Source organism: Spermophilus citellus (genome assembly GCF_964194105.1).
Source record: "Spermophilus citellus genome assembly, chromosome: 12".
Taxonomy (NCBI): domain Eukaryota; kingdom Metazoa; phylum Chordata; class Mammalia; order Rodentia; family Sciuridae; genus Spermophilus; species Spermophilus citellus.
The window spans coordinates 62,019,395-62,091,483 of record NC_138198.1 but is presented as its reverse complement, the minus strand read 5'-3'; positions in this window follow the sequence as shown (position 1 = coordinate 62,091,483).

The window sequence follows — 72,089 nt, the reverse complement described above, 5'->3', positions numbered from 1 at the left end:
GAATAGAAATACAGGCAGTTCAGAGCAGGCCTGGTGTATAGTTGGACTGGCCTTTGGCATTATCAAGTGTAGGTGTTATAAATCTAGTCCAATTTAATAGAAATAGTTCTCCATGTGTTTTGAATGTTAACAAATATGTGAATTCCTGTCTCCCTTTCTCTGTAGCCTATTCAGCAACATGCATTTTTACATGCACATATAGAATCCTACCTCCTATCCCTCGTCCATTCTAGTGAGGTGGCTGACTTGGCAGATACAAACTGTGAGAAGAGATCACTCCTCCTAAACGCTGTTGGAACTGAGAATTCAACCTCCAGGTGAGCTTCCCACTTGAACAACATGATACATAAATACATGTTCAGTAAAATAAATATTTTTGGATCTGTGGATGATAAATATTTCATGATGAATTTCGATTGGCATATATATTTCTACTCTTTAATGTCTGTGTTTGTGTGTGTGTTTTTCTTTTGTGTGTGTATATATATATATATACACATATATATATATATATATATATACACACACACACACATACACACACTCTCCAGATTTTTCAAAATATGAAATGTATGTGTCATATTATATACTCCCTAAATTCATTCATGTTCATATATGTGGATTTATAATCAACTTTTCACAAGATTATTCTCAGAAATAGTCATCCACCTGAAATACATATTTGTTTCCTGGTGCTGAAATCCTAATATTTCTACAGTAACTGACCCAGTTTAACATGAATGCAAGTAGATTCCTATGGGTCATGATGTGTATTTTGACGTTCATTTTTATTCAACACTGGTACATTACTATTTCTTCAGTTGATGCACATCATAGGATATGTATTTCATCCTCAAGTTCACAGATTTCTAGGCATTTATTTCCCTTTCATTCACTTCCTGCATCAGAACACATGTATTCCTCCACGTTTCTTGACTGGTCTTTTCATGAGACTTCTTTCCAAACACATTCTTTTCCATTTCCATAATCCCTTGTGAAGCAAAACTCACACCCCCTTCATGGTAAACCATAACCCCAATATCACCATTAGACGTATAACTGGTTAGAATGAATGGTTGTGTATCAATATTAGATTTCCTATATATTTTCAGATATCAATGCAATCCATTATTTAAATTGGAACCTGTTATACTATTTATTCACAGTATGGTCTATTCATTCATTATCTCTATATTCATAGACCCAGGGTACACCTATTTGTACCCCCAAAGGCTAATTTATATGTCTTCAACATATTACTCCCAGAAATGGTTGAAGAAACACTCATGTCACCTGATCTACATATACATTTTATCACAGTGATATTCTGGACACAAATGCAAAGGTCACACTTATGATTGCACCAAAGCCTCATTGGAAAGTGAGCATGGATTACTAAAAACATCCTTGTCCAGGTTGCCTAATGCTCTCAAATGTCAATGCTATTGGTGACTACACATTTGTTTCTTCCTAAGATGATATATTCAACCTCAACCCTGTTGAAAACGTCTAATCCACTCACTCACTTTATACTTTGCCTGATTTCCTAATGTCTCTACTGATATCTGCTTTCCTACATATGTTCCCCAGTTCATCATTGTGACTGACTCTTCACATGTGCTGACGTTTACATTCACTCTCTAACCGACACCCTATTGCTAAAGAACTTTTGGTCCAAATTGCATACTCACTCTTCTTCCAAAACTTACCAACTCTCTTCCTAATCCTACCTACTATCCCTTTTTGACTGGATGTTCTCTTCTACATTCAATCATCCAAGGTACAAGGTCCTATGCCATTGTGTATCGATTTATCTGAGACATCTGTGCAGAAAGTCATTCAAAGCTAAGTATCCCAATCAAGGGCCCAATGCCCTTTTGGCCTTCAAATCTTACTTGGATTTCTGTTTTCATACATATATTTCACCTCTATATTATTATAAATATCGCAGGTTCCCAATACCATTCTTCATCCAGCAGAGTGATTCCTAAGCCACATCAAACAGGTTCTTAACCCTAACCATTCACTCTTCCCTCAATCTAACTTTACAGAAGAGCAGGGACAGAGTGGGTCTTACAATACAGGAATGTGGGGGATCTTCCACCTGCTGAGAACCTCAAAGGTCCATGCAGAAATGATCCCTGGAGAAGATGTAGGCAGCTATGAAGGACCTGAGAGAGCAGAAGTCATCTTCCATGGCAAACAACCTGGTCAGGATGAAGGGATGTGTCTGAATGAGCCTCTCTCTTCTTCATGTAGACAAGATGGACCAAAGCAGGCCTGTGTGGAGAGCTGTTCCTTGGTGCCTATGGTTGATATTCCATTCTAACTTGTGAAAGTGTCACAGGAAGGAGGGGCAGCCTCCATCTCATGGGAGCCTTGGAAGCAACTGTTAGGACACAGTGGTTGCCAAGGCAGTGACCTCATTCAGTTCCTGAAGGAAGTGACCTCACCTCACTTCCTTGGTGATGGAACTCTCTGAACTTGGGATCCAGGAAGCCAGGCACCCAGAGCCAGTCCCAGTCCCAGTCCCAGTGGGCTCACTTGTTTGGATTTACCAAGGACAGAGTCAGTCTTTCTTGGTACCCACTGAGGTGAGGATTGCCAAATGCCAGGAAAGCTCTGCAGAGGGGCCTTTCCTGAGAAAGCAGGTAGTGGCTCACTGCTGGCTCCTGACAACTTCACAGAGTTGGCCAAGGAGGCCAGATGTGAGACAGGACAGGCCCTTTCGGGGGAACATAGTATGGCCCACCAGTCAGACGACACTCCGGGTAGTCACAGACCAACTTGGAAGGAGGTGCCTTTGTGGGTGTGGGTGTAAGTTTGTGGTTTTGTCTCATGTTCTGAGAATAGGTAGGAAAGGCGGTTTGTTTGGTTTGGAGTGGACTGTTTCTAGTAAGGCTTTTGACAAGGTGAGTGTTTCTATGTTTGTGTATCCCACTGTGTCCCTGGTTGTAGACATTAGAAAAGAGAATGCATCAATGGATGTGTCCTGTCTAGTAGAAAGCTTCCCAGCATTCATCCTGCCCAATTCATGAATGGACTGCGGCTTGCCTTATGGATGGGCAACACCTACTATCTTCCTAAGTTCCTGTTTTCTTCCTGAATTCTGGCCACTCTCCAGAATAGGCTCATGGTTTTGTGTCCAAGATATGTATTACCTCCAAGCTCGGTGACATGGCCATGTACTGGATAGTTGAAAGGAATGGTGAGCATCTCAGAAAACTCAGATATCAGTGTGACCAGTAAAGTCTCCCTGGAGAAACCCTGCTTTGGGCCTTTGGCTTACCTATCATTCTGTGGCCCTGAATGTCAGGAAGGCCTTTGCCTCAGGGCACCCCTTTGTGAAGCCTGAAGAAAACAGTTTTCAAATGGAAATAAATGGGCATCACCTGTGGCTCTTTGCTTAATTGCTTTGCAAAGGGATGTGTCTGAATCAGCCTCTTGGCCCTGTGTGAGGCTGTGGCTTAGATTGTCAGCACCTGGTGGATCCAAAGAAAGATCCCATGTGTGCATCCAAAGCCAAACTGGCACAAAAGCAGTCATTGTGGATGAGGTCTCTCGCCTTCCTCTGTAAGGTTCCTGACCTCCATCAAGTGAGAATAGGGATCCTTTGTGTCAAATGAGTCCTTCAAAGCCATGCAGAGGCTAGCCCATAGGTGCTTGGGTTTTCTCATGACTCCAGTTCACACAAAGAATCTATACCCGGCAGTCAGTAGGCCTCCAATTGGAGAAGTAGAGCAGTATTAAAGGCAGGCCTATTTGATCACTCCAGGTCCACAGGAAGGGTGTCCAGTCCACCCTGACATTAGGCAAATGAGAGGCAAGGGAGCTTATTGTGGACACTGTCTTGGGCTGTGCCCCTCATGGAAACCTCCAGCCAGAGGTTATGATGAGTGTCTATATGGAAGAAGATGAGGGCCATGTGGCAGTGTTTTGGTTTGAATTGTGGTGTGGCAGTGGGAAGAGATGACTGGGTCCACCTGGGCTTGAACTCTGGTGTGATTCCCCTTGGAGACTGAGTTCTGGAACTGACCTCAGAGAAGTATTGCCGTGAATTGTGTCGGGATGTTAGGAGGCCACGCATGAGAGTCGCCCTTGGAAACTGAGATCTAGGCCAGGCTGGCTTTCCACAGAGCACTGGGAATCTCAGCCCGGATATCACATGATTTTATTCTTAAAGACCTGGCAGCCATCGTGGAGAGTCCAAACACACGTGGACCTCACATTGTAGACCTCAATGGGCCTGGCTTCCTGTGACCTTTTGGCCACTCTTTGGGAAGCCTTGTTTGTGAGAGTTCTCCAGAGCTTTCGTTGAAATGAGCTTCCTCACCATTTAATGGTTCCTGAAGGAATGGAAACCCACAGTGCCTCCAACTTCATCCTTTAAAAATGGCTAGCTACATAAATACCATGACATTTTTGAAATTCCCATGACCAGGTGGCACTGGAGAACCTTTGGATGTCCTGTTGCTGATCATGAGTGTACCAGACAGTGCCTTGATTGACTGGGTTTCATGAAAATGGTGTAAAACAGAGATGCCAGTAAGTTGGGGCCTGCTGAGTAGTGGGCCTAGAGCAGTGGTGTGCAGGTGTGTGATAAAACATCTGTGGTGGGGCCATGTGGATCTGCCATTGGCTTCCAAATGGCTTGTGACTGACATGGTGCAGTGAGCAGACCCTTCTATGTAAAGGCATCTTGTTATATGGAGAGGTTTCAGGGCAGTGTTCAGAATCAGGTTGCTATGGTCAAGGGGGCAAGCTCTGTGGGATAGAAGCCTGGCTGGTGCATTCTCCTAGGACCTTGACCCACCACACGTGACAGAACTCCCTCCAGCACTGTGTCCCAGTTGAACTCCTTGTATTTCCTGAAGCAAATTCCAAACTCCCAGTGCAGCAGCAAGAATCACCAAGAAAATTGGAGGATGACGAAATGGCTTCACAGTCCACACAGGGAGACACTTAGACCCCAGTGGCCACAGTTTACCTGCAAAGAGAGAATTCAGCACTTCTGCCTCATGTTCATTGGAAAATCAGAAACCGTGTCCTCCAGGTCACATAGATGCAGACCTGGTTTGATGGTCTCACTACAAAGGAAGCTAAAGCTCCTGACAACAACATACATTTCAAGTGCCCAACCTCAGAAGCAGTTTCTCACGAAGTCTTTAGGCCAGCAGAGCTCCACGTTTGTGGAGTGTTTACCCTGTCCCTTACTCATGGAAACTAGTCTACCACCTCCAAGGTTGTGAACTCCTGAGCATTTTCCATTCCACATATGTATTCACAGCATTTCTAACTCTTCTCCTCAAATTGTGTCTTACTTATTGCGAAGGTAATGTCAAGGCAATGTTCTGGATGAGAGTGGGAAGATTTTTTTGTAGCACATATTGGCCTACACATTGGATTCATTTTCCTATTTTCCGTTCGAAATACTGAATCCCTGACACTAACCCATACCCTACTAGATTGTGACTACGAATACTAATATGATGGAGAAAAATAACTCAAACAGAATAGAAATACAGGCAGTTCAGAGCAGGCCTGGTGTATAGTTGGACTGGCCTTTGGCATTATCAAGTGTAGGTGTTATAAATCTAGTCCAATTTAATAGAAATAGTTCTCCATGTGTTTTGAATGTTAACAAATATGTGAATTCCTGTCTCCCTTTCTCTGTAGCCTATTCAGCAACATGCATTTTTACATGCACATATAGAATCCTACCTCCTATCCCTCGTCCATTCTAGTGAGGTGGCTGACTTGGCAGATACAAACTGTGAGAAGAGATCACTCCTCCTAAACGCTGTTGGAACTGAGAATTCAACCTCCAGGTGAGCTTCCCACTTGAACAACATGATACATAAATACATGTTCAGTAAAATAAATATTTTTGGATCTGTGGATGATAAATATTTCATGATGAATTTCGATTGGCATATATATTTCTACTCTTTAATGTCTGTGTTTGTGTGTGTGTTTTTCTTTTGTGTGTGTATATATATATATATACACATATATATATATATATATATATATATATACACACACACACACATACACACACTCTCCAGATTTTTCAAAATATGAAATGTATGTGTCATATTATATACTCCCTAAATTCATTCATGTTCATATATGTGGATTTATAATCAACTTTTCACAAGATTATTCTCAGAAATAGTCATCCACCTGAAATACATATTTGTTTCCTGGTGCTGAAATCCTAATATTTCTACAGTAACTGACCCAGTTTAACATGAATGCAAGTAGATTCCTATGGGTCATGATGTGTATTTTGACGTTCATTTTTATTCAACACTGGTACATTACTATTTCTTCAGTTGATGCACATCATAGGATATGTATTTCATCCTCAAGTTCACAGATTTCTAGGCATTTATTTCCCTTTCATTCACTTCCTGCATCAGAACACATGTATTCCTCCACGTTTCTTGACTGGTCTTTTCATGAGACTTCTTTCCAAACACATTCTTTTCCATTTCCATAATCCCTTGTGAAGCAAAACTCACACCCCCTTCATGGTAAACCATAACCCCAATATCACCATTAGACGTATAACTGGTTAGAATGAATGGTTGTGTATCAATATTAGATTTCCTATATATTTTCAGATATCAATGCAATCCATTATTTAAATTGGAACCTGTTATACTATTTATTCACAGTATGGTCTATTCATGCATTATCTCTATATTCATAGACCCAGGGTACACCTATTTGTACCCCCAAAGGCTAATTTATATGTCTTCAACATATTACTCCCAGAAATGGTTGAAGAAACACTCATGTCACCTGATCTACATATACATTTTATCACAGTGATATTCTGGACACAAAATGCAAAGGTCACACTTATGATTGCACCAAAGCCTCATTGGAAAGTGAGCATGGATTACTAAAAACATCCTTGTCCAGGTTGCCTAATGCTCTCAAATGTCAATGCTATTGGTGACTACACATTTGTTTCTTCCTAAGATGATATATTCAACCTCAACCCTGTTGAAAACGTCTAATCCACTCACTCACTTTATACTTTGCCTGATTTCCTAATGTCTCTACTGATATCTGCTTTCCTACATATGTTCCCCAGTTCATCATTGTGACTGACTCTTCACATGTGCTGACGTTTACATTCACTCTCTAACCGACACCCTATTGCTAAAGAACTTTTGGTCCAAATTGCATACTCACTCTTCTTCCAAAACTTACCAACTCTCTTCCTAATCCTACCTACTATCCCTTTTTGACTGGATGTTCTCTTCTACATTCAATCATCCAAGGTACAAGGTCCTATGCCATTGTGTATCGATTTATCTGAGACATCTGTGCAGAAAGTCATTCAAAGCTAAGTATCCCAATCAAGGGCCCAATGCCCTTTTGGCCTTCAAATCTTACTTGGATTTCTGTTTTCATACATATATTTCACCTCTATATTATTATAAATATCGCAGGTTCCCAATACCATTCTTCATCCAGCAGAGTGATTCCTAAGCCACATCAAACAGGTTCTTAACCCTAACCATTCACTCTTCCCTCAATCTAACTTTACAGAAGAGCAGGGACAGAGTGGGTCTTACAATACAGGAATGTGGGGGATCTTCCACCTGCTGAGAACCTCAAAGGTCCATGCAGAAATGATCCCTGGAGAAGATGTAGGCAGCTATGAAGGACCTGAGAGAGCAGAAGTCATCTTCCATGGCAAACAACCTGGTCAGGATGAAGGGATGTGTCTGAATGAGCCTCTCTCTTCTTCATGTAGACAAGATGGACCAAAGCAGGCCTGTGTGGAGAGCTGTTCCTTGGTGCCTATGGTTGATATTCCATTCTAACTTGTGAAAGTGTCACAGGAAGGAGGGGCAGCCTCCATCTCATGGGAGCCTTGGAAGCAACTGTTAGGACACAGTGGTTGCCAAGGCAGTGACCTCATTCAGTTCCTGAAGGAAGTGACCTCACCTCACTTCCTTGGTGATGGAACTCTCTGAACTTGGGATCCAGGAAGCCAGGCACCCAGAGCCAGTCCCAGTCCCAGTCCCAGTGGGCTCACTTGTTTGGATTTACCAAGGACAGAGTCAGTCTTTCTTGGTACCCACTGAGGTGAGGATTGCCAAATGCCAGGAAAGCTCTGCAGAGGGGCCTTTCCTGAGAAAGCAGGTAGTGGCTCACTGCTGGCTCCTGACAACTTCACAGAGTTGGCCAAGGAGGCCAGATGTGAGACAGGACAGGCCCTTTCGGGGGAACATAGTATGGCCCACCAGTCAGACGACACTCCGGGTAGTCACAGACCAACTTGGAAGGAGGTGCCTTTGTGGGTGTGGGTGTAAGTTTGTGGTTTTGTCTCATGTTCTGAGAATAGGTAGGAAAGGCGGTTTGTTTGGTTTGGAGTGGACTGTTTCTAGTAAGGCTTTTGACAAGGTGAGTGTTTCTATGTTTGTGTATCCCACTGTGTCCCTGGTTGTAGACATTAGAAAAGAGAATGCATCAATGGATGTGTCCTGTCTAGTAGAAAGCTTCCCAGCATTCATCCTGCCCAATTCATTAATGGACTGCGGCTTGCCTTATGGATGGGCAACACCTACTATCTTCCTAAGTTCCTGTTTTCTTCCTGAATTCTGGCCACTCTCCAGAATAGGCTCATGGTTTTGTGTCCAAGATATGTATTACCTCCAAGCTCGGTGACATGGCCATGTACTGGATAGTTGAAAGGAATGGTGAGCATCTCAGAAAACTCAGATATCAGTGTGACCAGTAAAGTCTCCCTGGAGAAACCCTGCTTTGGGCCTTTGGCTTACCTATCATTCTGTGGCCCTGAATGTCAGGAAGGCCTTTGCCTCAGGGCACCCCTTTGTGAAGCCTGAAGAAAACAGTTTTCAAATGGAAATGAATGGGCATCACCTGTGGCTCTTTGCTTAATTGCTTTGCAAAGGGATGTGTCTGAATCAGCCTCTTGGCCCTGTGTGAGGCTGTGGATTAGATTGTCAGCACCTGGTGGATCCAAAGAAAGATCCCATGCTTGCATCCAAAGCCAAACTGGCACAAAAGCAGTCATCCTGGATGAGGTCTCTCGCCTTCCTCTGTAAGGTTCCTGACCTCCATCAAGTGAGAATAGGGATCCTTTGTGTCAAATGAGTCCTTCAAAGCCATGCAGAGGCTAGCCCATAGGTGCTTGGGTTTTCTCATGACTCCAGTTCACACAAAGAATCTATACCCGGCAGTCAGTAGGCCTCCAATTGGAGAAGTAGAAAAGTATTAAAGGCAGGCCTATTTGATCACTCCAGGTCCACAGGAAGGGTGTCCAGTCCACCCTGACATTAGGCAAATGAGAGGCAAGGGAGCTTATTGTGGACACTGTCTTGGGCTGTGCCCCTCATGGAAACCTCCAGCCAGAGGTTATGATGAGTGTCTATATGGAAGAAGATGAGGGCCATGTGGCAGTGTTTTGGTTTGAATTGTGGTGTGGCAGTGGGAAGAGATGACTGGGTCCACCTGGGCTTGAACTCTGGTGTGATTCCCCTTGGAGACTGAGTTCTGGAACTGACCTCAGAGAAGTATTGCCGTGAATTGTGTCGGGATGTTAGGAGGCCACGCATGAGAGTCGCCCTTGGAAACTGAGATCTAGGCCCAAGCTGGCTTTCCACAGAGCACTGGGAATCTCAGCCCGGATATCACATGATTTTATTCTTAAAGAACTGGCAGCCATCATGGAGAGTCCAAACACACGTGGACCTCACATTATAGACCTCAATGGGCCTGGCTTCCTGTGACCTTTTGGCCACTCTTTGGGAAGCCTTGTTTGTGAGAGTTCTCCAGAGCTTTCGTTGAAATGAGCTTCCTCACCATTTAATGGTTCCTGAAGGAATGGAAACCCACAGTGCCTCCAACTTCATCCTTTAAAAATGGCTAGCTAGATAAATACCATGACATTTTTGAAATTCCCATGACCAGGTGGCACTGGAGAACCTTTGGATGTCCTGTTGCTGATCATGAGTGTACCAGACAGTGCCGTGATTGACTGGGTTTCATGAAAATGGTGTAAAACAGAGATGCCAGTAAGTTGGGGCCTGCTGAGTAGTGGGCCTAAAGCAGTGGTGTGGAGGTGTGTGATAAAACATCTGTGGTGGGGCCATGTGGATCTGCCATTGGCTTCCAAATGGCTTGTGACTGACATGGTGCAGTGAGCAGACCCTTCTATGTAAAGGCATCTTGTTATATGGAGAGGTTTCTGGGCAATGTTCAGAATCAGGTTGCTATGGTCAAGGGGGCAAGCTCTGTGGGATAGAAGCCTGGCTGGTGCATTCTCCTAGGACCTTGACCCACCACACATGACAGAACTCCCTCCAGCACTGTGTCCCAGTTGAACTCCTTGTATTTCCTGAAGCAAATTCCAAACTCCCAGTGCAGCAGCAAGAAACACCACGAAAAGTGGAGGATGACCAAATGGCTTCACAGTCCACACAGGGAGACACTTAGACCCCAGTGGCCACAGTTTACCTGCAAAGAGAGAATTCAGCACTTCTGCCTCATGTTCATTGGAAAATCAGAAACCGTGTCCTCCAGGTCACATAGATGCAGACCAGGTTGGATGGTCTCACTACAAAGGAAGCTAAAGCTCCTGACAAAAACATACATTTCAAGTGCCCAACCTCAGAGGCAGTTTCTCACGAAGTCTTTAGGCCAGCAGAGCTCCACGTTTGTGGAGTGTTTACCCTGTCCCTTACTCATGGAAACTAGTCTACCACCTCCAAGGTTGTGAACTCCTGAGCATTTTCCATTCCACATATGTATTCACAGCATTTCTAACTCTTCTCCTCAAATTGTGTCTTACTTATTGCGAAGGTAATGTCAAGGCAATGTTCTGGATGAGAGTGGGAAGATTTTTTTGTAGCACATATTGGCCTACACACTGGATTCATTTTCCTATTTTCCGTTCCAAATACTGAATCCCTGACACTAACCCATACCCTACTAGATTGTGACTACGAATACTAATATGATGGAGAAAAATAACTCAAACAGAATAGAAATACAGGCAGTTCAGAGGAGGCCTGGTGTATTGTTGGACTGGCCTTTGGCATTATAAAGGGTACGTGTTATAAATCTAGTCCAATTTAATAGAAATAGTTCTCCATGTGTTTTGAATGTTAACAAATATGTGAATTCCTGTCTCCCTTTCTCTGTAGCCTATTCAGCATCATGCATTTTTACATGCCCATATAGAATCCTACCTCCTATCCCACGTCCATTCTTGTGTTGTGGCTGACTTGGCAGATACAAACTGTGAGAAGAGATCACTCCTCCTAAACGCTGTTGGAACTGAAAATTCAACCTCCAGGTGAGCTTCCCACTTGAACAACATGATACATAAATACATGTTCAGTAAAATAAATATTTTTGGATCTGTGGATGATAAATATTTCATGATGAATTTCGATTGGCATATATATTTCTACTCTTTAATGTCTGTGTTTGTGTGTGTGTTTTTCTTTTGTGTGTGTATATATATATATATACACATATATATATATATATACACACACACACACACATACACACACTCTCCAGATTTTTCAAAATATGAAATGTATGTGTCATATTATATACTCCCTAAATTCATTCATGTTCATATATGTGGATTTATAATCAACTTTTCACAAGATTATTCTCAGAAATAGTCATCCACCTGAAATACATATTTGTTTCCTGGTGCTGAAATCCTAATATTTCTACAGTAACTGACCCAGTTTAACATGAATGCAAGTAGATTCCTATGGGTCATGATGTGTATTTTGACGTTCATTTTTATTCAACACTGGTACATTACTATTTCTTCAGTTGATGCACATCATAGGATATGTATTTCATCCTCAAGTTCACAGATTTCTAGGCATTTATTTCCCTTTCATTCACTTCCTGCATCAGAACACATGTATTCCTCCACGTTTCTTGACTGGTCTTTTCATGAGACTTCTTTCCAAACACATTCTTTTCCATTTCCATAATCCCTTGTGAAGCAAAACTCACACCCTCTTCATGGTAAACCATAACCCCAATATCACCATTAGATGTATAACTGGTTAGAATGAATGGTTGTGTATCAATATTAGATTTCCTATATATTTTCAGATATCAATGCAATCCATTATTTAAATTGGAACCTGTTATACTATTTATTCACAGTATGGTCTATTCATGCATTATCTCTATATGCATAGACCCAGGGTACACCTATTTGTACCCCCAAAGGCTAATTTATATGTCTTCAACATATTACTCCCAGAAATGGTTGAAGAAACACTCATGTCACCTGATCTACATATACATTTTATCTCAGTGATATTCTGGACACAAAATGCAAAGGTCACGCTTATGATTGCACCAAAGCCTCATTGGAAAGTGAGCATGGATTACTAAAAACATCCTTGTCCAGGTTGCCTAATGCTCTCAAATGTCAATGCTATTGGTGACTACACATTTGTTTCTTCCTAAGATGATATATTCAACCTCAACCCTGTTGAAAACGTCTAATCCACTCACTCACTTTATACTTTGCCTGATTTCCTAATGTCTCTATTGATATCTGCTTTCCTACATATGTTCCCCAGTTCATCATTGTGACTGACTCTTCACATGTGCTGACGTTTACATTCACTCTCTAACCGACACCCTATTGCTAAAGAACTTTTGGTCCAAATTGCATACTCACTCTTCTTCCAAAACTTACCAACTCTCTTTCTAATCCTACCTACTATCCCTTTTTGACTGGATGTTCTCTTCTACATTCAATCATCCAAGGTCCAAGGTCCTATGCCATTGTGTATCGATTTATCTGAGATATCTGTGCAGAAAGTCATTCAAAGCTAAGTATCCCAATCAAGGGCCCAATGCCCTTCTGGCCTTCAAATCTTACTTGGATTTCTGTTTTCATACATATATTTCACCTCTATATTATTATAAATATCACAGGTTCCCAATACCATTCTTCATCCAGCAGAGTGATTCCTAAGCCACATCAAACAGGTTCTTATCCCTAACCATACACTCTTCCCTCAATCTAACTTTACAGAAGAGCAGGGACAGAGTGGGTCTTACAATACAGGAATGTGGGGGATCTTCCACCTGCTGAGAACCTCAAAGGTCCATGCAGAAATGATCCCTGGAGAAGATGTAGGCAGCTATGAAGGACCTGAGAGAGCAGAAGTCATCTTCCATGGCAAACAACCTGGTCAGGATGAAGGGATGTGTCTGAATGAGCCTCTCTCTTCTTCATGTAGACAAGATGGACCAAAGCAGGCCTGTGTGGAGAGCTGTTCCTTGGTGCCTATGGTTGATATTCCATTCTAACTTGTGAAAGTGTCACAGGAAGGAGGGGCAGCCTCCATCTCATGGGAGCCTTGGAAGCAACTGTTAGGACACAGTGGTTGCCAAGGCAGTGACCTCATTCAGTTCCTGAAGGAAGTGACCTCACCTCACTTCCTTGGTGATGGAACTCTCTGAACTTGGGATCCAGGAAGCCAGGCACCCAGAGCCAGTCCCAGTCCCAGTCCCAGTGGGCTCACTTGTTTGGATTTACCAAGGACAGAGTCAGTCTTTCTTGGTACCCACTGAGGTGAGGATTGCCAAATGCCAGGAAAGCTCTGCAGAGGGGCCTTTCCTGAGAAAGCAGGTAGTGGCTCACTGCTGGCTCCTGACAACTTCACAGAGTTGGCCAAGGAGGCCAGATGTGAGACAGGACAGGCCCTTTCGGGGGAACATAGTATGGCCCACCAGTCAGACGACACTCCGGGTAGTCACAGACCAACTTGGAAGGAGGTGCCTTTGTGGGTGTGGGTGTAAGTTTGTGGTTTTGTCTCATGTTCTGAGAATAGGTAGGAAAGGCGGTTTGTTTGGTTTGGAGTGGACTGTTTCTAGTAAGGCTTTTGACAAGGTGAGTGTTTCTATGTTTGTGTATCCCACTGTGTCCCTGGTTGTAGACATTAGAAAAGAGAATGCATCAATGGATGTGTCCTGTCTAGTAGAAAGCTTCCCAGCATTCATCCTGCCCAATTCATGAATGGACTGCGGCTTGCCTTATGGATGGGCAACACCTACTATCTTCCTAAGTTCCTGTTTTCTTCCTGAATTCTGGCCACTCTCCAGAATAGGCTCATGGTTTTGTGTCCAAGATATGTATTACCTCCAAGCTCGGTGACATGGCCATGTACTGGATAGTTGAAAGGAATGGTGAGCATCTCAGAAAACTCAGATATCAGTGTGACCAGTAAAGTCTCCCTGGAGAAACCCTGCTTTGGGCCTTTGGCTTACCTATCATTCTGTGGCCCTGAATGTCAGGAAGGCCTTTGCCTCAGGGCACCCCTTTGTGAAGCCTGAAGAAAACAGTTTTCAAATGGAAATGAATGGGCATCACCTGTGGCTCTTTGCTTAATTGCTTTGCAAAGGGATGTGTCTGAATCAGCCTCTTGGCCCTGTGTGAGGCTGTGGATTAGATTGTCAGCACCTGGTGGATCCAAAGAAAGATCCCATGCTTGCATCCAAAGCCAAACTGGCACAAAAGCAGTCATCCTGGATGAGGTCTCTCGCCTTCCTCTGTAAGGTTCCTGACCTCCATCAAGTGAGAATAGGGATCCTTTGTGTCAAATGAGTCCTTCAAAGCCATGCAGAGGCTAGCCCATAGGTGCTTGGGTTTTCTCATGACTCCAGTTCACACAAAGAATCTATACCCGGCAGTCAGTAGGCCTCCAATTGGAGAAGTAGAAAAGTATTAAAGGCAGGCCTATTTGATCACTCCAGGTCCACAGGAAGGGTGTCCAGTCCACCCTGACATTAGGCAAATGAGAGGCAAGGGAGCTTATTGTGGACACTGTCTTGGGCTGTGCCCCTCATGGAAACCTCCAGCCAGAGGTTATGATGAGTGTCTATATGGAAGAAGATGAGGGCCATGTGGCAGTGTTTTGGTTTGAATTGTGGTGTGGCAGTGGGAAGAGATGACTGGGTCCACCTGGGCTTGAACTCTGGTGTGATTCCCCTTGGAGACTGAGTTCTGGAACTGACCTCAGAGAAGTATTGCCGTGAATTGTGTCGGGATGTTAGGAGGCCACGCATGAGAGTCGCCCTTGGAAACTGAGATCTAGGCCCAAGCTGGCTTTCCACAGAGCACTGGGAATCTCAGCCCGGATATCACATGATTTTATTCTTAAAGAACTGGCAGCCATCATGGAGAGTCCAAACACACGTGGACCTCACATTATAGACCTCAATGGGCCTGGCTTCCTGTGACCTTTTGGCCACTCTTTGGGAAGCCTTGTTTGTGAGAGTTCTCCAGAGCTTTCGTTGAAATGAGCTTCCTCACCATTTAATGGTTCCTGAAGGAATGGAAACCCACAGTGCCTCCAACTTCATCCTTTAAAAATGGCTAGCTAGATAAATACCATGACATTTTTGAAATTCCCATGACCAGGTGGCACTGGAGAACCTTTGGATGTCCTGTTGCTGATCATGAGTGTACCAGACAGTGCCGTGATTGACTGGGTTTCATGAAAATGGTGTAAAACAGAGATGCCAGTAAGTTGGGGCCTGCTGAGTAGTGGGCCTAAAGCAGTGGTGTGGAGGTGTGTGATAAAACATCTGTGGTGGGGCCATGTGGATCTGCCATTGGCTTCCAAATGGCTTGTGACTGACATGGTGCAGTGAGCAGACCCTTCTATGTAAAGGCATCTTGTTATATGGAGAGGTTTCTGGGCAATGTTCAGAATCAGGTTGCTATGGTCAAGGGGGCAAGCTCTGTGGGATAGAAGCCTGGCTGGTGCATTCTCCTAGGACCTTGACCCACCACACATGACAGAACTCCCTCCAGCACTGTGTCCCAGTTGAACTCCTTGTATTTCCTGAAGCAAATTCCAAACTCCCAGTGCAGCAGCAAGAAACACCACGAAAAGTGGAGGATGACCAAATGGCTTCACAGTCCACACAGGGAGACACTTAGACCCCAGTGGCCACAGTTTACCTGCAAAGAGAGAATTCAGCACTTCTGCCTCATGTTCATTGGAAAATCAGAAACCGTGTCCTCCAGGTCACATAGATGCAGACCAGGTTGGATGGTCTCACTACAAAGGAAGCTAAAGCTCCTGACAAAAACATACATTTCAAGTGCCCAACCTCAGAGGCAGTTTCTCACGAAGTCTTTAGGCCAGCAGAGCTCCACGTTTGTGGAGTGTTTACCCTGTCCCTTACTCATGGAAACTAGTCTACCACCTCCAAGGTTGTGAACTCCTGAGCATTTTCCATTCCACATATGTATTCACAGCATTTCTAACTCTTCTCCTCAAATTGTGTCTTACTTATTGCGAAGGTAATGTCAAGGCAATGTTCTGGATGAGAGTGGGAAGATTTTTTTGTAGCACATATTGGCCTACACACTGGATTCATTTTCCTATTTTCCGTTCCAAATACTGAATCCCTGACACTAACCCATACCCTACTAGATTGTGACTACGAATACTAATATGATGGAGAAAAATAACTCAAACAGAATAGAAATACAGGCAGTTCAGAGGAGGCCTGGTGTATTGTTGGACTGGCCTTTGGCATTATAAAGGGTACGTGTTATAAATCTAGTCCAATTTAATAGAAATAGTTCTCCATGTGTTTTGAATGTTAACAAATATGTGAATTCCTGTCTCCCTTTCTCTGTAGCCTATTCAGCATCATGCATTTTTACATGCCCATATAGAATCCTACCTCCTATCCCACGTCCATTCTTGTGTTGTGGCTGACTTGGCAGATACAAACTGTGAGAAGAGATCACTCCTCCTAAACGCTGTTGGAACTGAAAATTCAACCTCCAGGTGAGCTTCCCACTTGAACAACATGATACATAAATACATGTTCAGTAAAATAAATATTTTTGGATCTGTGGATGATAAATATTTCATGATGAATTTCGATTGGCATATATATTTCTACTCTTTAATGTCTGTGTTTGTGTGTGTGTTTTTCTTTTGTGTGTGTATATATATATATATATACACATATATATATATATACACACACACACACACATACACACACTCTCCAGATTTTTCAAAATATGAAATGTATGTGTCATATTATATACTCCCTAAATTCATTCATGTTCATATATGTGGATTTATAATCAACTTTTCACAAGATTATTCTCAGAAATAGTCATCCACCTGAAATACATATTTGTTTCCTGGTGCTGAAATCCTAATATTTCTACAGTAACTGACCCAGTTTAACATGAATGCAAGTAGATTCCTATGGGTCATGATGTGTATTTTGACGTTCATTTTTATTCAACACTGGTACATTACTAATTTCTTCAGTTGATGCACATCATAGGATATGTATTTCATCCTCAAGTTCACAGATTTCTAGGCATTTATTTCCCTTTCATTCACTTCCTGCATCAGAACACATGTATTCCTCCACGTTTCTTGACTGGTCTTTTCATGAGACTTCTTTCCAAACACATTCTTTTCCATTTCCATAATCCCTTGTGAAGCAAAACTCACACCCTCTTCATGGTAAACCATAACCCCAATATCACCATTAGATGTATAACTGGTTAGAATGAATGGTTGTGTATCAATATTAGATTTCCTATATATTTTCAGATATCAATGCAATCCATTATTTAAATTGGAACCTGTTATACTATTTATTCACAGTATGGTCTATTCATGCATTATCTCTATATGCATAGACCCAGGGTACACCTATTTGTACCCCCAAAGGCTAATTTATATGTCTTCAACATATTACTCCCAGAAATGGTTGACGAAACACTCATGTCACCTGATCTACATATACATTTTATCTCAGTGATATTCTGGACACAAAATGCAAAGGTCACGCTTATGATTGCACCAAAGCCTCATTGGAAAGTGAGCATGGATTACTAAAAACATCCTTGTCCAGGTTGCCTAATGCTCTCAAATGTCAATGCTATTGGTGACTACACATTTGTTTCTTCCTAAGATGATATATTCAACCTCAACCCTGTTGAAAACGTCTAATCCACTCACTCACTTTATACTTTGCCTGATTTCCTAATGTCTCTATTGATATCTGCTTTCCTACATATGTTCCCCAGTTCATCATTGTGACTGACTCTTCACATGTGCTGACGTTTACATTCACTCTCTAACCGACACCCTATTGCTAAAGAACTTTTGGTCCAAATTGCATACTCACTCTTCTTCCAAAACTTACCAACTCTCTTTCTAATCCTACCTACTATCCCTTTTTGACTGGATGTTCTCTTCTACATTCAATCATCCAAGGTCCAAGGTCCTATGCCATTGTGTATCGATTTATCTGAGATATCTGTGCAGAAAGTCATTCAAAGCTAAGTATCCCAATCAAGGGCCCAATGCCCTTCTGGCCTTCAAATCTTACTTGGATTTCTGTTTTCATACATATATTTCACCTCTATATTATAATAAATATCACAGGTTCCCAATACCATTCTTCATCCAGCAGAGTGATTCCTAAGCCACATCAAACAGGTTCTTATCCCTAACCATACACTCTTCCCTCAATCTAACTTTACAGAAGAGCAGGGACAGAGTGGGTCTTACAATACAGGAATGTGGGGGATCTTCCACCTGCTGAGAACCTCAAAGGTCCATGCAGAAATGATCCCTGGAGAAGATGTAGGCAGCTATGAAGGACCTGAGAGAGCAGAAGTCATCTTCCATGGCAAACAACCTGGTCAGGATGAAGGGATGTGTCTGAATGAGCCTCTCTCTTCTTCATGTAGACAAGATGGACCAAAGCAGGCCTGTGTGGAGAGCTGTTCCTTGGTGCCTATGGTTGATATTCCATTCTAACTTGTGAAAGTGTCACAGGAAGGAGGGGCAGCCTCCATCTCATGGGAGCCTTGGAAGCAACTGTTAGGACACAGTGGTTGCCAAGGCAGTGACCTCATTCAGTTCCTGAAGGAAGTGACCTCACCTCACTTCCTTGGTGATGGAACTCTCTGAACTTGGGATCCAGGAAGCCAGGCACCCAGAGCCAGTCCCAGTCCCAGTCCCAGTGGGCTCACTTGTTTGGATTTACCAAGGACAGAGTCAGTCTTTCTTGGTACCCTCTGAGGTGAGGATTGCCAAATGCCAGGAAAGCTCTGCAGAGGGGCCTTTCCTGAGAAAGCAGGTAGTGGCTCACCGCTGGCTCCTGACAACTTCACAGAGTTGGCCAAGGAGGCCAGATGTGAGACAGGACAGGCCCTTTCGGGGGAACATAGTATGGCCCACCAGTCAGACGACACTCCGGGTAGTCACAGACCAACTTGGAAGGAGGTGCCTTTGTGGGTGTGGGTGTGAGTTTGTGGTTTTGTCTCATGTTCTGAGAATAGGTAGGAAAGGCGGTGTGTTTGGTTTGGAGTGGACTGTTTCTAGTAAGGCTTTTGACAAGGCGAGTGTTTCTATGTTTGTGTATCCCACTGTGTCCCTGGTTGTAGACATTAGAAAAGAGAATGCATCAATGGATGTGTCCTGTCTAGTAGAAAGCTTCCCAGCATTCATCCTGCCCGATTCATGAATGGACTGCGGCTTGCCTTATGGATGGGCAACACCTACTATCTTCCTAAGTTCCTGTTTTCTTCCTGAATTCTGGCCATTCTCCAGAAAAGGCTCATGGTTTTGTGTCCAAGATATGTACCACCTTCAAGCTCGGTGACATGGCCATGTACTGGATAGTTGAAAGGGGTGGTGAGCATCTCAGAAAACTCAGATATCAGTGTGACCATTAAAGTCTCCCTGGAGAAACCCTGCTTTGGGCCTTTGGCTTACCTATCCTTCTGTGGCCCTGAATGTCAGGAAGGCCTTTGCCTCAGGGCACCCCTTTGTGAAGCCTGAAGAAAACAGTTTTCAAATGGAAATGAATGGGCATCACCTGTGGCTCTTTGCTTAATTGCTTTGCAAAGGGATGTGTCTGAATCAGCCTCTTGGCCCTGTGTGAGGCTGTGGCTTAGATTGTCAGCACCTGATGGATCCAAAGAAAGATCCCATGTGTGCATCCAAAGCCAAATTGGCACAAAAGCAGTCATCCTGGATGAGGTCTCTCGCCTTCCTCTGTAAGGTTCCTGACCTCCATCAAGTGAGAATAGGGATCCTTTGTGTCAAATGAGTCCTTCAAAGCCATGCAGAGGCTAGCCCATAGGTGCTTGGGTTTTCTCATGACTCCAGTTCACACAAAGAATCTATACCCGGCAGTCAGTAGGCCTCCAATTGGAGAAGTAGAGCAGTATTAAGGGCAGGCCTATTTGATCACTCCAGGTCCACAGGAAGGGTGTCCAGTCCACCCTGACATTAGGCAAATGAGAGGCAAGGGAGCTTATTGTGGACACTGTCTTGGGCTGTGCCCCTCATGGAAACCTCCAACCAGAGGTTATGATGAGTGTCTATATGGAAGAAGATGAGGGCCATGTGGCAGTGTTTTGGTTTGAATTGTGGTGTGGCAGTGGGAAGAGATGACTGGGTCCACCTGGGCTTGAACTCTGGTGTGATTCCCCTTGGAGACTGAGTTCTGGAACTGACCTCAGAGAAGTATTGCCGTGAATTGTGTCGGGATGTTAGGAGGCCACGCATGAGAGTCGCCCTTGGAAACTGAGATCTAGGCCCAGGCTGGCTTTCCACAGAGCACTGGGAATCTCAGCCCGGATATCACATGATTTTATTCTTAAAGACCTGGCAGCCATCGTGGAGAGTCCAAACACACGTGGACCTCACATTGTAGACCTCAATGGGCCTGGCTTCCTGTGACCTTTTGGCCACTCTTTGGGAAGCCTTGTTTGTGAGAGTTCTCCAGAGCTTTCGTTGAAATGAGTTTCCTCACCATTTAATGGTTCCTGAAGGAATGGAAACCCACAGTGCCTCCAACTTCATCCTTTAAAAATGGCTAGCTAGATAAATACCATGACATTTTTGAAATTCCCATGACCAGGTGGCACTGGAGAACCTTTGGATGTCCTGTTGCTGATCATGAGTGTACCAGACAGTGCCTCGATTGACTGGGTTTCATGAAAATGGTGTAAAACAGAGATGCCAGTAAGTTGGGGCTTGCTGTGTAGTGGGCCTAGAGCAGTGGTGTGCAGGTGTGTGATAAAACATCTGTGGTGGGGCCATGTGGATCTGCCATTGGCTTCCAAATGGCTTGTGACTGACATGGTGCAGTGAGCAGACCCTTCTATGTAAAGGCATCTTGTTATATGGAGAGGTTTCAGGGCAATGTTCAGAATCAGGTTGCTATGGTCAAGGGGGCAAGCTCTGTGGGATAGAAGCCTGGCTGGTGCATTCTCCTAGGACCTTGACCCACCACACGTGACAGAACTCCCTCCAGCACTGTGTCCCAGTTGAACTCCTTGTATTTCCTGAAGCAAATTCCAAACTCCCAGTGCAGCAGCAAGAAACACCACGAAAAGTGGAGGATGACCAAATGGATTCACAGTCCACACAGGGAGACACTTAGACCCCAGTGGCCACAGTTTACCTGCAAAGAGAGAATTCAGCACGTCTGCCTCATGTTCATTGGAAAATCAGAAACCATGTCCTCCAGGTCACATAGATGCAGACCTGGTTTGATGGTCTCACTACAAAGGAAGCTAAAGCTCCTGACAACAACATACATTTCAAGTGCCCAACCTCAGAGGCAGTTTCTCACAAAGTCTTTAGGCCAGCAGAGCTCCACGTTTGTGGAGTGTTTACCCTGTCCCTTACTCATGGAAACTAGTCTACCACCTCCAAGGTTGTGAAATCCTGAGCATTTTCCATTCCACATATGTATTCACAGCATTTCTAACTCTTCTCCTGAAATTATGTCTTACTTATTGCGAAGGTAATGTCAAGGCAATGTTCTGGATGAGAGTGGGAAGATTTTTTTTGTAGCACATATTGGCCTACACATTGGATTCATTTTCCTATTTTCCGTTTGAAATACTGAATCCCTGACACTAACCCATACCCTACTAGATTGTGACTATGAATACTAATATGATGGAGAAAAATAACTCAAACAGAATAGAAATACAGGCAGTTCAGAGGAGGCCTGGTGTATAGTTGGACTGGCCTTTGGCATTATAAAGGGTAGGTGTTATAAATCTAGTCCAATTTTATAGAAATAGTTCTCCATGTGTTTTGAATGTTAACAAATATGTGAATTCCTGTCTCCCTTTCTCTGTAGCCTATTCATCAACATGCATTTTTACATGCATATATAGAATCCTACCTCCTATCCCACGTCCATTCTTGTGAGGTGGCTGACTTGGCAGATACAAACTGTGAGAAGAGATCACTCCTCCTAAACGCTGTTGGAACTGAGAATTCAACCTCCAGGTGAGCTTCCCACTTGAACAACATGATACATAAATACATGTTCAGTAAAATAAATATTTTTGGATCTGTGGATGATAAATATTTCATGATGAATTTCCATTGGCATATATATTTCTACTCTTTAATGTCTGTGTTTGTGTGTGTGTGGTTTTTTTTTGGGTGTGTATATATATATATATATATATATATATATATATATATATATATATATATATATATATATATACACACACACACATACACACACTCTCCAGATTTTTCAAAATATGAAATGTATGTGTCATATTATATACTCCCTAAATTCATTCATGTTCATATATGTGGATTTATAATCAACTTTTCACAAGATTATTCTCAGAAATAGTCATCCACCTGAAATACATATTTGTTTCCTAGTGCGGAAATCCTAATATTTCTACAGTAACTGACCCAGTTTAACATGAATGCAAGTAGATTCCTATGGGACATGATGTGTATTTTGACGTTCATTTTTATTCAACACTGGTACATTACTATTTCTTCAGTTGATGCACATCATCGGATATGTATTTCATCCTCAAGTTCACAAATTTCTAGGCATTTATTTCCCTTTCAATCACTTCCTGCTTCAGAACACATGTATTCCTCCATGTTTCTTGACTGGTCTTTTCATGAGACTTCTTTCCAAACACATCCTTTTCCATTTCCATAATCCCTTGTGAAGCAAAACTCACACCCCCTTCATGGTAAACCATAACCCCAATATCACCATTAGATGTATAACTGGTTAGAATGAATGGTTGTGTATCAATATTAGATTTCCTATATATTTTCAGATATCAATGCAATCCATTATTTAAATTGGAACCTGTTATAATATTTATTCACAGTATGGTCTATTCATGCATTATCTCTATATTCATAGACCCAGGGTACACCTATTTGTACCCCCAAAGGCTAATTTATATGTCTTCAACATATTACTCCCAGAAATGGTGGAAGAAACACTCATGTCACCTGATCTACATATACATTTTATCACAGTGATATTCTGGACACAAAATGCAAAGGTCACGCTTATGATTGCACCAAAGCCTCATTGGAAAGTGAGCATGGATTACTAAAAACATCCTTGTCCAGGTTGCCTAATGCTCTCAAATGTCAATGCTATTGGTGACTACACATTTGTTTCTTCCTAAGATGATATATTCAACCTCAACCCTGTTGAAAACGTCTAATCCACTCACTCACTTTATACTTTGCCTGATTTCCTAATGTCTCTATTGATATCTGCTTTCCTACATATGTTCCCCAGTTCATCATTGTGACTGACTCTTCACATTTGCTGATGTTTACATTCACTCTCTAACCGACACCCTATTGCTAAAGAACTTTTGGTCCAAATTGCATACTCACTCTTCTCCCAAAACTTACCAACTATCTTCCTAATCCTACCTACTATCCCTTTTTGACTGGATGTTCTCTTCTACATTCAATCATCCAAGGTACAAGGTCCTATGCCATTGTGTATCGATTTATCTGAGACATCTGTGCAGAAAGTCATTCAAAGCTAAGTATCCCAATCAAGGGCCCAATGCCCTTCTGGCCTTCAAATCTTACTTGGATTTCTGTTTTCATACATATATTTCTCCTATATATTATTATAAATATCGCAGGTTCCCAATACCATTCTTCATCCAGCAGAGTGATTCCTAAGCTACATCAAACAGGTTCTTAACACTAACCATACACTGTTCCCTCAATCTAACTTTACAGAAGAGCAGGGACAGAGTGGGTCTTACAGTACAGGAATGTGGGGGATCTTCCACCTGCTGAGAACCTCAAAGGTCCATGCAGAAATGATCCCTGGAGAAGATGTAGGCAGCTATGAAGGACCTGAGAGAGCAGAAGTCATCTTCCATGGCAAACAACCTGGTCAGGATGAAGGGATGTGTCTGAATGAGCCTCTCTCTTCTTCATGTAGACAAGATGGACCAAAGCAGGCCTGTGTGGAGAGCTGTTCCTTGGTGCCTGTGGTTGATATGCCATTCTAACTTGTGAAAGTGTCACAGGAAGGAGGGGCAGCCTCCATCTCATGGGAGCCTTGGAAGCAACTGTTAGGACACAGTGGTTGCCAAGGCAGTGACCTCATTCAGTTCCTGAAGGAAGTGACCTCACCTCACTTCCTTGGTGATGGAACTCTCTGAACTTGGGATCCAGGAAGCCAGGCACCCAGAGCCAGTCCCAGTCCCAGTCCCAGTGGGATCACTTGTTTGGATTTACCAAGGACAGAGTCAGTCTTTCTTGGTACCCACTGAGGTGAGGATGGACAAATGCCAGGAAAGCTCTGCAGAGGGGCCTTTCCTGAGAAAGCAGGTAGTGGCTCACCGCTGGCTCCTGACAACTTCACAGAGTTGGCCAAGGAGGCCAGATGTGAGACAGGACAGGCCCTTTCGGGGGAACATAGTATGGCCCACCAGTCAGACGACACTCCGGGTAGTCACAGACCAACTTGGAAGGAGGTGCCTTTGTGGGTGTGGGTGTGAGTTTGTGGTTTTGTCTCATGTTCTGAGAATAGGTAGGAAAGGCGGTTTGTTTGGTTTGGAGTGGACTGTTTCTAGTAAGGCTTTTGACAAGGCGAGTGTTTCTATGTTTGTGTATCCCACTGTGTCCCTGGTTGTAGACATTAGAAAAGAGAATGCATCAATGGATGTGTCCTGTCTAGTAGAAAGCTTCCCAGCATTCATTCTGCCCAATTCATGAATGGACTGCGGCTTGCCTTATGGATGGGCAACACCTACTATCTTCCTAAGTTGCTGTTTTCTTCCTGAATTCTGGCCACTCTCCAGAATAGGCTCATGGTTTTGTGTCCAAGATATGTACCACCTCCAAGCTCGGTGACATGGCCATGTACTGGATAGTTGAAAGGAATGGTGAGCATTTCAGAAAACTCAGATATCAGTGTGACCAGTAAAGTCTCCCTGGAGAAACCCTGCTTTGGGCCTTTGGCTTACCTATCCTTCTGTGGCCCTGAATGTCAGGAAGGCCTTTGCCTCAGGGCACCCATTTGTGAAGCCTGAAGAAAACAGTTTTCAAATGGAAATGAATGGGCATCACCTGTGGCTCTTTGCTTAATTGCTTTGCAAAGGGAGGTGTCTGAATCAGCCTCTTGGCCCTGTGTGAGGCTGTGGCTTAGATTGTCAGCACCTGGTGGATCCAAAGAAAGATCCCATGCGTGCATCCAAAGCCAAATTGGCACAAAAGCAGTCATCGTGGATGAGGTCTCTCGCCTTCCTCTGTAAGGTTCCTGACCTCCATCAAGTGAGAATAGGGATCCTTTGTGTCAAATGAGTCCTTCAAAGCCATGCAGAGGCTAGCCCATAGGTGCTTGGGTTTTCTCATGACTCCAGTTCACACAAAGAATCTATACCCGGCAGTCAGTAGGCCTCCAATTGGAGAAGTAGAGCAGTATTAAAGGCAGGCCTATTTGATCACTCCAGGTCCACAGGAAGGGTGTCCAGTCCACCCTGACATTAGGCAAATGAGAGGCAAGGGAGCTTATTGTGGACACTGTCTTGGGCTGTGCCCCTCATGGAAACCTCCAGCCAGAGGTTATGATGAGTGTCTATATGGAAGAAGATGAGGGCCATGTGGCAGTGTTTTGGTTTGAATTGTGGTGTGGCAGTGGGAAGAGATGACTGGGTCCACCTGGGCTTGAACTCTGGTGTGATTCCCCTTGGAGACTGAGTTCTGGAACTGACCTCAGAGAAGTATTGCCATGAATTGTGTCGGGATGTTAGGAGGCCACGCATGAGAGTCGCCCTTGGAAACTGAGATCTAGGCCCAGCCTGGCTTTCCACAGAGCACTGGGAATCTCAGCCCGGATATCACATGATTTTATTCTTAAAGACCTGGCAGCCATCGTGGAGAGTCCAAACACACGTGGACCTCACATTGTAGACCTCAATGGGCCTGGCTTCCTGTGACCTTTTGGCCACTCTTTGGGAAGCCTTGTTTGTGAGAGTTCTCCAGAGCTTTCGTTGAAATGAGCTTCCTCACCATTTAATGGTTCCTGAAGGAATGGAAACCCACAGTGCCTCCAACTTCATCCTTTAAAAATGGCTAGCTAGATAAATACCATGACATTTTTGAAATTCCCATGACCAGGTGGCACTGGAGAACCTTTGGATGTCCTGTTGCTGATCATGAGTGTACCAGACAGTGCCTCGATTGACTGGGTTTCATGAAAATGGTGTAAAACAGAGATGCCAGTAAGTTGGGGCCCGCTGAGTAGTGGGCCTAGAGCAGTGGTGTGCAGGTGTGTGATAAAACATCTGTGGTGGGGCCATGTGGATCTGCCATTGGCTTCCAAATGGCTTGTGACTGACATGGTGCAGTGAGCAGACCCTTCTATGTAAAGGCATCTTGTTATATGGAGAGGTTTCAGGGCAGTGTTCAGAATCAGGTTGCTATGGTCAAGGGGGCAAGCTCTGTGGGATAGAAGCCTGGCTGGTGCATTCTCCTAGGACCTTGACCCACCACACGTGACAGAACTCCCTCCAGCACTGTGTCCCAGTTGAACTCCTTGTATTTCCTGAAGCAAATTCCAAACTCCCAGTGCAGCAGCAAGAAACACCACGAAAAGTGGAGGATGACCAAATGGCTTCACATTCCACACAGGGAGACACTTAGACCCCAGTGGCCACAGTTTACCTGCAAAGAGAGAATTCAGCACTTCTGCTCATGTTCATTGGAAAATCAGAAACCGTGTCCTCCAGGTCACATAGATGCAGACCTGGTTTGATGGTCTCACTACAAAGGAAGCTAAAGCTCCTGACAACAACATACATTTCAAGTGCCCAACCTCAGAGGCAGTTTCTCACGAAGTCTTTAGGCCAGCAGAGCTCCACGTTTGTGGAGTGTTTACCCTGTCCCTTACTCATGGAAACTAGTCTACCACCTCCAAGGTTGTGAACTCCTGAGCATTTTCCATTCCACATATGTATTCACAGCATTTCTAACTCTTCTCCTCAAATTGTGTCTTACTTATTGCGAAGGTAATGTCAAGGCAATGTTCTGGAGGAGAGTGGGAAGATTTTTTTGTAGCACATATTGGCCTACACATTGGATTCATTTTCCTATTTTCCGTTCGAAATACTGAATCCCTGACACTAACCCATACCCTACTAGATTGTGACTTCGAATACTAATATGATGGAGAAAAGTAATTCAAACAGAATAGAAATACAGGCAGTTCAGAGCAGGCCTGGTGTATAGTTGGACTGGCCTTTGGCATTATAAAGGGTAGGTGTTATAAATCTAGTCCAATTTAATAGAAATAGTTCTCCATGTGTTTTGAATGTTAACAAATATGTGAATTCCTGTCTCCCTTTCTCTGTAGCCTATTCAGCATCATGCATTTTTACATGCCCATATAGAATCCTACCTCCTATCCCACGTCCATTCTTGTGAGGTGGCTGACTTGGCAGATACAAACTGTGAGAAGAGATCACTCCTCCTAAACGCTGTTGGAACTGAAAATTCAACCTCCAGGTGAGCTTCCCACTTGAACAACATGATACATAAATACATGTTCAGTAAAATAAATATTTTTGGATCTGTGGATGATAAATATTTCATGATGAATTTCCATTGGCATATATATTTCTACTCTTTAATGTCTGTGTTTGTGTGTGTGTTTTTCTTTTGTGTGTATATATATATATATATATATATATATATATATATATATATACATATACACACACACACACATACACACACTCTCCAGATTTTTCAAAATATGAAATGTATGTGTCATATTATATACTCCCTAAATTCATTCATGTTCATATATGTGGATTTATAATCAACTTTTCACAAGATTATTCTCAGAAATAGTCATCCACCTGAAATACATATTTGTTTCCTGGTGCTGAAATCCTAATATTTCTACAGTAACTGACCCAGTTTAACATGAATGCAAGTAGATTCCTATGGGTCATGATGTGTATTTTGACGTTCATTTTTATTCAACACTGGTACATTACTATTTCTTCAGTTGATGCACATCATAGGATATGTATTTCATCCTCAAGTTCACAGATTTCTAGGCATTTATTTCCCTTTCAATCACTTCCTGCTTCAGAACACATGTATTCCTCCACGTTTCTTGACTGGTCTTTTCATGAGACTTCTTTCCAAACACATTCTTTTCCATTTCCATAATCCCTTGTGAAGCAAAACTCACACCCCCTTCATGGTAAACCATAACCCCAATATCACCATTAGATGTATAACTGGTTAGAATGAATGGTTGTGTATCAATATTAGATTTCCTATATATTTTCAGATATCAATGCAATCCATTATTTAAATTGGAACCTGTTATACTATTTATTCACAGTATGGTCTATTCATGCATTATCTCTATATTCATAGACCCAGGGTACACCTATTTGTACCCCCAAAGGCTAATTTATATGTCTTCAACATATTACTCCCAGAAATGGTGGAAGAAACACTCATGTCACCTGATCTACATATACATTTTATCTCAGTGATATTCTGGACACAAAATGCAAAGGTCACGCTTATGATTGCACCAAAGCCTCATTGGAAAGTGAGCATGGATTACTAAAAACATCCTTGTCCAGGTTGCCTAATGCTCTCAAATGTCAATGCTATTGGTGACTACACATTTGTTTCTTCCTAAGATGATATATTCAACCTCAACCCTGTTGAAAACGTCTAATCCACTCACTCACTTTATACTTTGCCTGATTTCCTAATGTCTCTATTGATATCTGCTTTCCTACATATGTTCCCCAGTTCATCATTGTGACTGACTCTTCACATGTGCTGACGTTTACATTCACTCTCTAACCGACACCCTATTGCTAAAGAACTTTTGGTCCAAATTGCATACTCACTCTTCTCCCAAAACTTACCAACTATCTTCCTAATCCTACCTACTATCCTTTTTTGACTGGATGTTCTCTTCTACATTCAATCATCCAAGGTCCAAGGTCCTATGCCATTGTGTATCGATTTATCTGAGACATCTGTGCAGAAAGTCATTCAAAGCTAAGTATCCCAATCAAGGGCCCAATGCCCTTCTGGCCTTCAAATCTTACTTGGATTTCTGTTTTCATACATATATTTCACCTCTATATTATTATAAATATCGCAGGTTCCCAATACAATTCTTCATCCAGCAGAGTGATTCCTAAGCCACATCAAACAGGTTCTTAACCCTAACCATACACTCTTCCCTCAATCTAACTTTACAGAAGAGCAGGGACAGAGTGGGTCTTACAATACAGGAATGTGGGGGATCTTCCACCTGCTGAGAACCTCAAAGGTCCATGCAGAAATGATCCCTGGAGAAGATGTAGGCAGCTATGAAGGACCTGAGAGAGCAGAAGTCATCTTCCATGGCAAACAACCTGGTCAGGATGAAGGGATGTGTCAGAATGAGCCTCTCTCTTCTTCATGTAGACAAGATGGACCAAAGCAGGCCTGTGTGGAGAGCTGTTCCTTGGTGCCTGTGGTTGATATTTTATTCTAACTTGTGAAAGTGTCACAGGAAGGAGGGGCAGCCTCCATCTCATGGGAGCCTTGGAAGCAACTGTTAGGACACAGTGGTTGCCAAGGCAGTGACCTCATTCAGTTCCTGAAGGAAGTGACCTCACCTCACTTCCTTGGTGATGGAACTCTCTGAACTTGGGATCCAGGAAGCCAGGCACCCAGAGCCAGTCCCAGTCCCAGTCCCAGTGGGCTCACTTGTTTGGATTTACCAAGGACAGAGTCAGTCTTTCTTGGTACCCACTGAGGTGAGGATTGCCAAATGCCAGGAAAGCTCTGCAGAGGGGCCTTTCCTGAGAAAGCAGGTAGTGGCTCACTGCTGGCTCCTGACAACTTCACAGAGTTGGCCAAGGAGGCCAGATGTGAGACAGGACAGGCCCTTTCGGGGGAACATAGTATGGCCCACCAGTCAGACGACACTCCGGGTAGTCACAGACCAACTTGGAAGGAGGTGCCTTTGTGGGTGTGGGTGTGAGTTTGTGGTTTTGTCTCATGTTCTGAGAGTAGGTAGGAAAGGCGGTTTGTTTGGTTTGGAGTGGACTGTTTCTTGTAAGGCTTTTGACAAGGCAAGTGTTTCTATGTTTGTGTATCCCACTGTGTCCCTGGTTGTAGACATTAGAAAAGAGAATGCATCAATGGATGTGTCCTGTCTAGTAGAAAGCTTCCCAGCATTCATCCTGCCCAATTCATGAATGGACTGCGGCTTGCCTTATGGATGGGCAACACCTACTATCTTCCTAAGTTGCTGTTTTCTTCCTGAATTCTGGCCACTCTCCAGAATAGGCTCATGGTTTTGTGTCCAAGATATGTACCACCTCCAAGCTCGGTGACATGGCCATGTACTGGATAGTTGAAAGGAATGGTGAGCATCTCAGAAAACTCAGATATCAGTGTGACCAGTAAAGTCTCCCTGGAGAAACCCTGCTTTGGGCCTTTGGCTTACCTATCCTTCTGTGGCCCTGAATGTCAGGAAGGCCTTTGCCTCAGGGCACCCCTTTGTGAAGCCTGAAGAAAACAGTTTTCAAATGGAAATGAATGGGCATCACCTGTGGCTCTTTGCTTAATTGCTTTGCAAAGGGAGGTGTCTGAATCAGCCTCTTGGCCCTGTGTGAGGCTGTGGCTTAGATTGTCAGCACCTGGTGGATCCAAAGAAAGATCCCATGCATGCATCCAAAGCCAAATTGGCACAAAAGCAGTCATCCTGGATGAGGTCTCTCGCCTTCCTCTGTAAGGTTCCTGACCTCCATCAAGTGAGAATAGGGATCCTTTGTGTCAAATGAGTCCTTCAAAGCCATGCAGAGGCTAGCCCATAGGTGCTTGGGTTTTCTCATGACTCCAGTTCACACAAAGAATCTATACCCGGCAGTCAGTAGGCCTCCAATTGGAGAAGTAGAGCAGTATTAAAGGCAGGCCTATTTGATCACTCCAGGTCCACAGGAAGGGTGTCCAGTCCACCCTGACATTAGGCAAATGAGAGGCAAGGGAGCTTATTGTGGACACTGTCTTGGGCTGTGCCCCTCATGGAAACCTCCAGCCAGAGGTTATGATGAGTGTCTATATGGAAGAAGATGAGGGCCATGTGGCAGTGTTTTGGTTTGAATTGTGGTGTGGCAGTGGGAAGAGATGACTGGGTCCACCTGGGCTTGAACTCTGGTGTGATTCCCCTTGGAGACTGAGTTCTGGAACTGACCTCAGAGAAGTATTGCCGTGAATTGTGTCGGGATGTTAGGAGGCCACGCATGAGAGTCGCCCTTGGAAACTGAGATCTAGGCCAGGCTGGCTTTCCACAGAGCACTGGGAATCTCAGCCCGGATATCACATGATTTTATTCTTAAAGACCTGGCAGCCATCGTGGAGAGTCCAAACACACGTGGACCTCACATTGTAGACCTCAATGGGCCTGGCTTCCTGTGACCTTTTGGCCACTCTTTGGGAAGCCTTGTTTGTGAGAGTTCTCCAGAGCTTTCGTTGAAATGAGCTTCCTCACCATTTAATGGTTCCTGAAGGAATGGAAACCCACAGTGCCTCCAACTTCATCCTTTAAAAATGGCTAGCTAGATAAATACCATGACATTTTTGAAATTCCCATGACCAGGTGGCACTGGAGAACCTTTGGATGTCCTGTTGCTGATCATGAGTGTACCAGACAGTGCCTCGATTGACTGGGTTTCATGAAAATGGTGTAGAACAGAGATGCCAGTAAGTTGGGGCCCGCTGAGTAGTGGGCCTAGAGCAGTGGTGTGCAGGTGTGTGATAAAACATCTGTGGTGGGGCCATGTGGATCTGCCATTGGCTTCCAAATGGCTTGTGACTGACATGGTGCAGTGAGCAGACCCTTCTATGTAAAGGCATCTTGTTATATGGAGAGGTTTCAGGGCCATGTTCAGAATCAGGTTGCTATGGTCAAGGGGGCAAGCTCTGTGGGATAGAAGCCTGGCTGGTGCATTCTCCTAGGACCTTGACCCACCACACGTGACAGAACTCCCTCCAGCACTGTGTCCCAGTTGAACTCCTTGTATTTCCTGAAGCAAATTCCAAACACCCAGTGCAGCAGCAAGAAACACCACGAAAAGTGGAGGATGACCAAATGGCTTCACAGTCCACACAGGGAGACACTTAGGCCCCAGTGGCCACAGTTTACCTGCAAAGAGAGAATTCAGCACTTCTGCCTCATGTTCATTGGAAAATCAGAAACCGTGTCCTCCAGGTCACATAGATGCAGACCAGGTTGGATGGTCTCACTACAAAGGAAGCTAAAGCTCCTGACAACAACATACATTTCAAGTGCCCAACCTCAGAGACAGTTTCTCACGAAGTCTTTAGGCCAGCAGAGCTCCACGTTTGTGGAGTGTTTACCCTGTCCCTTACTCATGGAAACTAGTCTACCACCTCCAAGGTTGTGAACTCCTGAGCATTTTCCATTCCACATATGTATTCACAGCATTTCTAACTCTTCTCCTCAAATTGTGTCTTACTGATTGCGAAGGTAAAGTCAAGGCAATGTTCTGGATGAGAGTGGGAAGATTTTTTTGTAGCACATATTGGCCTACACACTGGATTCATTTTCCTATTTTCCGTTCGAAATACTGAATCCCTGACACTAACCCATACCCTACTAGATTGTGACTACGAATACTAATATGATGGAGAAAAATAACTCAAACAGAATAGAAATACAGGCAGTTCAGAGGAGGCCTGGTGTATAGTTGGACTGGCCTTTGGCATTATAAAGGGTAGGTGTTATAAATCTAGTCCAATTTAATAGAAACAGTTCTCCATGTGTTTTGAATATTAACAAATATGTGAATTCCTGTCTCCCTTTCTCTGTAGCGTATTCAGCAACATGCATTTTTACATGCCCATATAGAATCCTACCTCCTATCCCACGTCCATTCTTGTGAGGTGGCTGACTTGGCAGATACAAACTGTGAGAAGAGATCACTCCTCCTAAACGCTGTTGGAACTGAGAATTCAACCTCCAGGTGAGCTTCCCACTTGAACAACATGATACATAAATACATGTTCAGTAAAATAAATATTTTTGGATCTGTGGATGATAAATATTTCATGATGAATTTCGATTGGCATATATATTTCTACTCTTTAATGTCTGTGTTTGTGTGTGTGTTTTTCTTTTGTGTGTGTATATATATATATATATATATATATATATATATATATATACATACACACACACACACATACACACACTCTCCAGATTTTTCAAAATATGAAATGTATGTGTCATATTATATACTCCCTAAATTCATTCATGTTCATATATATGGATTTATAATCAACTTTTCACAAGATTATTCTCAGAAATAGTCATCCACCTGAAATACATATTTGTTTCCTGGTGCTGAAATCCTAATATTTCTACAGTAACTGACCCAGTTTAACATGAATGCAAGTAGATTCCTATGGGACATGATGTGTATTTTGATGTTCATTTTTATTCAACGTGGTACATTACTATTTCTTCAGTTGATGCACATCATAGGATATGTATTTCATCCTCAAGTTCACAGATTTCTAGGCATTTATTTCCCTTTCAATCACTTCCTGCTTCAGAACACATGTATTCCTCCACGTTTCTTGACTGGTCTTTTCATGAGAGTTCTTTCCAAACACATTCTTTTCCATTTCCATAATCCCTTGTGAAGCAAAACTCACACCCCCTTCATGGTAAACCATAACCCCAATATCACCATTAGATGTATAACTGGTTAGAATGAATGGTTGTGTATCAATATTAGATTTCCTATATATTTTCAGATATCAATGCAATCCATTATTTAAATTGGAACCTGTTATACTATTTATTCACAGTATGGACTATTCATGCATTATCTCTATATGCATAGACCCAGGGTACACCTATTTGTACCCCCAAAGGCTAATTTATATGTCTTCAACATATTACTCCCAGAAATGGTGGAAGAAACACTCATGTCACCTGATCTACATATACATTTTATCTCAGTGATATTCTGGACACAAAATGCAAAGGTCACGCTTATGATTGCACCAAAGCCTCATTGGAAAGTGAGCATGGATTACTAAAAACATCCTTGTCCAGGTTGCCTAATGCTCTCAAATGTCAATGCTATTGGTGACTACACATTTGTTTCTTCCTAAGATGATATATTCAACCTCAACCCTGTTGAAAACGTCTAATCCACTCACTCACTTTATACTTTGCCTGATTTCCTAATGTCTCTATTGATATCTGCTTTCCTACATATGTTCCCCAGTTCATCATTGTGACTGACTCTTCACATGTGCTGACGTTTACATTCACTCTCTAACCGACACCCTATTGCTAAAGAACTTTTGGTCCAAATTGCATACTCACTCTTCTTCCAAAACTTACCAACTCTCTTCCTAATCCTACCTACTATCCCTTTTTGACTGGATGTTCTCTTCTACATTCAATCATCCAAGGTACAAGGTCCTATGCCATTGTGTATCGATTTATCTGAGACATCTGTGCAGAAAGTCATTCAAAGCTAAGTATCCCAATCAAGGACCCAATGCCTTTCTGGCCTTCAAATCTTACTTGGAATTCTGTCTTCATACATATATTTCACCTATATATTATTATAAATATCGCAGGTTCCCAATACCATCCTTCATCCAGCAGAGTGATTCCTAAGCCACATCAAACAGGTTCTTAACCCTAACCATACACTCTTCCCTCAATCTAACTTTACAGAAGAGCAGGGACAGAGTGGGTCTTACAATACAGGAATGTGGGGGATCTTCCACCTGCTGAGAACCTCAAAGGTCCATGCAGAAATGATCCCTGGAGAAGATGTAGGCAGCTATGAAGGACCTGAGAGAGCAGAAGTCATCTTCCATGGCAAACAACCTGGTCAGGATGAAGGGATGTGTCTGAATGAGCCTCTCTCTTCTTAATGTAGACAAGATGGACCAAAGCAGGCCTGTGTGGAGAGCTGTTCCTTGGTGCCTGTGGTTGATATTCCATTCTAACTTGTGAAAGTGTCACAGGAAGGAGGGGCAGCGTCCATCTCATGGGAGCATTGGAAGCAACTGTTAGGACACAGTGGTTGCCAAGGCAGTGACCTCATTCAGTTCCTGAAGGAAGTGACCTCACCTCACTTCCTTGGTGATGGAACTCTCTGAACTTGGGATCCAGGAAGCCAGGCACCCAGAGCCAGTCCCAGTCCCAGTCCCAGTGGGCTCACTTGTTTGGATTTACCAAGGACAGAGTCAGTCTTTCTTGGTACCCACTGAGGTGAGGATTGCCAAATGCCAGGAAAGCTCTGCAGAGGGGCCTTTCCTGAGAAAGCAGGCAGTGGCTCACCGCTGGCTCCTGACAACTTCACAGAGTTGGCCAAGGAGGCCAGATGTGAGACAGGACAGGCCCTTTCGGGGGAACATAGTATGGCCCAGCAGTCAGACGACACTCCGGGTAGTCACAGACCAACTTGGAAGGAGGTGCCTTTGTGGGTGTGGGTGTGAGTTTGTGGTTTTGTCTCATGTTCTGAGAATAGGTAGGAAAGGCGGTTTGTTTGGTTTGGAGTGGACTGTTTCTAGTAAGGCTTTTGACAAGGCGAGTGTTTCTATGTTTGTGTATCCCACTGTGTCCCTGGTTGTAGACATTAGAAAAGAGAATGCATCAATGGATGTGTCCTGTCTAGTAGAAAGCTTCCCAGCATTCATCCTGCCCAATTTATGAATGGACTGCGGCTTGCCTTATGGATGGGCAACACCTACTATCTTCCTAAGTTCCTGTTTTCTTCCTGAATTCTGGCCACTCTCCAGAATAGGCTCATGGTTTTGTGTCCAACATATGTACCACCTTTAAGCTCGGTGACATGGCCATGTAATGGATAGTTGTAAGGAATGGTGAGCATCTCAGAAAACTCAGATATCAGTGTGACCAGTAAAGTCTCCCTGGAGAAACCCTGCTTTGGGCCTTTGGCTTACCTATAATTCTGTGGCCCTGAATGTCAGGAAGGCCTTTGCCTCAGGGCACCCCTTTGTGAAGCCTGAAGTAAACAGTTTTCAAATGGAAATGAATGGGCATCACCTGTGGCTCTTTGCTTAATTGCTTTGCAAAGGGATGTGTCTGAATCAGCCTCTTGGCCCTGTGTGAGGCTGTGGCTTAGGTTGTCAGGACTTGATGGATCCAAAGAAAGATCCCATGTGTGCATCCAAAGCCAAATTGGCACAAAAGCAGTCATCCTGGATGAGGTCTCTTGCCTTCCTCTGTAAGGTTCCTGACCTCCATCAAGTGAGAATAGGGATCCTTTGTGTCAAATGAGTCCTTCAAAGCCATGCAGAGGCTAGCCCATAGGTGCTTGGGTTTTCTCATGACTCCAGTTCACACAAAGAATCTATACCCGGCAGTCAGTAGGCCTCCAATTGGAGAAGTAGAGCAGTATTAAAGGCAGGCCTATTTGATCACTCCAGGTCCACAGGAAGGGTGTCCAGTCCACCCTGACATTAGGCAAATGAGAGGCAAGGGAGCTTATTGTGGACACTGTCTTGGGCTGTGCCCCTCATGGAAACCTCCAGCCAGAGGTTATGATGAGTGTCTATATGGAAGAAGATGAGGGCCATGTGGCAGTGTTTTGGTTTGAATTGTGGTGTGGCAGTGGGAAGAGATGACTGGGTCCACCTGGGCTTGAACTCTGGTGTGATTCCCCTTGGAGACTGAGTTCTGGAACTGACCTCAGAGAAGTATTGCCGTGAATTGTGTCGGGATGTTAGGAGGCAACGCATGAGAGTCGCCCTTGGAAACTGAGATCTAGGCCCAGGCTGGCTTTCCACAGAGCACTGGGAATCTCAGCCCGGATATCACATGATTTTATTCTTAAAGACCTGGCAGCCATCGTGGAGAGTCCAAACACACGTGGACCTCACATTGTAGACCTCAATGGGCCTGGCTTCCTGTGACCTTTTGGCCACTCTTTGGGAAGCCTTGTTTGTGAGAGTTCCCCAGAGCTTTCGTTGAAATGAGCTACCTCACCATTTAATGGTTCCTGAAGGAATGGAAACCCACAGTGCCTCCAACTTCATCCTTTAAAAACGGCTAGCTAGATAAATACCATGACATTTTTGAAATTCCCATGACCAGGTGGCACTGGAGAACCTTTGGATGTCCTGTTGCTGATCATGAGTGTACCAGACAGTGCCTTGATTGACTGGGTTTCAGTAAAATGGTGTAAAACAGAGATGCCAGTAAGTTGGTTCCTGCTGAGTAGTGGGCCTAGAGCAGTGGTGTGCAGGTGTGTGATAAAACATCTGTGGTGGGGCCATGTGGATCTGCCATTGGCTTCCAAATGGCTTGTGACTGACATGGTTCAGTGAGCAGACCCTTCTATGTAAAGGCATCTTGTTATATGGAGAGGTTTCAGGGCAATGTTCAGAATCAGGTTGCTATGGTCAGGGGGGCAAGCTCTGTGTTATAGAAGCCTGGCTGTTGCATTCTCCTAGGACCTTGACCCACCACACGTGACAGAACTCCCTCCAGCACTGTGTCCCAGTTGAACTCCTTGTATTTCCTGAAGCAAATTCCAAACTCCCTGTGCAGCAGCAAGAAACACCACGAACATTGGAGGATGACCAAATGGCTTCACAGTCCACACAGGGAGACACTTAGACCCCAGTGGCCACAGTTTACCTGCAAAGAGATAATTCAGGTCTTCTGCCTCATGTTAATTGGAAAATCAGAAACCATGTCCTCCAGGTCACATAGATGCAGACCTGGTTTGATAGTCTCACTACAAAGGAAGCTAAAGCTCCTGACAACAACATATATTTTAAGTGCCCAACCTCAGAAGCAGTTTCTCACAAAGTCTTTAGGCCAGCAGAGCTCCACGTTTGTGGAGTGTTTACCCTGTCCCTTACTCATGGAAACTAGTCTACCACCTCCAATGTTGTGAACTCCTGAGCATTTTCCATCCCACATATGTATTCACAGCATTTCTAACTCTTCTCCTCAAATTGTGTCTTACTATTTGCGAAGGTAATGTCAAGGCAATGTTCTAGATGAGAGTGGGAAGATTTTTTTGTAGCACATATTGGCCTACACATTGGATTCATTTTCCTATTTTCGGTTTGAAATACTGAATCCCGGACACTAACCCATACCCTACTAGATTGTGACTACGAATACTAATATGATGGAGAAAAATAACTCAAACAGAATAGAAATACAGGCAGTTCAGAGCAGGCCTGGTGTATTGTTGGACTGGCCTTTGGCATTATAAAGGGTAGGTGTTGTAAATCTAGTCCAATTTAATAGAAACAGTTCTCCATGTGTTTTGAATGTTAACAAATATGTGAATTCCTGTCTCCCTTTCTCTGTAGCCTATTCAGCAACATGCATTTTTACATGCACATATAGAATCCTACCTCCTATCCCACGTCCATTCTTGTGAGGTGGCTGACTTGGCAGATACAAACTGTGAGAAGAGATCACTCCTCCTAAACGCTGTTGGAACTGAGAATTCAACCTCCAGGTGAGCTTCCCACTTGAACAACATGATACATAAATACATGTTTAGTAAAATAAATATTTTTGGATCTGTGGATGATAAATATTTCATGATGAATTTCGATTGGCATATATATTTCCTTCTTTAATGTCTGTGTTTGTGTGTGTGTGTTTTTTTTGTGTGTGTACATATGTATATATATATATATATATATATATATATATATATATGTATATATATATATATATGTACACACACACACATACACACACTCTCCAGATTTTTCAAAATATGAAATGTATGTGTCATATTATATACTCCCTAAATTCATTCATGTTCATATATATGGATTTATAATCAACTTTTCACAAGATTATTCTCAGAAATAGTCATCCACCTGAAATACATATTTGTTTCCTAGTGCTGAAATCCTAATATTTCTACAGTAACTGACCCAGTTTAACATGAATGCAAGTAGATTCCTATGGGACATGATGTGTATTTTGACGTTCATTTTTATTCAACACTGGTACATTACTATTTCTTCAGTTGATGCACATCATAGGATATGTATTTCATCCTCAAGTTCATAAATTTCTAATCATTTATTTCCCTTTCAATCACTTCCTGCTTCAGAACACATGTATTTCTCCACTTTTCTTGACTGGTCTTTTCATGAGACTTCTTTCCAAACACATTCTTTTCCATTTCCATAATCCCTTGTGAAGCAAAACTCACACCCCCTTCATGGTAAACCATAACCCCAATATCACCATTAGATGTATCACTGGTTAGAAGGAATGGTTGTGTATCAATATTAGATTTCCTATATATTTTCAGATATCAATGCAATCCATTATTTAAATTGGAACCTGTTATACTATTTATTCACAGTATGGTCTATTCATGCATTATCTCTATATTCATAGACCCAGGGTACACCTATTTGTACCCCCAAAGGCTAATTTATATGTCTTCAACATATTACTCCCAGAAATGGTGGAAGAAACACTCATGTCACCTGATCTACATATACATTTTATCACAGTGATATTCTGGACACAAAATGCAAAGGTCACACTTATGATTGCACCAAAGCCTCATTGGAAAGTGAGCATGGATTACTAAAAACATCCTTGTCCAGGTTGCCTAATGCTCTCAAATGTCAATGCTATTGGTGACTACACATTTGTTTCTTCCTAAGATGATATATTCAACCTCAACCCTGTTGAAAACGTCTAATCCACTCACTCACTTTATACTTTGCCTGATTTCCTAATGTCTCTATTGATATCTGCTTTCCTACATATGTTCCCCAGTTCATCATTGTGACTGACTCTTCACATGTGCTGACGTTTACATTCACTCTCTAACCGACACCCTATTGCTAAAGAACTTTTGGTCCAAATTGCATACTCACTCTTCTCCCAAAACTTACCAACTATCTTCCTAATCCTACCTACTATCCCTTTTTGACTGGATGTTCTCTTCTACATTCAATCATCCAAGGTCCAAGGTCCTATGCCATTGTATATCGATTTATCTGAGACATCTGTGCAGAAAGTCATTCAAAGCTAAGTATCCCAATCAAGGGCCCAATGCCCTTCTGGCCTTCAAATCTTACTTGGATTTCTGTTTTCATACATATATTTCACCTCTATATTATTATAAATATCGCAGGTTCCCAATACCATTCTTCATCCAGCAGAGTGATTCCTAAGCCACATCAAACAGGTTCTTAACCCTAACCATACACTGTTCCCTCAATCTACCTTTACAGAAGAGCAGGGACAGAGTGGGTCTTACAATACAGGAATGTGGGGGATCTTCCACCTGCTGAGAACCTCAAAGGTCCATGCAGAAATGATCCCTGGAGAAGATGTAGGCAGCTATGAAGGACCTGAGAGAGCAGAAGTCATCTTCCATGGCAAACAACCTGGTCAGGATGAAGGGATATGTCTGAATGAGCCTCTCCCTTCTTAATGTAGACAAGATGGACCAAAGCAGGCCTGTGTGGAGAGCTGTTCCTTGGTGCCTATGGTTGATATTCCATTCTAAGTTGTGAAATTGTCACAGGAAGGAGGGGCAGCCTCCATCTCATGGGAGCCTTGGAAGCAACTGTTAGGACACAGTGGTTGCCAAGGCAGTGACCTCATTCAGTTCCTGAAGGAAGTGACCTCACCTCACTTCCTTGGTGGTGGAACTCTCTGAACTTGGGATCCAGGAAGCCAGGCACCCAGAGCCAGTCCCAGTCCCAGTCCCAGTGGGCTCACTTGTTTGGATTTACCAAGGACAGAGTCAGTCTTTCTTGGTACCCACTGAGGTGAGGATTGCCAAATGCCAGGAAAGCTCTGCAGAGGGGCCTTTCCTGAGAAAGCAGGCAGTGGCTCACCGCTGGCTCCTGACAACTTCACAGAGTTGGCCAAGGAGGCCAGATGTGAGACAGGACAGGCCCTTTCGGGGGAACATAGTATGGCCCAGCAGTCAGACGACACTCCGGGTAGTCACAGACCAACTTGGAAGGAGGTGCCTTTGTGGGTGTGGGTGTGAGTTTGTGGTTTTGTCTCATGTTCTGAGAATAGGTAGGAAAGGCGGTTTGTTTGGTTTGGAGTGGACTGTTTCTAGTAAGGCTTTTGACAAGGCGAGTGTTTCTATGTTTGTGTATCCCACTGTGTCCCTGGTTGTAGACATTAGAAAAGAGAATGCATCAATGGATGTGTCCTGTCTAGTAGAAAGCTTCCCAGCATTCATCCTGCCCAATTTATGAATGGACTGCGGCTTGCCTTATGGATGGGCAACACCTACTATCTTCCTAAGTTCCTGTTTTCTTCCTGAATTCTGGCCACTCTCCAGAATAGGCTAATGGTTTTGTGTCCAACATATGTACCACCTCCAAGCTCGGTGACATGGCCATGTACTGGATAGTTGAAAGGAATGGTGAGCATCTCAGAAAACTCAGATATCAGTGTGACCAGGAAAGTCTCCCTGGAGAAACCCTGCTTTGGGCCTTTGGCTTACCTATCCTTCTGTGGTCCTGAATGTCAGGAAGGCCTTTGCCTCAGGGCACCCCTTTGTGAAGCCTGAAGTAAACAGTTTTCAAATGGAAATGAATGGGCATCACCTGTGGCTCTTTGCTTAATTGCTTTGCAAAGGGATGTGTCTGAATCAGCCTCTTGGCCCTGTGTGAGGCTGTGGCTTAGGTTGTCAGCACCTGATGGATCCAAAGAAAGATCCCATGTGTGCATCCAAAGCCAAATTGGCACAAAAGCAGTCATCGTGGATGAGGTCTCTCGCCTTCCTCTGTCATGTTCCTGACCTCCATCAAGTGAGAATAGGGATCCTTTGTGTCAAATGAGTCCTTCAAAGCCATGCAGAGGCTAGCCCATAGGTGCTTGGGTTTTCTCATGACTCCAGTTCACACAAAGAATCTATACCCGGCAGTCAGTAGGCCTCCAATTGGAGAAGTAGAGCAGTATTAAAGGCAGGCCTATTTGATCACTCCAGGTCCACAGGAAGGGTGTCCATTCCACCCTGACATTAGGCAAATGAGAGGCAAGGGAGCTTATTGTGGACACTGTCTTGGGCTGTGCCCCTCATGGAAACCTCCAGCCAGAGGTTATGATGAGTGTCTATATGGAAGAAGATGAGGGCCATGTGGCAGTGTTTTGGTTTGAATTGTGGTGTGGCAGTGGGAAGAGATGACTGGGTCCACCTGGGCTTGAACTCTGGTGTGATTCCCCTTGGAGACTGAGTTCTGGAACTGACCTCAGAGAAGTATTGCCGTGAATTGTGTCGGGATGTTAGGAGGCCACGCATGAGAGTCGCCCTTGGAAACTGAGATCTAGGCCCAGGCTGGCTTTCCACAGAGCACTGGGAATCTCAGCCCGGATATCACATGATTTTATTCTTAAAGACCTGGCAGCCATCGTGGAGAGTCCAAACACACGTGGACCTCACATTGTAGACCTCAATGGGCCTGGCTTCCTGTGACCTTTTGGCCACTCTTTGGGAAGCCTTGTTTGTGAGAGTTCCCCAGAGCTTTCGTTGAAATGAGCTTCCTCACCATTTAATGGTTCCTGAAGGAATGGAAACCCACAGTGCCTCCAACTTCATCCTTTAAAAACGGCTAGCTAGATAAATACCATGACATTTTTGAAATTCCCATGACCAGGTGGCACTGGAGAACCTTTGGATGTCCTGTTGCTGATCATGAGTGTACCAGACAGTGCCTTGATTGACTGGGTTTCATGAAAATGGTGTAAAACAGAGATGCCAGTAAGTTGGGGCCTGCTGAGTAGTGGGCCTAGAGCAGTGGTGTGCAGGTGTGTGATAAAACATCTGTGGTGGGGCCATGTGGATCTGCCATTGGCTTCCAAATGGCTTGTGACTGACATGGTGCAGTGAGCAGACCCTTCTATGTAAAGGCATCTTGTTATATGGAGAGGTTTCAGGGCAATGTTCAGAATCAGGTTGCTATGGTCAAGGGGGCAAGCTCTGTGGGATAGAAGCCTGGCTGGTGCATTCTCCTAGGACCTTGACCCACCACACGTGACAGAACTCCCTCCAGCACTGTGTCCCAGTTGAACTCCTTGTATTTCCTGAAGCAAATTCCAAACTCCCAGTGCAGCAGCAAGAAACACCACGAAAAGTGGAGGATGACCAAATGGCTTCACAGTCCACACAGGGAGACACTTAGACCCCAGTGGCCACAGTTTACCTGCAAAGAGAGAATTCAGCACTTCTGCCTCATGTTCATTGGAAAATCAGAAACCATGTCCTCCAGGTCACATAGATGCAGACCTGGTTTGATAGTCTCACTACAAAGGAAGCTAAAGCTCCTGACAACAACATATATTTCAAGTGCCCAACCTCAGAAGCAGTTTCTCACAAAGTCTTTAGGCCAGCAGAGCTCCACGTTTGTGGAGTGTTTACCCTGTCCCTTACTCATGGAAACTAGTCTACCACCTCCAAGGTTGTGAACTCCTGAGCATTTTCCATTCCACATATGTATTCACAGCATTTCTAACTCTTCTCCTCAAATTATGTCTTACTTGTTGCGAAGGTAATATCAAGGCAATGTTCTGGATGAGAGTGGGAAGATTTTTTTGTAGCACATATTGGCCTACACATTGGATTCATTTTCCTATTTTCCGTTCGAAATACTGAATCCCTGACACTAACCCATACCCTACTAGATTGTGACTACGAATACTAATAAGATGGAGAAAAATAACTCAAACAGAATGGAAATACAGGCAGTTCAGAGGAGGCCTGGTGTATTGTTGGACTGGCCTTTGGCATTATAAAGGGTAGGTGTTATAAATCTAGTCCAATTTAATAGAAACAGTTCTCCATGTGTTTTGAATGTTAACAAATATGTGAATTCCTGTCTCCCTTTCTCTGTAGCGTATTCAGCAACATGCATTTTTACATGCACATATAGAATCCTACCTCCTATCCCACGTCCATTCTTGTGAGGTGGCTGACGTGGCAGATACAAATTGTGAGAAGAGATCACTCCTCCTAAACGCTGTTGGAACTGAGAATTTAACCTCCAGGTGAGCTTCCCACTTGAACAACATGATGCATAAATACATGTTCAGTAAAATAAATATTTTTAGATCTGTGGATGATAAATATTTCATGATGAATTTCGATTGGCATATATATTTCCTTCTTTAATGTCTGTGTTTGTGTGTGTGTGTTTTTTTTGTGTGTGTACATATGTATATATATATATATATATATATATATATATATATATATATATATATATGTACACACACACACATACACACACTCTCCAGATTTTTCAAAATATCAAATGTATGTGTCATATTATATACTCCCTAAATTCATTCATGTTCATATATATGGATTTATAATCAACTTTTCACAAGATTATTCTCAGAAATAGTCATCCACCTGAAATACATATTTGTTTCCTAGTGCTGAAATCCTAATATTTCTACAGTAACTGACCCAGTTTAACATGAATGCAAGTAGATTCCTATGGGACATGATGTGTATTTTGACGTTCATTTTTATTCAACACTGGTACATTACTATTTCTTCAGTTGATGCACATCATAGGATATGTATTTCATCCTCAAGTTCATAAATTTCTAATCATTTATTTCCCTTTCAATCACTTCCTGCTTCAGAACACATGTATTTCTCCACTTTTCTTGACTGGTCTTTTCATGAGACTTCTTTCCAAACACATTCTTTTCCATTTCCATAATCCCTTGTGAAGCAAAACTCACACCCCCTTCATGGTAAACCATAACCCCAATATCACCATTAGATGTATAACTGGTTAGAATGAATGGTTGTGTATCAATATTAGATTTCCTATATATTTTCAGATATCAATGCAATCCATTATTTAAATTGGAACCTGTTATACTATTTATTCACAGTATGGTCTATTCATGCATTATCTCTATATTCATAGACCCAGGGTACACCTATTTGTACCCCCAAAGGCTAATTTATATGTCTTCAACATATTACTCCCAGAAATGGTGGAAGAAACACTCATGTCACCTGATCTACATATACATTTTATCACAGTGATATTCTGGACACAAAATGCAAAGGTCACACTTATGATTGCACCAAAGCCTCATTGGAAAGTGAGCATGGATTACTAAAAACATCCTTGTCCAGGTTGCCTAATGCTCTCAAATGTCAATGCTATTGGTGACTACACATTTGTTTCTTCCTAAGATGATATATTCAACCTCAACCCTGTTGAAAATGTCTAATCCACTCACTCACTTTATACTTTGCCTGATTTCCTAATGTCTCTATTGATATCTGCTTTCCTACATATGTTCCCCAGTTCATCATTGTGACTGACTCTTCACATGTGCTGACGTTTACATTCACTCTCTAACCGACACCCTATTGCTAAAGAACTTTTGGTCCAAATTGCATACTCACTCTTCTCCCAAAACTTACCAACTATCTTCCTAATCCTACCTACTATCCCTTTTGGACTGGATGTTCTCTTCTACATTCAATCATCCAAGGTCCAAGGTCCTATGCCATTGTATATCGATTTATCTGAGACATCTGTGCAGAAAGTCATTCAAAGCTAAGTATCCCAATCAAGGGCCCAATGCCCTTCTGGCCTTCAAATCTTACTTGGATTTCTGTTTTCATACATATATTTCACCTCTATATTATTATAAATATCGCAGGTTCCCAATACCATTCTTCATCCAGCAGAGTGATTCCTAAGCCACATCAAACAGGTTCTTAACCCTAACCATACACTGTTCCCTCAATCTACCTTTACAGAAGAGCAGGGACAGAGTGGGTCTTACAATACAGGAATGTGGGGGATCTTCCACCTGCTGAGAACCTCAAAGGTCCATGCAGAAATGATCCCTGGAGAAGATGTAGGCAGCTATGAAGGACCTGAGAGAGCAGAAGTCATCTTCCATGGCAAACAACCTGGTCAGGATGAAGGGATATGTCTGAATGAGCCTCTCCCTTCTTAATGTAGACAAGATGGACCAAAGCAGGCCTGTGTGGAGAGCTGTTCCTTGGTGCCTATGGTTGATATTCCATTCTAAGTTGTGAAAGTGTCACAGGAAGGAGGGGCAGCCTCCATGTCATGGGAGCCTTGGAAGCAACTGTTAGGACACAGTGGTTGCCAAGGCAGTGACCTCATTCAGTTCCTGAAGGAAGTGACCTCACCTCACTTCCTTGGTGGTGGAACTCTCTGAACTTGGGATCCAGGAAGCCAGGCACCCAGAGCCAGTCCCAGTCCCAGACCCAGTGGGCTCACTTGTTTGGATTTACCAAGGACAGAGTCAGTCTTTCTTGGTACCCACTGTGGTGAGGATTGCCAAATGCCAGGAAAGCTCTGCAGAGGGGCCTTTCCTGAGAAAGCAGGCAGTGGCTCACCGCTGGCTCCTGACAACTTCACAGAGTTGGCCAAGGAGGCCAGATGTGAGACAGGACAGGCCCTTTCGGGGGAACATAGTATGGCCCAGCAGTCAGACGACACTCCGGGTAGTCACAGACCAACTTGGAAGGAGGTGCCTTTGTGGGTGTGGGTGTGAGTTTGTGGTTTTGTCTCATGTTCTGAGAATAGGTAGGAAAGGCGGTTTGTTTGGTTTGGAGTGGACTGTTTCTAGTAAGGCTTTTGACAAGGCGAGTGTTTCTATGTTTGTGTATCCCACTGTGTCCCTGGTTGTAGACATTAGAAAAGAGAATGCATCAATGGATGTGTCCTGTCTAGTAGAAAGCTTCCCAGCATTCATCCTGCCCAATTTATGAATGGACTGCGGCTTGCCTTATGGATGGGCAACACCTACTATCTTCCTAAGTTCCTGTTTTCTTCCTGAATTCTGGCCACTCTCCAGAATAGGCTCATGGTTTTGTGTCCAACATATGTACCACCTCCAAGCTCGGTGACATGGCCATGTACTGGATAGTTGAAAGGAATGGTGAGCGTCTCAGAAAACTCAGATATCAGTGTGACCAGGAAAGTCTCCCTGGAGAAACCCTGCTTTGGGCCTTTGGCTTACCTATCCTTCTGTGGCCCTGAATGTCAGGAAGGCCTTTGCCTCAGGGCACCCCTTTGTGAAGCCTGAAGTAAACAGTTTTCAAATGGAAATGAATGGGCATCACCTGTGGCTCTTTGCTTAATTGCTTTGCAAAGGGATGTGTCTGAATCAGCCTCTTGGCCCTGTGTGAGGCTGTGGCCTAGGTTGTCAGCACCTGATGGATCCAAAGAAAGATCCCATGTGTGCATCCAAAGCCAAATTGGCACAAAAGCAGTCATCCTGGATGAGGTCTCTCGCCTTCCTCTGTAAGGTTCCTGACCTCCATCAAGTGAGAATAGGGATCCTTTGTGTCAAATGAGTCCTTCAAAGCCATGCAGAGGCTAGCCCATAGGTGCTTGGGTTTTCTCATGACTCCAGTTCACACAAAGAATCTATACCCGGCAGTCAGTAGGCCTCCAATTGGAGAAGTAGAGCAGTATTAAAGGCAGGCCTATTTGATCACTCCAGGTGCACAGGAAGGGTGTCCATTCCACCCTGACATTAGGCAAATGAGAGGCAAGGGGGCTTATTGTGGACACTGTCTTGGGCTGTGCCCCTCATGGAAACCTCCAGCCAGAGGTTATGATGAGTGTCTATATGGAAGAAGATGAGGGCCATGTGGCAGTGTTTTGGTTTGAATTGTGGTGTGGCAGTGGGAAGAGATGACTGGGTCCACCTGGGCTTGAACTCTGGTGTGATTCCCCTTGGAGACTGAGTTCTGGAACTGACCTCAGAGAAGTATTGCCGTGAATTGTGTCGGGATGTTAGGAGGCCACCCATGAGAGTCACCCTTGGAAACTGAGATCTAGGCCCAGGCTGGCTTTCCACAGAGCACTGGGAATCTCAGCCCGGATATCACATGATTTTATTCTTAAAGACCTGGCAGCCATCGTGGAGAGTCCAAACACACGTGGACCTCACATTGTAGACCTCAATGGGCCTGGCTTCCTGTGACCTTTTGGCCACTCTTTGGGAAGCCTTGTTTGTGAGAGTTCCCCAGAGCTTTCGTTGAAATGAGCTTCCTCACCATTTAATGGTTCCTGAAGGAATGGAAACCCACAGTGCCTCCAACTTCATCCTTTAAAAACGGCTAGCTAGATAAATACCATGACATTTTTGAAATTCCCATGACCAGGTGGCACTGGAGAACCTTTGGATGTCCTGTTGCTGATCATGAGTGTACCAGACAGTGCCTTGATTGACTGGGTTTCATGAAAATGGTGTAAAACAGAGATGCCAGTAAGTTGGGGCCTGCTGAGTAGTGGGCCTAGAGCAGTGGTGTGCAGGTGTGTGATAAAACATCTGTGGTGGGGCCATGTGGATCTGCCATTGGCTTCCAAATGGCTTGTGACTGACATGGTGCAGTGAGCAGACCCTTCTATGTAAAGGCATCTTGTTATATGGAGAGGTTTCAGGGCAATGTTCAGAATCAGGTTGCTATGGTCAAGGGGGCAAGCTCTGTGGGATAGAAGCCTGGCTGGTGCATTCTCCTAGGACCTTGACCCACCACACGTGACAGAACTCCCTCCAGCACTGTGTCCCAGTTGAACTCCTTGTATTTCCTGAAGCAAATTCCAAACTCCCAGTGCAGCAGCAAGAAACACCACGAAAAGTGGAGGATGACCAAATGGATTCACAGTCCACACAGGGAGACACTTAGAACCCAGTGGCCACAGTTTACCTGCAAAGAGAGAATTCAGCACTTCTGCCTCATGTTCATTGGAAAATCAGAAACCATGTCCTCCAGGTCACATAGATGCAGACCTGGTTTGATAGTCTCACTACAAAGGAAGCTAAAGCTCCTGACAACAACATATATTTCAAGTGCCCAACCTCAGAAGCAGTTTCTCACAAAGTCTTTAGGCCAGCAGAGCTCCACGTTTGTGGAGTGTTTACCCTGTCCCTTACTCATGGAAACTACTCTACCACCTCCAAGGTTGTGAACTCCTGAGCATTTTCCATCCCACATATGTATTCACAGCATTTCTAACTCTTCTCCTCAAATTGTGTCTTACTTGTTGCGAAGGTAATGTCAAGGCAATGTTCTGGATGAGAGTGTGAAGATTTTTTTGTAGCACATATTGGCCTACACATTGGATTCATTTTCCTATTTTCCGATCGAAATACTGAATCCCTGACACTAACCCATACCCTACTAGATTGTGACTACGAATACTAATAAGATGGAGAAAAATAACTCAAACAGAATTGAAATACAGGCAGTTCAGAGGAGGCCTGGTGTATTGTTGGACTGGCCTTTGGCATTATAAAGGGTAGGTGTTATAAATCTAGTCCAATTTAATAGAAACAGTTCTCCATGTGTTTTGAATGTTAACAAATATGTGAATTCCTGTCTCCCTTTCTCTGTAGCCTATTCAGCAACATGCATTTTTACATGCACATATAGAATCCTACCTCCTATCCCACGTCCATTCTTGTGAGGTGGCTGACGTGGCAGATACAAATTGTGAGAAGAGATCACTCCTCCTAAACGCTGTTGGAACTGAGAATTTAACCTCCAGGTGAGCTTCCCACTTGAACAACATGATGCATAAATACATGTTCAGTAAAATAAATATTTTTAGATCTGTGGATGATAAATATTTCATGATGAATTTCGATTGGCATATATATTTCCTTCTTTAATGTCTGTGTTTGTGTGTGTGTGTGGGTTTTTTTTCTTTGTATATATATATATATATATATATATATACACACACACACATACACACACTCTCCAGATTTTTCAAAATATGAAATGTATGTGTCATATTATATACTCCCTAAATTCATTCATGTTCATATATATGGATTTATAATCAACTTTTCACAAGATTATTCTCAGAAATAGTCATCCACCTGAAATACATATTTGTTTCCTAGTGCTGAAATCCTAATATTTCTACAGTAACTGACCCAGTTTAACATGAATGCAAGTAGATTCCTATGGGACATGATGTGTATTTTGACGTTCATTTTTATTCAACACTGGTACATTACTATTTCTTCAGTTGATGCACATCATAGGATATGTATTTCATCCTCAAGTTCATAAATTTCTAATCATTTATTTCCCTTTCAATCACTTCCTGCTTCAGAACACATGTATTTCTCCACTTTTCTTGACTGGTCTTTTCATGAGACTTCTTTCCAAACACATTCTTTTCCATTTCCATAATCCCTTGTGAAGCAAAACTCACACCCCCTTCATGGTAAACCATAACCCCAATATCACCATTAGATGTATAACTGGTTAGAATGAATGGTTGTGTATCAATATTAGATTTCCTATATATTTTCAGATATCAATGCAATCCATTATTTAAATTGGAACCTGTTATACTATTTATTCACAGTATGGTCTATTCATGCATTATCTCTATATTCATAGACCCAGGGTACACCTATTTGTACCCCCAAAGGCTAATTTATATGTCTTCAACATATTACTCCCAGAAATGGTGGAAGAAACGCTCATGTCACCTGATCTACATATACATTTTATCTCAGTGATATTCTGGACACAAAATGCAAAGGTCACACTTATGATTGCACCAAAGCCTCATTGGAAAGTGAGCATGGATTACTAAAAACATCCTTGTCCAGGTTGCCTAATGCTCTCAAATGTCAATGCTATTGGTGACTACACATTTGTTTCTTCCTAAGATGATATATTCAACCTCAACCCTGTTGAAAACGTCTAATCCACTCACTCACTTTATACTTTGCCTGATTTCCTAATGTCTCTATTGATATCTGCTTTCCTACATATGTTCCCCAGTTCATCATTGTGACTGACTCTTCACATGTGCTGACGTTTACATTCACTCTCTAACCGACACCCTATTGCTAAAGAACTTTTGGTCCAAATTGCATACTCACTCTTCTCCCAAAACTTACCAACTATCTTCCTAATCCTACCTACTATCCCTTTTTGACTGGATGTTCTCTTCTACATTCAATCATCCAAGGTACAAGGTCCTATGCCATTGTATATCGATTTATCTGAGACATCTGTGCAGAAAGTCATTCAAAGCTAAGTATCCCAATCAAGGGCCCAATGCCCTTCTGGCCTTCAAATCTTACTTGGATTTCTGTTTTCATACATGTATTTCACCTCTATATTATTATAAATATCGCAGGTTCCCAATACCATTCTTCATCCAGCAGAGTGATTCCTAAGCCACATCAAACAGGTTCTTAACCCTAACCATACACTGTTCCCTCAATCTACCTTTACAGAAGAGCAGGGACAGAGTGGGTCTTACAATACAGGAATGTGGGGGATCTTCCACCTGCTGAGAACCTCAAAGGTCCATGCAGAAATGATCCCTGGAGAAGATGTAGGCAGCTATGAAGGACCTGAGAGAGCAGAAGTCATCTTCCATGGCAAACAACCTGGTCAGGATGAAGGGATATGTCTGAATGAGCCTCTCCCTTCTTAATGTAGACAAGATGGACCAAAGCAGGCCTGTGTGGAGAGCTGTTCCTTGGTGCCTATGGTTGATATTCCATTCTAAGTTGTGAAATTGTCACAGGAAGGAGGGGCAGCCTCCATCTCATGGGAGCCTTGGAAGCAACTGTTAGGACACAGTGGTTGCCAAGGCAGTGACCTCATTCAGTTCCTGAAGGAAGTGACCTCACCTCACTTCCTTGGTGGTGGAACTCTCTGAACTTGGGATCCAGGAAGCCAGGCACCCAGAGCCAGTCCCAGTCCCAGTCCCAGTGGGCTCACTTGTTTGGATTTACCAAGGACAGAGTCAGTCTTTCTTGGTACCCACTGAGGTGAGGATTGCCAAATGCCAGGAAAGCTCTGCAGAGGGGCCTTTCCTGAGAAAGCAGGCAGTGGCTCACCGCTGGCTCCTGACAACTTCACAGAGTTGGCCAAGGAGGCCAGATGTGAGACAGGACAGGCCCTTTCGGGGGAACATAGTATGGCCCAGCAGTCAGACGACACTCCGGGTAGTCACAGACCAACTTGGAAGGAGGTGCCTTTGTGGGTGTGGGTGTGAGTTTGTGGTTTTGTCTCATGTTCTGAGAATAGGTAGGAAAGGCGGTTTGTTTGGTTTGGAGTGGACTGTTTCTAGTAAGGCTTTTGACAAGGCGAGTGTTTCTATGTTTGTGTATCCCACTGTGTCCCTGGTTGTAGACATTAGAAAAGAGAATGCATCAATGGATGTGTCCTGTCTAGTAGAAAGCTTCCCAGCATTCATCCTGCCCAATTTATGAATGGACTGCGGCTTGCCTTATGGATGGGCAACACCTACTATCTTCCTAAGTTCCTGTTTTCTTCCTGAATTCTGGCCACTCTCCAGAATAGGCTCATGGTTTTGTGTCCAACATATGTACCACCTCCAAGCTCGGTGACATGGCCATGTACTGGATAGTTGAAAGGAATGGTGAGCATCTCAGAAAACTCAGATATCAGTGTGACCAGGAAAGTCTCCCTGGAGAAACCCTGCTTTGGGCCTTTGGCTTACCTATCCTTCTGTGGCCCTGAATGTCAGGAAGGCCTTTGCCTCAGGGCACCCCTTTGTGAAGCCTGAAGTAAACAGTTTTCAAATGGAAATGAATGGGCATCACCTGTGGCTCTTTGCTTAATTGCTTTGCAAAGGGATGTGTCTGAATCAGCCTCTTGGCCCTGTGTGAGGCTGTGGCTTAGGTTGTCAGCACCTGATGGATCCAAAGAAAGATCCCATGTGTGCATCCAAAGCCAAATTGGCACAAAAGCAGTCATCCTGGATGAGGTCTCTCGCCTTCCTCTGTAAGGTTCCTGACCTCCATCAAGTGAGAATAGGGATCCTTTGTGTCAAATGAGTCCTTCAAAGCCATGCAGAGGCTAGCCCATAGGTGCTTGGGTTTTCTCATGACTCCAGTTCACACAATGAATCTATACCCGGCAGTCAGTAGGCCTCCAATTGGAGAAGTAGAGCAGTATTAAAGGCAGGCCTATTTGATCACTCCAGGTCCACAGGAAGGGTGTCCAGTCCACCCTGACATTAGGCAAATGAGAGGCAAGGGGGCTTATTGTGGACACTGTCTTGGGCTGTGCCCCTCATGGAAACCTCCAGCCAGAGGTTATGATGAGTGTCTATATGGAAGAAGATGAGGGCCATGTGGCAGTGTTTTGGTTTGAATTGTGGTGTGGCAGTGGGAAGAGATGACTGGGTCCACCTGGGCTTGAACTCTGGTGTGATTCCCCTTGGAGACTGAGTTCTGGAACTGACCTCAGAGAAGTATTGCCGTGAATTGTGTCGGGATGTTAGGAGGCCACGCATGAGAGTCGCCCTTGGAAACTGAGATCTAGGCCCAGGCTGGCTTTCCACAGAGCACTGGGAATCTCAGCCCGGATATCACATGATTTTATTCTTAAAGACCTGGCAGCCATCGTGGAGAGTCCAAACACACGTGGACCTCACATTGTAGACCTCAATGGGCCTGGCTTCCTGTGACCTTTTGGCCACTCTTTGGGAAGCCTTGTTTGTGAGAGTTCCCCAGAGCTTTCGTTGAAATGAGCTTCCTCACCATTTAATGGTTCCTGAAGGAATGGAAACCCACAGTGCCTCCAACTTCATCCTTTAAAAACGGCTAGCTAGATAAATACCATGACATTTTTGAAATTCCCATGACCAGGTGGCACTGGAGAACCTTTGGATGTCCTGTTGCTGATCATGAGTGTACCAGACAGTGCCTCGATTGACTGGGTTTCATGAAAATGGTGTAAAACAGAGATGCCAGTAAGTTGGGGCCTGCTGAGTAGTGGGCCTAGAGCAGTGGTGTGCAGGTGTGTGATAAAACATCTGTGGTGGGGCCATGTGGATCTGCCATTGGCTTCCAAATGGCTTGTGACTGACATGGTGCAGTGAGCAGACCCTTCTATGTAAAGGCATCTTGTTATATGGAGAGGTTTCAGGGCAATGTTCAGAATCAGGTTGCTATGGTCAAGGGGGCAAGCTCTGTGGGATAGAAGCCTGGCTGGTGCATTCTCCTAGGACCTTGACCCACCACACGTGACAGAACTCCCTCCAGCACTGTGTCCCAGTTGAACTCCTTGTATTTCCTGAAGCAAATTCCAAACTCCCAGTGCAGCAGCAAGAAACACCACGAAAAGTGGAGGATGACCAAATGGCTTCACAGTCCACACAGGGAGACACTTAGACCCCAGTGGCCACAGTTTACCTGCAAAGAGAGAATTCAGCACTTCTGCCTCATGTTCATTGGAAAATCAGAAACCATGTCCTCCAGGTCACATAGATGCAGACCTGTTTTGATAGTCTCACTACAAAGGAAGCTAAAGCTCCTGACAACAACATATATTTCAAGTGCCCAACCTCAGAAGCAGTTTCTCACAAAGTCTTTAGGCCAGCAGAGCTCCACGTTTGTGGAGTGTTTACCCTGTCCCTTACTCATGGAAACTAGTCTACCACCTCCAAGGTTGTGAACTCCTGAGCATTTTCCATTCCACATATGTATTCACAGCATTTCTAACTCTTCTCCTCAAATTATGTCTTACTTGTTGCGAAGGTAATGTCAAGGCAATGTTCTGGATGAGAGTGGGAAGATTTTTTTGTAGCACATATTGGCCTACACATTGGATTCATTTTCCTATTTTCCGTTCGAAATACTGAATCCCTGACACTAACCCATACCCTACTAGATTGTGACTACGAATACTAATAAGATGGAGAAAAATAACTCAAACAGAATGGAAATACAGGCAGTTCAGAGCAGGCCTGGTGTATAGTTGGACTGGCCTTTGGCATTATAAAGGGTAGGTGTTATAAATCTAGTCCAATTTAATAGAAACAGTTCTCCATGTGTTTTGAATGTTAACAAATATGTGAATTCCTGTCTCCCTTTCTCTGTAGCCTATTCAGCAACATGCATTTTTACATGCACATATAGAATCCTACCTCCTATCCCACGTCCATTCTTGTGAGGTGGCTGACGTGGCAGATACAAATTGTGAGAAGAGATCACTCTTCCTAAACGCTGTTGGAACTGAGAATTTAACCTCCAGGTGAGCTTCCCACTTGAACAACATGATGCATAAATACATGTTCAGTAAAATAAATATTTTTAGATCTGTGGATGATAAATATTTCATGATGAATTTTGATTGGCATATATATTTCCTTCTTTAATGTCTGTGTTTGTGTGTGTGTGTGTGTGTTTTTTTGTATATATATATATATATATATATATATATATATATATATATATATACACACACACATACACACACTCTCCAGATTTTTCAAAATATGAAATGTATGTGTCATATTATATACTCCCTAAATTCATTCATGTTCATATATATGGATTTATAATCAACTTTTCACAAGATTATTCTCAGAAATAGTCATCCACCTGAAATACATATTTGTTTCCTAGTGCTGAAATCCTAATATTTCTACAGTAACTGACCCAGTTTAACATGAATGCAAGTAGATTCCTATGGGACATGATGTGTATTTTGACGTTCATTTTTATTCAACACTGGTACATTACTATTTCTTCAGTTGATGCACATCATAGGATATGTATTTCATCCTCAAGTTCATAAATTTCTAATCATTTATTTCCCTTTCAATCACTTCCTGCTTCAGAACACATGTATTTCTCCACTTTTCTTGACTGGTCTTTTCATGAGACTTCTTTCCAAACACATTCTTTTCCATTTCCATAATCCCTTGTGAAGCAAAACTCACACCCCCTTCATGGTAAACCATAACCCCAATATCACCATTAGATGTATAACTGGTTAGAATGAATGGTTGTGTATCAATATTAGATTTCCTATATATTTTCAGATATCAATGCAATCCATTATTTAAATTGGAACCTGTTATAATATTTATTCACAGTATGGTCTATTCATGCATTATCTCTATATTCATAGACCCAGGGTACACCTATTTGTACCCCCAAAGGCTAATTTATATGTCTTCAACATATTACTCCCAGAAATGGTGGAAGAAACACTCATGTCACCTGATCTACATATACATTTTATCACAGTGATATTCTGGACACAAAATGCAAAGGTCACACTTATGATTGCACCAAAGCCTCATTGGAAAGTGAGCATGGATTACTAAAAACATCCTTGTCCAGGTTGCCTAATGCTCTCAAATGTCAATGCTATTGGTGACTACACATTTGTTTCTTCCTAAGATGATATATTCAACCTCAACCCTGTTGAAAACGTCTAATCCACTCACTCACTTTATACTTTGCCTGATTTCCTAATGTCTCTATTGATATCTGCTTTCCTACATATGTTCCCCAGTTCATCATTGTGACTGACTCTTCACATGTGCTGACGTTTACATTCACTCTCTAACCGACACCCTATTGCTAAAGAACTTTTGGTCCAAATTGCATACTCACTCTTCTCCCAAAACTTACCAACTATCTTCCTAATCCTACCTACTATCCCTTTTTGACTGGATGTTCTCTTCTACATTCAATCATCCAAGGTACAAGGTCCTATGCCATTGTATATCGATTTATCTGAGACATCTGTGCAGAAAGTCATTCAAAGCTAAGTATCCCAATCAAGGGCCCAATGCCCTTCTGGCCTTCAAATCTAACTTGGATTTCTGTTTTCATACATATATTTCACCTCTATATTATTATAAATATCGCAGGTTCCCAATACCATTCTTCATCCAGCAGAGTGATTCCTAAGCCACATCAAACAGGTTCTTAACCCTAACCATACACTGTTCCCTCAATCTACCTTTACAGAAGAGCAGGGACAGAGTGGGTCTTACAATACAGGAATGTGGGGGATCTTCCACCTGCTGAGAACCTCAAAGGTCCATGCAGAAATGATCCCTGGAGAAGATGTAGGCAGCTATGAAGGACCTGAGAGAGCAGAAGTCATCTTCCATGGCAAACAACCTGGTCAGGATGAAGGGATATGTCTGAATGAGCCTCTCCCTTCTTAATGTAGACAAGATGGACCAAAGCAGGCCTGTGTGGAGAGCTGTTCCTTGGTGCCTATGGTTGATATTCCATTCTAAGTTGTGAAATTGTCACAGGAAGGAGGGGCAGCCTCCATCTCATGGGAGCCTTGGAAGCAACTGTTAGGACACAGTGGTTGCCAAGGCAGTGACCTCATTCAGTTCCTGAAGGAAGTGACCTCACCTCACTTCCTTGGTGGTGGAACTCTCTGAACTTGGGATCCAGGAAGCCAGGCACCCAGAGCCAGTCCCAGTCCCAGTCCCAGTGGGCTCACTTGTTTGGATTTACCAAGGACAGAGTCAGTCTTTCTTGGTACCCACTGAGGTGAGGATTGCCAAATGCCAGGAAAGCTCTGCAGAGGGGCCTTTCCTGAGAAAGCAGGCAGTGGCTCACCGCTGGCTCCTGACAACTTCACAGAGTTGGCCAAGGAGGCCAGATGTGAGACAGGACAGGCCCTTTCGGGGGAACATAGTATGGCCCAGCAGTCAGACTACACTCCGGGTAGTCACAGACCAACTTGGAAGGAGGTGCCTTTGTGGGTGTGGGTGTGAGTTTGTGGTTTTGTCTCATGTTCTGAGAATAGGTAGGAAAGGCGGTTTGTTTGGTTTGGAGTGGACTGTTTCTAGTAAGGCTTTTGACAAGGCGAGTGTTTCTATGTTTGTGTATCCCACTGTGTCCCTGGTTGTAGACATTAGAAAAGAGAATGCATCAATGGATGTGTCCTGTCTAGTAGAAAGCTTCCCAGCATTCATCCTGCCCAATTTATGAATGGACTGCGGCTTGCCTTATGGATGGGCAACACCTACTATCTTCCTAAGTTCCTGTTTTCTTCCTGAATTCTGGCCACTCTCCAGAATAGGCTAATGGTTTTGTGTCCAACATATGTACCACCTCCAAGCTCGGTGACATGGCCATGTACTGGATAGTTGAAAGGAATGGTGAGCATCTCAGAAAACTCAGATATCAGTGTGACCAGGAAAGTCTCCCTGGAGAAACCCTGCTTTGGGCCTTTGGCTTACCTATCCTTCTGTGGCCCTGAATGTCAGGAAGGCCTTTGCCTCAGGGCACCCCTTTGTGAAGCCTGAAGTAAACAGTTTTCAAATGGAATTGAATGGGCATCACCTGTGGCTCTTTGCTTAATTCCTTTGCAAAGGGATGTGTCTGAATCAGCCTCTTGGCCCTGTGTGAGGCTGTGGCTTAGGTTGTCAGCACCTGATGGATCCAAAGAAAGATCCCATGTGTGCATCCAAAGCCAAATTGGCACAAAAGCAGTCATCCTGGATGAGGTCTCTCGCCTTCCTCTGTCATGTTCCTGACCTCCATCAAGTGAGAATAGGGATCCTTTGTGTCAAATGAGTCCTTCAAAGCCATGCAGAGGCTAGCCCATAGGTGCTTGGGTTTTCTCATGACTCCAGTTCACACAAAGAATCTATACCCGGCAGTCAGTAGGCCTCCAATTGGAGAAGTAGAGCAGTATTAAAGGCAGGCCTATTTGATCACTCCAGGTCCACAGGAAGGGTGTCCAGTCCACCCTGACATTAGGCAAATGAGAGGCAAGGGAGCTTATTGTGGACACTGTCTTGGGCTGTGCCCCTCATGGAAACCTCCAGCCAGAGGTTATGATGAGTGTCTATATGGAAGAAGATGAGGGCCATGTGGCAGTGTTTTGGTTTGAATTGTGGTGTGGCAGTGGGAAGAGATGACTGGGTCCACCTGGGCTTGAACTCTGGTGTGATTCCCCTTGGAGACTGAGTTCTGGAACTGACCTCAGAGAAGTATTGCCGTGAATTGTGTCGGGATGTTAGGAGGCCACGCATGAGAGTCGCCCTTGGAAACTGAGATCTAGGCCCAGGCTGGCTTTCCACAGAGCACTGGGAATCTCAGCCCGGATATCACATGATTTTATTCTTAAACACCTGGCAGCCATCGTGGAGAGTCCAAACACACGTGGACCTCACATTGTAGACCTCAATGGGCCTGGCTTCCTGTGACCTTTTGGCCAGTCTTTGGGAAGCCTTGTTTGTGAGAGTTCCCCAGAGCTTTCGTTGAAATGAGCTTCCTCACCATTTAATGGTTCCTGAAGGAATGGAAACCCACAGTGCCTCCAACTTCATCCTTTAAAAACGGCTAGCTAGATAAATACCATGACATTTTTGAAATTCCCATGACCAGGTGGCACTGGAGAACCTTTGGATGTCCTGTTGCTGATCATGAGTGTACCAGACAGTGCCTCGATTGACTGGGTTTCATGAAAATGGTGTAAAACAGAGATGCCAGTAAGTTGGGGCCTGCTGAGTAGTGGGCCTAGAGCAGTGGTGTGCAGGTGTGTGATAAAACATCTGTGGTGGGGCCATGTGGATCTGCCATTGGCTTCCAAATGGCTTGTGACTGACATGGTGCAGTGAGCAGACCCTTCTATGTAAAGGCATCTTGTTATATGGAGAGGTTTCAGGGCAATGTTCAGAATCAGGTTGCTATGGTCAAGGGGGCAAGCTCTGTGGGATAGAAGCCTGGCTGGTGTATTCTCCTAGGACATTGACCCACCACACGTGACAGAACTCCCTCCAGCACTGTGTCCCAGTTGAACTCCTTGTATTTCCTGAAGCAAATTCCAAACTCCCAGTGCAGCAGCAAGAAACACCACGAAAAGTGGAGGATGACCAAATGGCTTCACAGTCCACACAGGGAGACACTTAGACCCCAGTGGCCACAGTTTACCTGCAAAGAGAGAATTCAGCACTTCTGCCTCATGTTCATTGGAAAATCAGAAACCATGTCCTCCAGGTCACATAGATGCAGACCTGGTTTGATAGTCTCACTACAAAGGAAGCTAAAGCTCCTGACAACAACATATATTTCAAGTGCCCAACCTCAGAAGCAGTTTCTCACAAAGTCTTTAGGCCAGCAGAGCTCCACGTTTGTGGAGTGTTTACCCTGTCCCTTACTCATGGAAACTAGTCTACCACCTCCAAGGTTGTGAACTCCTGAGCATTTTCCATTCCACATATGTATTCACAGCATTTCTAACTCTTCTCCTCAAATTGTGTCTTACTTGTTGCGAAGGTAATGTCAAGGCAATGTTCTGGATGAGAGTGGGAAGATTTTTTTGTAGCACATATTGGCCTACACATTGGATTCATTTTCCTATTTTCCATTCGAAATACCGAATCCCTGACACTAACCCATACCCTACTAGATTGTGACTACGAATACTAATAAGATGGAGAAAAATAACTCAAACAGAATAGAAATACAGGCAGTTCAGAGCAGGCCTGGTGTATAGTTGGACTGGCCTTTGGCAGTATAAAGGGTAGGTGTTATAAATCTAGTCCAATTTAATAGAAACAGTTCTCCATGTGTTTTGAATGTTAACAAATATGTGAATTCCTGTCTCCCTTTCTCTGTATCCTATTCAGCAACATGCATTTTTACATGCCCATATAGAATCCTACCTCCTATCCCACGTCCATTCTTGTGAGGTGGCTGACGTGGCAGATACAAATTGTGAGAAGAGATCACTCCTCATAAACGCTGTTGGAACTGAGAATTTAACCTCCAGGTGAGCTTCCCACTTGAACAACATGATGCATAAATACATGTTCAGTAAAATAAATATTTTTAGATCTGTGGATGATAAATATTTCATGATGAATTTCGATTGGCATATATATTTCCTTCTTTAATGTCTGTGTTTGTGTGTGTGTGTGGGTTTTTTTTCTTTGTATATATATATATATATATATATATATATATATATACACACACACATACACACACTCTCCAGATTTTTCAAAATATGAAATGTATGTGTCATATTATATACTCCCTAAATTCATTCATGTTCATATATATGGATTTATAATCAACTTTTCACAAGATTATTCTCAGAAATAGTCATCCACCTGAAATACATATTTGTTTCCTAGTGCTGAAATCCTAATATTTCTACAGTAACTGACCCAGTTTAACATGAATGCAAGTAGATTCCTATGGGACATGATGTGTATTTTGACGTTCATTTTTATTCAACACTGGTACATTACTATTTCTTCAGTTGATGCACATCATAGGATATGTATTTCATCCTCAAGTTCATAAATTTCTAATCATTTATTTCCCTTTCAATCACTTCCTGCTTCAGAACACATGTATTTCTCCACTTTTCTTGACTGGTCTTTTCATGAGACTTCTTTCCAAACACATTCTTTTCCATTTCCATAATCCCTTGTGAAGCAAAACTCACACCCCCTTCATGGTAAACCATAACCCCAATATCACCATTAGATGTATAACTGGTTAGAATGAATGGTTGTGTATCAATATTAGATTTCCTATATATTTTCAGATATCAATGCAATCCATTATTTAAATTGGAACCTGTTATAATATTTATTCACAGTATGGTCTATTCATGCATTATCTCTATATTCATAGACCCAGGGTACACCTATTTGTACCCCCAAAGGCTAATTTATATGTCTTCAACATATTACTCCCAGAAATGGTGAAAGAAACACTCATGTCACCTGATCTACATATACATTTTATCACAGTGATATTCTGGACACAAAATGCAAAGGTCACACTTATGATTGCACCAAAGCCTCATTGGAAAGTGAGCATGGATTACTAAAAACATCCTTGTCCAGGTTGCCTAATGCTCTCAAATGTCAATGCTATTGGTGACTACACATTTGTTTCTTCCTAAGATGATATATTCAACCTCAACCCTGTTGAAAACGTCTAATCCACTCACTCACTTTATACTTTGCCTGATTTCCTAATGTCTCTATTGATATCTGCTTTCCTACATATGTTCCCCAGTTCATCATTGTGACTGACTCTTCACATGTGCTGACGTTTACATTCACTCTCTAACCGACACCCTATTGCTAAAGAACTTTTGGTCCAAATTGCATACTCACTCTTCTCCCAAAACTTACCAACTATCTTCCTAATCCTACCTACTATCCCTTTTGGACTGGATGTTCTCTTCTACATTCAATCATCCAAGGTCCAAGGTCCTATGCCATTGTATATCGATTTATCTGAGACATCTGTGCAGAAAGTCATTCAAAGCTAAGTATCCCAATCAAGGGCCCAATGCCCTTCTGGCCTTCAAATCTTACTTGGATTTCTGTTTTCATACATATATTTCACCTCTATATTATTATAAATATCGCAGGTTCCCAATACCATTCTTCATCCAGCAGAGTGATTCCTAAGCCACATCAAACAGGTTCTTAACCCTAACCATACACTGTTCCCTCAATCTACCTTTACAGAAGAGCAGGGACAGAGTGGGTCTTACAATACAGGAATGTGGGGGATCTTCCACCTGCTGAGAACCTCAAAGGTCCATGCAGAAATGATCCCTGGAGAAGATGTAGGCAGCTATGAAGGACCTGAGAGAGCAGAAGTCATCTTCCATGGCAAACAACCTGGTCAGGATGAAGGGATATGTCTGAATGAGCCTCTGCCTTCTTAATGTAGACAAGATGGACCAAAGCAGGCCTGTGTGGAGAGCTGTTCCTTGGTGCCTATGGTTGATATTCCATTCTAAGTTGTGAAAGTGTCACAGGAAGGAGGGGCAGCCTCCATCTCATGGGAGCCTTGGAAGCAACTGTTAGGACACAGTGGTTGCCAAGGCAGTGACCTCATTCAGTTCCTGAGGGAAGTGACCTCACCTCACTTCCTTGGTGGTGGAACTCTCTGAACTTGGGATCCAGGAAGCCAGGCACCCAGAGCCAGTCCCAGTCCCAGTCCCAGTGGGCTCACTTGTTTGGATTTACCAAGGACAGAGTCAGTCTTTCTTGGTACCCACTGAGGTGAGGATTGCCAAATGCCAGGAAAGCTCTGCAGAGGGGCCTTTCCTGAGAAAGCAGGTAGTGGCTCACCGCTGGCTCCTGACAACTTCACAGAGTTGGCCAAGGAGGCCAGATGTGAGACAGGACAGGCCCTTTCGGGGGAACATAGTATGGCCCAGCAGTCAGATGACACTCCGGGTAGTCACAGACCAACTTGGAAGGAGGTGCCTTTGTGGGTGTGGGTGTGAGTTTGTGGTTTTGTCTCATGTTCTGAGAATAGGTAGGAAAGGCGGTTTGTTTGGTTTGGAGTGGACTGTTTCTAGTAAGGCTTTTGACAAGGCGAGTGTTTCTATGTTTGTGTATCCCACTGTGTCCCTGGTTGTAGACATTAGAAAAGAGAATGCATCAATGGATGTGTCCTGTCTAGTAGAAAGCTTCCCAGCATTCATCCTGCCCAATTTATGAATGGACTGTGGCTTGCCTTATGGATGGGCAACACCTACTATCTTCCTAAGTTCCTGTTTTCTTCCTGAATTCTGGCCACTCTCCAGAATAGGCTAATGGTTTTGTGTCCAACATATGTACCACCTCCAAGCTCGGTGACATGGCCATGTACTGGATAGTTGAAAGGAATGGTGAGCATCTCAGAAAACTCAGATATCAATGTGACCAGTAAAGTCTCCCTGGAGAAAGCCTGCTTTGGGCCTTTGGCTTACCTATCCTTCTGTGGCCCTGAATGTCAGGAAGGCCTTTGCCTCAGGGCACCCCTTTGTGAAGCCTGAAGTAAACAGTTTTCAAATGGAAATGAATGGGCATCACCTGTGGCTCTTTGCTTAATTGCTTTGCAAAGGGATGTGTCTGAATCAGCCTCTTGGCCCTGTGTGAGGCTGTGGCTTAGGTTTTCAGCACCTGATGGATCCAAAGAAAGATCCCATGTGTGCATCCAAAGCCAAATTGGCACAAAAGCAGTCATCCTGGATGAGGTCTCTCGCCTTCCTCTGTAAGGTTCCTGACCTCCATCAAGTGAGAATAGGGATCCTTTGTGTCAAATGAGTCCTTCAAAGCCATGCAGAGTCTAGCCCATAGGTGCTTGGGTTTTCTCATGACTCCAGTTCACACAAAGAATCTATACCCGGCAGTCAGTAGGCCTCCAATTGGAGAAGTAGAGCAGTATTAAAGGCAGGCCTATTTGATCACTCCAGGTCCACAGGAAGGGTGTCCAGTCCACCCTGACATTAGGCAAATGAGAGGCAAGGGAGCTTATTGTGGACACTGTCTTGGGCTGTGCCCCTCATGGAAACCTCCAGCCAGAGGTTATGATGAGTGTCTATATGGAAGAAGATGAGGGCCATGTGGCAGTGTTTTGGTTTGAATTGTGGTGTGGCAGTGGGAAGAGATGACTGGGTCCACCTGGGCTTGAACTCTGGTGTGATTCCCCTTGGAGACTGAGTTCTGGAACTGACCTCAGAGAAGTATTGCCGTGAATTGTGTCGGGATGTTAGGAGGCCACGCATGAGAGTCGCCCTTGGAAACTGAGATCTAGGCCCAGGCTGGCTTTCCACAGAGCACTGGGAATCTCAGCCCGGATATCACATGATTTTATTCTTAAAGACCTGGCAGCCATCGTGGAGAGTCCAAACACACGTGGACCTCACATTGTAGACCTCAATGGGCCTGGCTTCCTGTGACCTTTTGGCCAGTCTTTGGGAAGCCTTGTTTGTGAGAGTTCCCCAGAGCTTTCGTTGAAATGAGCTTCCTCACCATTTAATGGTTCCTGAAGGAATGGAAACCCACAGTGCCTCCAACTTCATCCTTTAAAAACGGCTAGCTAGATAAATACCATGACATTTTTGAAATTCCCATGACCAGGTGGCACTGGAGAACCTTTGGATGTCCTGTTGCTGATCATGAGTGTACCAGACAGTGCCTCGATTGACTGGGTTTCATGAAAATGGTGTAAAACAGAGATGCCAGTAAGTTGGGGCCTGCTGAGTAGTGGGCCTAGAGCAGTGGTGTGCAGGTGTGTGATAAAACATCTGTGGTGGGGCCATGTGGATCTGCCATTGGCTTCCAAATGGCTTGTGACTGACATGGTGCAGTGAGCAGACCCTTCTATGTAAAGGCATCTTGTTATATGGAGAGGTTTCAGGGCAATGTTCAGAATCAGGTTGCTATGGTCAAGGGGGCAAGCTCTGTGGGATAGAAGCCTGGCTGGTGCATTCTCCTAGGACCTTGACCCACCACACGTGACAGAACTCCCTCCAGCACTGTGTCCCAGTTGAACTCCTTGTATTTCCTGAAGCAAATTCCAAACTCCCAGTGCAGCAGCAAGAAACACCACGAAAAGTGGAGGATGACCAAATGGCTTCACAGTCCACACAGGGAGACACTTAGACCCCAGTGGCCACAGTTTACCTGCAAAGAGAGAATTCAGCACTTCTGCCTCATGTTCATTGGAAAATCAGAAACCATGTCCTCCAGGTCACATAGATGCAGACCTGGTTTGATAGTCTCACTACAAAGGAAGCTAAAGCTCCTGACAACAACATATATTTCAAGTGCCCAACCTCAGAAGCAGTTTCTCACAAAGTCTTTAGGCCAGCAGAGCTCCACGTTTGTGGAGTGTTTACCCTGTCCCTTACTCATGGAAACTAGTCTACCACCTCCAAGGTTGTGAACTCCTGAGCATTTTCCATTCCACATATGTATTCACAGCATTTCTAACTCTTCTCCTCAAATTGTGTCTTACTTGTTGTGAAGGTAATGTCAAGGCAATGTTCTGGATGAGAGTGGGAAGATTTTTTTGTAGCACATATTGGCCTACACATTGGATTCATTTTCCTATTTTCCGTTCGAAATACTGAATCCCTGACACTAACCCATACCCTACTAGATTGTGACTACGAATACTAATAAGATGGAGAAAAATAACTCAAACAGAATAGAAATACAGGCAGTTCAGAGCAGGCCTGGTGTATAGTTGGACTGGCCTTTGGCATTATAAAGGGTAGGTGTTATAAATCTAGTCCAATTTAATAGAAACAGTTCTCCATGTGTTTTGAATGTTAACAAATATGTGAATTCCTGTCTCCCTTTCTCTGTAGCCTATTCAGCAACATGCATTTTTACATGCACATATAGAATCCTACCTCCTATCCCACGTCCATTCTTGTGAGGTGGCTGACGTGGCAGATACAAACTGTGAGAAGAGATCACTCCTCCTAAAAGCTGTTAGAACTGAGAATTCAACCTCCAGGTGAGCTTCCCACTTGAACAACATGATACATAAATACATGTTCAGTAAAATAAATATTTTTGGATCTGTGGATGATAAATATTTCATGATGAATATCGATTGGCATATATATTTCCTTCTTTAATGTCTGTGTTTGTGTGTTTGTTTTTTTTTTTGTATATATATATATATATATATATATATATATATATATATATATATATATATACACACACATACACACACTCTCCAGATTTTTCAAAATATGAAATGTATGTGTCATATTATATACTCCCTAAATTCATTCATGTTCATATATATGGATTTATAATCAACTTTTCACAAGATTATTCTCAGAAATAGTCATCCACCTGAAATACATATTTGTTTCCTAGTGCTGAAATCCTAATATTTCTACAGTAACTGACCCAGTTTAACATGAATGCAAGTAGATTCCTATGGGACATGATGTGTATTTTGACGTTCATTTTTATTCAACACTGGTACATTACTATTTCTTCAGTTGATGCACATCATCGGATATGTATTTCATCCTCAAGTTCATAAATTTCTAGGCATTTATTTCCCTTTCAATCACTTCCTGCTTCAGAACACATGTATTCCTCCACGTTTCTTGACTGGTCTTTTCATGAGACTTCTTTCCAAACACATTCTTTTCCATTTCCATAATCCCTTGTGAAGCAAAACTCACACCCCCTTCATGGTAAACCATAACCCCAATATCACCATTAGATGTATAACTGGTTAGAATGAATGGTTGTGTATCAATATTAGATTTCCTATATATTTTCAGATATCAATGCAATCCATTATTTAAATTGGAACCTGTTATAATATTTATTCACAGTATGGTCTATTCATGCATTATCTCTATATTCATAGACCCAGGGTACACCTATTTGTACCCCCAAAGGCTAATTTATATGTCTTCAACATATTACTCCCAGAAATGGTGGAAGAAACACTCATGTCACCTGATCTACATATACATTTTATCACAGTGATATTCTGGACACAAAATGCAGAGGTCACACTTATGATTGCACCAAAGCCTCATTGGAAAGTGAGCATGGATTACTAAAAACATCCTTGTCCAGGTTGCCTAATGCTCTCAAATGTCAATGCTATTGGTGACTACATATTTGTTTCTTCCTAAGATGATATATTCAACCTCAACCCTGTTGAAAATGTCTAATCCACTCACTCACATTATACTTTGCCTGATTTCCCAATGTCTCTATTGATATCTGCTTTCCTACATATGTTCCCCAGTTCATCATTGTGACTGACTCTTCACATGTGCTGACGTTTACATTCACTCTCTAACCGACACCCTATTGCTAAAGAACTTTTGGTCCAAATTGCATACTCACTCTTCTCCCAAAACTTACCAACTATCTTCCTAATCCTACCTACTATCCCTTTTTGACTGGATGTTCTCTTCTACATTCAATCATCCAAGGTACAAGGTCCTATGCCATTGTATATCGATTTATCTGAGACATCTTTGCAGAAAGTCATTCAAAGCTAAGTATCCCAATCAAGGGCCCAATGCCCTTCTGGCCTTCCAATCTTACTTGGATTTCTGTTTTCATACATATATTTCACCTATATATTATTATAAATATCGCAGGTTCCCAATACCATTCTTCATCCAGCAGAGTGATTCCTAAGCCACATCAAACAGGTTCTTAACCCTAACCATACACTGTACCCTCAATCTAACTTTACAGAAGAGCAGGGACAGAGTGGGTCTTACAATACAGGAATGTGGGGGATCTTCCACCTGCTGAGAACCTCAAAGGTCCATGCAGAAATGATCCCTGGAGAAGATGTAGGCAGCTATGAAGGACCTGAGAGAGCAGAAGTCATCTTCCATGGCAAACAACCTGGTCAGGATGAAGGGATGTGTCTGAATGAGCCTCTCTCTTCTTAATGTAGACAAGATGGACCAAAGCAGGCCTGTGTGGAGAGCTGTTCCTTGGTGCCTGTGGTTGATATTCCATTCTAACTTGTGAAAGTGTCACAGGAAGGAGGGGCAGCGTCCATCTCATGGGAGCCTTGGAAGCAACTGTTAGGACACAGTGGTTGCCAAGGCAGTGACCTCATTCAGTTCCTGAAGGAAGTGACCTCACCTCACTTCCTTGGTGATGGAACTCTCTGAACTTGGGATCCAGGAAGCCAGGCACCCAGAGCCAGTCCCAGTCCCAGTCCCAGTGGGCTCACTTGTTTGGATTTACCAAGGACAGAGTCAGTCTTTCTTGGTACCCACTGAGTTGAGGATTGCCAAATGCCAGGAAAGCTCTGCAGAGGGGCCTTTCCTGAGAAAGCAGGTAGTGGCTCACCGCTGGCTCCTGACAACTTCACAGAGTTGGCCAAGGAGGCCAGATGTGAGACAGGACAGGCCCTTTCGGGGGAACATAGTATGGCCCAGCAGTCAGACGACACTCCGGGTAGTCACAGACCAACTTGGAAGGAGGTGCCTTTGTGGGTGTGGGTGTGAGTTTGTGGTTTTGTCTCATGTTCTGAGAATAGGTAGGAAAGGCGGTTTGTTTGGTTTGGAGTGGACTGTTTCTAGTAAGGCTTTTGACAAGGCGAGTGTTTCTATGTTTGTGTATCCCACTGTGTCAGTGGTTGTAGACATTAGAAAAGAGAATGCATCAATGGATGTGTCCTGTCTAGTAGAAAGCTTCCCAGCATTCATCCTGCCCAATTTATGAATGGACTGCGGCTTGCCTTATGGATGGGCAACACCTACTATCTTCCTAAGTTCCTGTTTTCTTCCTGAATTCTGGCCACTCTCCAGAATAGGCTCATGGTTTTGTGTCCAAGATATGTACCACCTCCAAGCTTGGTGACATGGCCATGTACTGGATAGTTGAAAGGAATGGTGAGCATCTCAGAAAACTCAGATATCAGTGTGACCAGGAAAGTCTCCCTGGAGAAACCCTGCTTTGGGCCTTTGGCTTACCTATCCTTCTGTGGCCCTGAATGTCAGGAAGGCCTTTGCCTCAGGGCACCCCTTTGTGAAGCCTGAAGTAAACAGTTTTCAAATGGAAATGAATGGGCATCACCTGTGGCTCTTTGCTTAATTGCTTTGCAAAGGGATGTGTCTGAATCAGCCTCTTGGCCCTGTGTGAGGCTGTGGCTTAGGTTTTCAGCACCTGATGGATCCAAAGAAAGATCCCATGTGTGCATCCAAAGCCAAATTGGCACAAAAGCAGTCATCGTGGATGAGGTCTCTCAACTTCCTCTGTAAGGTTCCTGACCTCCATCAAGTGAGAATAGGGATCCTTTGTGTCAAATGAGTCCTTCAAAGCCATGCAGAGGCTAGCCCATAGGTGCTTGGGTTTTCTCATGACTCCAGTTCACACAAAGAATCTATACCCGGCAGTCAGTAGGCCTCCAATTGGAGAAGTAGAGCAGTATTAAAGGCAGGCCTATTTGATCACTCCAGGTCCACAGGAAGGGTGTCCAGTCCACCCTGACATTAGGCAAATGAGAGGCAAGGGAGCTTATTGTGGACACTGTCTTGGGCTGTGCCCCTCATGGAAACCTCCAGCCAGAGGTTATGATGAGTGTCTATATGGAAGAAGATGAGGGCCATGTGGCAGTGTTTTGGTTTGAATTGTGGTGTGGCAGTGGGAAGAGATGACTGGGTCCACCTGGGCTTGAACTCTGGTGTGATTCCCCTTGGAGACTGAGTTCTGGAACTGACCTCAGAGAAGTATTGCCGTGAATTGTGTCGGGATGTTAGGAGGCCACGCATGAGAGTCGCCCTTGGAAACTGAGATCTAGGCCCAGGCTGGCTTTCCACAGAGCACTGGGAATCTCAGCCCGGATATCACATGATTTTATTCTTAAAGACCTGGCAGCCATCGTGGAGAGTCCAAACACACGTGGACCTCACATTGTAGACCTCAATGGGCCTGGCTTCCTGTGACCTTTTGGCCAGTCTTTGGGAAGCCTTGTTTGTGAGAGTTCCCCAGAGCTTTCGTTGAAATGAGCTTCCTCACCATTTAATGGTTCCTGAAGGAATGGAAACCCACAGTGCCTCCAACTTCATCCTTTAAAAATGGCTGGCTAGATAAATACCATGACATTTTTGAAATTCCCATGACCAGGTGGCACTGGAGAACCTTTGGATGTCCTGTTGCTGATCATGAGTGTACCAGACAGTGCCTTGATTGACTGGGTTTCATGAAAATGGTGTAAAACAGAGATGCCAGTAAGTTGGGGCCTGCTGAGTAGTGGGCCTAGAGCAGTGGTGTGCAGGTGTGTGATAAAACATCTGTGGTGGGGCCATGTGGATCTGCCATTGGCTTCCAAATGGCTTGTGACTGACATGGTGCAGTGAGCAGACCCTTCTATGTAAAGGCATCTTGTTATATGGAGAGGTTTCAGGGCAATGTTCAGAATCAGGTTGCTATGGTCAGGGGGACAAGCTCTGTGGGATAGAAGCCTGGCTGTTGCATTCTCCTAGGACCTTGACCCACCACACGTGACAGAACTCCCTCCAGTACTGTGTCCCAGTTGAACTCCTTGTATTTCCTGAAGCAAATTCCAAACTCCCAGTGCAGCAGCAAGAAATACCACGAAAATTGGAGGATGACCAAATGGCTTCACAGTCCACATAGGGAGACACTTAGACCCCAGTGGCCACAGTTTACCTGCAAAGAGAGAATTCAGCACTTCTGCCTCATGTTCATTGGAAAATCAGAAACCATGTCCTCCAGGTCACATAGATGCAGACCTGGTTTGATAGTCTCACTACAAAGGAAGCTAAAGCTCCTTACAACAACATATATTTTAAGTGCCCAACCTCAGAAGCAGTTTCTCACAAAGTCTTTAGGCCAGCAGAGCTCCACGTTTGTGGAGTGTTTACCCTGTCCCTTACTCATGGAAACTAGTCTACCACCTCCAAGGTTGTGAACTCCTGAGCATTTTCCATCCCACATATGTATTCACAGCATTTCTAACTCTTCTCCTCAAATTGTGTCTTACTATTTGCGAAGGTAATGTCAAGGCAATGTTCTGGATGAGAGTGGGAAGATTTTTTCGTAGCACATATTGGCCTACACATTGGATTCATTTTCCTATTTTCCGTTCGAAATACTGAATCCCTGACACTAACCCATACCCTACTAGATTGTGACTACGAATACTAATATGATGGAGAAAAATAACTCAAACAGAATAGAAATACAGGCAGTTCAGAGCAGGCCTGGTGTATAGTTGGACTGGCCTTTGGCATTATAAAGGGTAGGTGTTATAAATCTAGTCCAATTTAATAGAAATAGTTCTCCATGTGTTTTGAATGTTAACAAATATGTGAATTCCTGTCTCCCTTTCTCTGTAGCCTATTCAGCAACATGCATTTTTACATGCACATATAGAATCCTACCTCCTATCCCACGTCCATTCTTGTGAGGTGGCTGACTTGGCAGATACAAACTGTGAGAAGAGATCACTCCTCCTAAACGCTGTTGGAAGTGAAAATTCAACCTCCAGGTGAGCTTCCCACTTGAACAACATGATACATAAATACATGTTCAGTAAAATAAATATTTTTGGATCTGTGGATG